We start from the raw sequence: 59247 nt of genomic DNA, 5'->3' as shown, positions 1-59247 counted from the left end.
CCTGCCTGGCTCAGTTGGTAGAGCATGTGATTCTTGATCTCAGGATTGTGAGTTCAAGCGCTGCATTGAGTGTGGAGCCTACTTAAAAAAAAAAAAAAAAAAAAAAAAAGACTTACTGCACAGGAAGAAAGATGACAGAGGCTGATGAAGAAGGATTTTCGTTCACAGGCTGGTTTCCAGGCCACCCCTGGGTTGCGTATGCACAAGTGCCGCTCTCAGAAACCGGAGGAAAAACATAAGTGAGAACTGGAGTCTGTAGGTCCGTGCTAAATGGATCGCAAATCAAATACGAACTGAGGGGATGCCAGCCAAGAATGTGGTTCCTTGGCTGCCCCCCGCCTTTTCTGGCAAAGATAAAGGCATCCGAGAAGCAGCTAGAGGCTCTTAAAGCTGTAGATTACAGCCTGTGGTTCAGTATGATACCATACCTTCTATCGCTATCCCTCTGAGCCAGCTGATTGACATGATAAAAGGGGAGACGGTATGATGTGAGGCATGATGTTACGCATCTCTGTTCAGCTCTCTTGAGTGGGGTTTAATGCTGGGGGAAAGGTAAGGATGATTCAGAAGAAAGATAACTATAAATAAAAGAGATGGGAGAAATCTCAGAATAAACCAGATAAAAATGTTCAGGTGGTTGATTAAAAGTGATGTTTTTAAACTTTTTTTTTTAAGATTTTATTTATTTATTTGACAGGGAAANAGAGAGAGAGGGAGAAGCAGGCTCCCTGCTGAGCAGAGAGCCCAATGTGGGTGTCCATCCCAGGACCCTGAGATCACGACCTGGGCCGAAGGCAGATGCTTAACCGACTGAGCCACCAAGGCACCCCAAAGAGTGACATCTTTAAAAAGGAGAAGGTAGATAGAATAGTTACTAAAATTTTGATGGATCACTAAGAAATTGGTAATCTGTTCAAAGAACTGGAACAAATTCAATTTATCTTAGTCACAATAAACTTCTAAAATATTAAGATTATAAAGAAGAGGCATAATCTCAGAACCTGTTCTTACTATAACCAGGCAGGGAAATGCAGAGGATTATGACTGAATGATGGGCAGGCCAGGGTCTCGTGACCTTCCAGCAGGGGCCCCAAGTCTACTTTCATTGGTATTGGTAACACGGCCTGAGGGCAGTAAAAAATACACAGTTGCTAGGCTTGATGATCTATGTGTTGTTATAACTTCCAATGAAAAGTGAGAGGGAACTATTACAGGACTGTGATGCTGTTGTAGAAGGCTTACAGGTGAAAGCATCGCCCACAAAGGAATTCTGGACAGAAACCATGTGTGGTTGTTGCCTCCCCCTGACCATAGTGCGTTACTGGAATGGATGTGATGTTATATAAATCTACTTAGTCCTTTTTTTTTTAAGTAAGCTCTACGTCCAACGTGGGACTTGAACTCAGGACCCCAAAGATCAAGAGTCACATTCTCTACTGACTGAGACAGCCAGGTGCCCCTAGTTAAGGATCTTCGATTTTTTTTTTAATTTAAAAAATATTCTAGGGGCGCCTGGGTAGCGCAGTCGTTAAAGCGTCTGCCTTCGGCTCAGGGCGTGATCCCGGCGTTCCGGGATCGAGTCCCACATCGGGCTCCTCCGCTGGGAGCCTGCTTCTTCCTCTCCCACTCCCCCTGCTGTGTTCCCTCTCTCGCTGGCTGTCTCTCTGTCACATAAATAAATAAATAAAAATCTTTAAAAAAAAATATTCTAAAGCTTTTATTTATTTATTTATTTATTTATTTATTTATTTAAGTAATCTCTACACCCAACATGAGGGCTCAAACTCAGTACCCTGTCATCAAGAGTTGCATGCTCTTCCAACTGAGCCATCCAGGCACCCCGGGATCTTTTAGATGCAGCTGTGTTAGTGTTTACAAAATCCCAGTTAATGGTCTCATGGTATGTAAGAAAAGCTGATGGATCAGAGAGGTTAACTATAGATTTTGGAGGACTTGATAGTTTTAACCCCCACCCTGGACCCCAAATCATCAGCTGTATCTGATACGCTATCTGCAGTTGAAGTTATGCTACACGCTCAGAGATAGCAGTATTTTGTTCTGGATTTGACTAATGCCTTCTTTTCCAGTGGGAAGCCAAAGCATTCATTAGAGATAGACCCAGTATGCAGATACTGTGCCCTCACAAGAAGATTTCAATAATCTGGCTGACACTTGGCCCTTGATTTAAACTCATTCCATGGGGGCGCCTGGGTGGCACAGCGGTTAGGCGCCTGCCTTCGGCTCAGGGCGTGATCCCAGCGTTCTGGGATTGAGCCCCACATCAGGCTCCTCCGCTATGAGCCTGCTTCTTCCTCTCCCACTCCCCCTGCTTGTGTTCCCTCTCTCGCTGGCTGTCTCTATCTCTGTCAAATAAATAAATAAAATCTTTAAAAAAATAAAAAAATAAAAAAAATAAACTCATTCCATGATGGTGTCTACTGTATGGGCAAAGGCCCCTTTTGGAGGGGAAGGCCAAGAAAAGACTACTCTAAATCTGACTTATTTTGTAATGATCTTTGTCTAATTCATAATTTAATTGTTATTTGGTGTAATACTGGTATAACTGATAAGATTAATTTAATGGATTCTAACAAAATCTGTGGTAATATGGATAGAGATTATAAAGCATATTGGGAAACTGAATTAAAACCTCTATGGATGCTCTCTCAACAGAATATGTTTGGTCAAAAGGGGGACTAGAATTAGTTAAAAATAATATAATTTCAGGGGCGCCTGGGTGGCTCAGTCGTTAAGCGCCTGCCTTCGGCTCAGGGCGTGTTCCCAGCGTTCTGGGATCGAGTCCCACGTCAGGCTCCTCCGCTGGGAGCCTGCTTCTTCCTCTCCCACTCCCCCTGCTTGTGTCCCCTCTCTCGCTGGCTGTCTCTCTCTGTCAAATAAATAAATAAAATCTTTAAAAATATATATATATAATTTCAAATTTAATTAACCTGATACCTTTAATTAATTTATTACAATTTTTTAAAATTGAAATACAGTGTAATTAATGTACAGTATTTTATTAGTGTTAGGTGTACAGCATATTGAACGATTCTGTACATTACTCAGTGTTCATCATGATAAGTGTACTCTTAATCCCGTTCACCTTTTTCACCCACCCCCCCTCCTCCCCTCTGGTAACCATCAGTGTGTTGACTATATTATTGTTTTGTTTCTTAAATTCCACATATGAGTGAAATCAGATGGTATTTGTCTTTCTCTGACTTATTTCACTTAGCTTAACACCCTCTAGGTCCATCTGTGTTGTTGCAAATGGCAAGTTTTCATTCTTTTAATGGGTGAGTAATATTTCATTGTGTATATATACCACATCTTCTTTATCCATTCATCTATCAATGGACAGATGTTGCTTCCATAATTTGGCTATTGTAAATATGCTGCAATAAACATAGGGTGCATATATCTTTTGAATTAGGGTTTTCCTATTCTCTAGGTAAATACCCGGTGGTGGAATTAAACTGGATCATATGGTAATTCTGTTTTTATACTGATACCTTTCTTAAAGTTCAAATCTTGGTGATGGAGAGGTAAAATAGTTACCAATCTTGTACATGATTACAAATACCTTTGTTGCTGGGATATTTTGTTTTTGAAATTTTCTTTAAACCAATAGCCACACCTAGGGTGCCTGGTTGGCTCAGTTGGTTAAGCATCTGCCTTCAGCTCAGGTCACGATCCCAGGGTCCTGGAATCAAGCCCCGCGTTGGTCTCCCTGCTCAGTGGGGATTCTGTTTCTCCCTCTCCTCCCCTTTTGCTATCTCTGTCACTATCTCTGTCTCACTCTCTCTCAAGTAAATAAAATCTTAAAAAACCCAATAGCCACACCTCATATGATGCACACATACTTAATATTTTGGCAGCTGTCTTTTTGCAGTGATGTAGGCAAAGGACTAAGAATGTGTGATTTATAATTAAAAACACTTAACCAAGAGGGGATAACTATGGAGGATAGAGATCATTTTATTCTTATCTCTGCGGACATCTGCATATCTAGTTTGACTCTTCACCAAGATAAAGGCAGTGGGAATACAACGTGCTCCTTAACGTCTTAAATTCTCCCAAGGTTGGTTTCTTTCCTGATGGCTTTCACCTGGCTCATGTCATGGAACCAGGGGGCCTTAAAGTTCCTGCTGAGAACTTATGCTTCCAGCTCTCCTAAAGTCAAGCTGCATCATCACACAGTTCTAAGTGGTTCAATCCATACATGAGGCATGTCTGGTTGTGAATAAGGATCCTGAGGGTCTTCTGCCCAGATATGTCTTTAACCGTCAATGCTGGAATGCTCTTTATCCAACTGTATCCTATAGTCTGCATTTAAATAAAAGCCCCAAGGAGAGTGCTCTCAGAGCCTCACAATTCCAAAGATAGGTGTGATATCTCTATAGGTATGATCATAGTTAAAGAAATCAAAGTATATAGAAATTTATACGTGTGTACATCTCCTAGCCTCCCCCAACTCTGACAATCAATGACTTACCAGTAGTAGAGAACACAGCTGGTGCTCAATTGTTTATTTACAAATACCATTTTCTAATGAAAGGAACCAGAATCCTTGGAGAAGCTGATTCCAAGCTGGGACAGAAAAGGTGCAACATGTGCCTGAAAATATTCTTGCATTTGGAAACAAGGAAATTCTCAAAGAATAATTTTCACACACACACACACACACACACAGGCTGTAGCTCAGGTATTCCCATCACCCAAATCTGGGCCAAATTTAGCATCAAATTAAATATTGGTAGTAATTAAAAACCATTGACTCTATTAAGAATCAGAGTCCAATTTCTTTCTCAGGCAGTGATTAATAAAAGGTCCCGGTTTCCTTCCTGTACTCCAAAACTAGAAAATGAAGCAAAATATATGATTCAGTTCAAGATGTCTCCAAAACTCCCCTCAGGTTCAGTATTTCACTAGAAGAATGCACAGAACTCAGCAATGTTGTTATGTTCATGGTTACAGTGTATTACAGCAAAAGATTCAGATTAAAACCAGCAGTAGAAGAAGGCACATAGGGCAGGGTCTAGGAGAGACCAGGCACTGACCTTCTAGTTGTCCTGTCCAGTGGAGTCCTGTGGACGGCACTGATTTCCCTCAGCAACTACGTATGACAATACACATGGAGTGTTGCCTACCAGGGAAGCTCACGCAAACTTTGGTGTCCAGAATTTTCATCGAGGGTTGGTAATGCAGACAAGTCTGTCCTTGTTGCTGACCTTAGTCTCTAGCTCCTCTGGAGGTAGAGCTGATACCTGTGGACCAAGTTACCACCCATGTGGTCATGTGATCATAGGATCCAGGAGCTCCACATGTGTTTCCAAAATTGGCCCTAGGGGAAAAGAGGCTACCTGCTTGTGAATACAAAGAGTACCTCCTTGGATTCCCCCGGTAGCATATTCCGGCACAAATCATTTCCATGTTATTAGGGAACACGTGGCACTGCCTTCCTTATTAGAGTGTTTCTCTAACATCACCTGAATCATTATGGGTATTTCAGGTGTCAGATTACTTTATGTTTTTCAGTCTTATAAGCAGTTTCAAATCCCAATAGCCAGCTAGTAATTGTATCTTAAATGGAAATTTTCTGGTCCAACATCCTAGCAGTTCCCCCTGGGTAGCATTCGGAGGCTTTTGCCATAGGTAGGCCCCAGTCTGGATTCCACATAAGTCTATCATAGAAAGAATCATAGAGCTATTGTATGCTCTCAGCAGCGCTCCAGCTTCTTCCATGCCATTCAAGTGCTAATCTCTTTGTCCACCAGCTATTTATCTTAACAACCTGTATGGGCTCAGGTAATCTTACTGGTACTCATTTGGCATGTGCAGCCTATATTGTTTGAAGGGCAAATTTACATGCTTCCATTTTATAGTACCAAATAAGGGAAGGTAGGAGTCATTGTTCCCACATGGATATTTCATTGTCCCAGCACCAATTATTGAAAAAAAATTCTGTACCTACTGCACTTCAGTATAGTCCCTTTCACAAGCAAATGGCGGTATAGGGATATTATTTTATTCTATTTCTCTATTTGTCTATCTGTGCCACAAGCTGTCGCAATCTGTGTAGTCTTACAATGAAATGGTGCGATCTGGTTGGGTAAAGCCTACTAATTTTTTCTTCTTCCAAATTGTCTTGACAGTTTTTGGCCTTTTGATGTCCCTGTAATTTTAGAGTCAGTTTGTCAATTTTCTTCTCTATCTTCCTCACGCATGCACACAGACACACACACAGAGACACACAACTTGTTGGATTTTCCTTGGGATTGTGCTGAATTTATAAAGCAATTTGGAAAGTCCTTGAAACCACCATGAAACATGTATATTACATTTTGAAGTGTTTGTTCAGAGTGTATTCCTCCCACTCTGGTGGGTTGTGTCTTATTAAGTTGTATTCTAAAAATTCTAAATTTCCTTGTGAAATTTTTGAACAAATCTATAATGTACAAATTTTAGGTCCATATTCACTCTGACACACTTCTCACCTATTCACATCTACCTCCCCAACTGGAAAGAACAAAGCAACACTGCTGCCAATTCCTGAAGGAAAAAAAAAATCACTTTCCCGCAAGATGAGATCATTGGGTTCAGACAACCCTTTATTTCAGGGTTCAGATTCTCCCCTTGCATATTTGTTCCAGCTGAAAATGGCAATGTGTGTTTGGTACCAAAAATACTATCAGTTAAGTTGCACTATGTTTGGGATGATGTCAGACTCCTAAAAGGAATTAAGTACATCTGAGAATATGGAGTAAGAAATATATGGATAAAAGTGTTCCTCGATAGATGCAACACAATCACTATACAGGCAAGAGAAGTTTAGTGTGGAACCAGAGGCTGACCGCATCATAGAGCACTTCATTCGGGATGGCCTACCATCCCTTGTCCTTCTTCAATGTCATGGACCTGTACGGGGTGTGAAAGAGGAAACCACAGGCCCCAAATGGAGTAGCTTCTGCTCCATCATGTCACCAGACCAGGGCATAATACCTAAGCCCAGTGCACTTTCAACCTCCCCCAGAAATGTAGTTTCCGAGCTCAGTCAGGGATTTTCTGGTCAGCACCAAAAAGGGAATTTACCACATCGATAGGCCCTCTCCATCCTCCAAAGAAAGATAAGGGATTTTCCTAATAAGACTCTTTTGTCCCCACAATAAGTTGACCTCATCTGACGTAATCCTTTTTTCTGTTTATGATATTCTTGTCCTACCTCTAAAAACCTTTCCTTTTTTGTAGCGCTTTGGAGCTGCCCTCGAATTGCTAGAATCTAGGATGCTGCCCAATTCACAAGGCGATGGATAAAGCTATCAGATTTTTACAATGTACCTTTACAATATACTGTTGTTTAACAGGGACTTTTTTGTATTCTTCCTAACCAAGTCCAAAACTGACTCTAATGTTTCAGGGTGCAAATATTTGAGGAGCAACAATATCTTTCCACCTATGCACAGACCCATTTCTTTCTGAAGCGCTGTACGAAATGATATGTCATTTACCTTAGTAAAAGGATTTGAGAACATCTAAAATAATGGATTTCTTTGGAAGCTGACTGACCTTCATGGAATCTAAAAGTATGGCTCTTCTCCGCCTTTAACAAGGAGCTAAGCCGGTCCCTCTGGGTAGAAGCAGCACCTTCCAGCAGCCCTCAGGGTGCCACGTGACCAAAGCTCAGGCACTCGCAGGTGGCGGGGGTTAGAGGACCCGGTTTCTGAGACCAATAGAGCTCTGCGAGCCACACCCCCCGGAAGAGCCTCGGTACCAGGACGCAGCGCTGGGCCAATGAGGTAACAGGACACGGCCTTCCTAGGCGAGCGCATCCGCTGGGGGCGGGACTTCCGCCCTCATCACCCGCTGGCGGTCTTTAGCCTCAGGTTAGGTCTGTTTATCCTCTAAGGTTCCGTACCGCGGGTTTCGGACCGGGGTGACTGACGGTGAGGACGCGAGGGGAGGCGCTGTCCTCGCCGCACACCGTTGAGTACGGGTGTCCGTTCCCTTCCGGCCCCGCTGCCGGCCCACCGAATCCGATGGCGGCGGCCGCTCCCAGGGACCCGGCTCAGGTAAACACTCGTCCCCCGCCCTCCCCGCCGTCCCCCCACGCAGACCCGAAAGGCCCGAGGCGGGGCACCTGTTCGCGTCCCTGCGGCCCAGGCCCCGGTGTCCGGCACAGGGAGGCGCCGGAGGGCGGGGGCCCGTGTGTGAGCGCCGGCGTGCTGGCTGCGGGACGGGCTGCGGGCTGAGGGGCCGGCTGGGGCAGAGGCTGGAGGCGGTCTGCGCCCCCAGCGGGGAACAGCATGTCTCCCTGCCTTCTGTCAGGAGCAAGGTGCGGCGCGGCCAGCGAGGCCTGTCCCCTCGCTGCCTGAGCAGTCCGTGTGTCATGGCGGTAACGAGAGGTGGTCTAAGCCAGGTGTCAATAGGTTTTCCCCGGCCGCAGAGACGAGAACCCGCGGCGGGGGTGAGCGAGGAGGCAGGGAGCGCAGGAGGAGGGAGTTGCAGTGGTCGCTGGTATTGTCCACGGACTGCTGCCGTGTGCACCTTGGATGCTGGAGAACTGGTTGACTACTGGTCTGCTTTTTGAGAAGGTCTAAGGCAAATTGTAGGTGTTGCAGGTGGAAGGAGAATGGGGGGAGTGAGGGAAAACCCCAGGGCTGTTGGTCTGTGAACCTTAAAAATTGCTCTTTTACCCGCAGAAGTGGGTTTATATGGAAAGGAAAGTGAACTACAATTCGGAGCAAACAAGCTGAGCCAAAACAGTAGACCAATGTGGAGAACAAAAGAAAGGTTGTCTTTTTAAAGGGGAAAGGGGTGAAGTTGGGAAGGCTGTTGTTATAAACTACAAGTCCACTGGAGTAAGGTGGGAGTTGTGGCTTCTCATTGGCTGAGCTGTTGCGTGGGGTGATAGGAAAGACTGGCTTTTTGGGTTTGGGGTAGTGAAGTAGTATCCCATATAAGGTCAAGTCTGTTTCTCCTCTTTGGTCTGCAGTTATATGTGGTAGTGTTTCAGAGCTCCTCCCAAGCCTGCAACCTCCACATACCATTTTAATGAGATTTACCATTTTAGTGAGATTTACCATTGTTAATTTCACAGGTCCTAGCAGCCAAAGAGATGGAAGCTCCCATCATCCGGATGGAAGTTACCAGTAGATTGATTGTCCTTTGGGATACCTAAGTTGTTTTTTTTTTTTTTTTTTTTTTTTTAAAGATTTTATTTATTTATGTGACAGAGAGACAGCCAGCGAGAGAGGGGACACAGCAGGGGGAGTGGGAGAGGAAGAAGCAGGCTCCCAGCGGAGGAGCCTGATGTGGGACTCGATCCCAGAACGTTGGGATCACGCCCTGAGCCGAAGGCAGACGCTTAACCGCTGTGCCACCCAGGCGCCCCCCTAAGTTGTTTTGACATTGCTTGCAATGTCTGATGTCTCAGAGAAGTGTGATTGATGGCATCAAGTGGGCAGCTGGACGGGAAATGTTGGGAAACTGGGGGAAAGATTCATGATGGAGAATTTGAAAAGTGATGGCTATTGTGTGGACCAGGGTGGAGATTTGGATCACATTTAGGTTGGGAATGTAGTGTATCCTGGCAATGCTACCAGTAGGTGAGAGGCTCCTAGTAAAGTGTGCTGAAGAGTGGTTTTCTTGCATAGCACATGGTTGGGGTTGCTGGACATTTCCAACACAGGTGAAATAGAATCATCTGGCAGATACATGGATAAGCATTCCATGGGATGGTGGGACAAGAGATAGCTAGGACACCTAGGAGTAATTTTGCCATGATAACTGAAGTTGGGGCTGCTCTTTATTCAGTGGTGTACAGCTTTCCAGAATTTTGTGGTGAGTTTTTACCGTGCGTGGGGTGTTTCAAAGTCTTGTTGGTAATTAAGGTCTGGACAAATGCGGTCATTTGTGGTTCACTGTGCCTGGCAGGGAGACCTTTAGTGCTGGGGTTCTCACAAAGGTTCGGTGGAGAGTGGTGGGTTCTGATTGTTGAGGGACAGTATGGATGGCACAGAAGTAGAAGAGGGTCTGTGAGTATCCTAAGTTGACATGTGGTTTGGAGTATCTGTTAACGAAGCGAGGATTAGAGGCAGGTGAAGAAGGCTTCTCAGCAGCGTTTGAGGGTTTCCCTCAGTTGGGATTCGTGAGAGTACTGGGGTGGTAGTGGAACCTGTTTGAGTTTGTCAAACATCCTTTGGATGTCATGTGACAAGAATGTGAGTCAAGGGAGAATCCTTTGGTGTGGGGCAGGAAAGTGTGGGAGTTCATCTGTGGGGTCTGAAGACATGAGAGAGGTACAGTCTACAGAATCCCGTACACATGGAGAGGAAGTGGGAGCTAAGGGCCGCAGGGCTCTGGTATTGAAGACTTCCTGGTAAAGCAGGGCCTACAGTTGTCTGTTTTGAGGGCACAATCTGGGAGACTCCCCGGGAATATCGTGTCAGAGAGATGGGACCTTGCAGCCCAGACCCGGAGCTTAGATTGCATCTGTGTGTCCCCCTGCTTGTTACTGCTGAGGACTGAACACGGATTGATGGGAAGGTGAGAGGAGCATGGTGTTAGTGGCACCAGGACCTGGTATTTATTCTGAGGTGGGGAGCTGGGGTGGCAGGGGAGACTGGGGTGGTTGTGTTGGGGTTGGATTGTGGGTTATCATAGAATGTTCATGGTTCCAACTTTTCCTTTCATGGTAGTGTGGTGTGACCTTTGAGGACGTTGCCGTGTACTTCTCCTGGAAGGAATGGAGGCTTCTTGATGAGGCTCAGAGACGGCTGTACCACCGTGTGATGCTGGAGAACTTTACACTTATATCCTCACTGGGTAAGGGCCTCAGCCTCCCCTTGACCTAAAACAGACTCTGTATTCTGTGTCCCCCTTTTATTTTCCACAGTATGTTTGTCCTTCTGTCATGTGTTCTGTGGGCACTACTTGCTTCCCCAGCTCTGGGTAGTTGCTCTTGCTTATGTTGCCGCCTCTGAGTTGTTGGCGTGTCATTTTCTCAGCCCTAGAGCCCCAGCACCCTCTGTGCGGAACCCTGACACGTTAAGATGGGAGGTCAGTAGTCATGCAGTGAGGCTGATGGATTGCACCATGCTTGCCCTCTACCTGGATTGGGTCTGTGTGTCCAGACCATGCCTTTTCGATGGTCCAGGATGTGATCCCTTCCTTCAGCTGGCATTTCCTTGTGCCTGCCTGTGCCTCAATTTGCAGGCGTTGGCATGGCCACTATGTAGATATATCATGGGCTACTTCTCAAGACCTTCCTGTATGGTTCTTTTAGTAGTATTTTACATCTCTTCTTCCACCTTGCCCCCTTCCTTCTGCTTTGTTGAGGTATGATTGACAAATGAAATTATATTATTGAAAGTATATTACATGATGACTTGATATACAGTATGAAATTATTACGTAAATGAAAGTAATCAACACACCTATCAGTTGATATAATTACCTTTTTCTTGGTGGTGAGAAAGCTTAATATCCACTCTCTTACCAAATTTCAAGTATACAATACAGTATTAACAACTACTCAACATGCTGTACATTAGATCCTCAGAATTTACTCATCTTGTAAGTGAAAGTGTGTACCCCTGACCATCTTTCCATTTCCCCCAGTCCTGAGCTTCTGGTATTCTACTTTCTGTTTCTGATGTTTTTGTTTGTTTGTTTTCAAGAATATCCATAGATGTGATACCATACACTGTTTGTCTTTTCTGTGTGGTTTGACTTAGCATAGTATTTTCCAGATTCATCTATGTCATTCATGCAAGGGGCGGTTTTGCTTTCTTTTTTATGGCTGAATATTCCTGCATGTGTGTGTGTGCTAAATGTTCTTTGTCACTGGAAACACTCAGGCACACTTACTGATGTTTCCATATATTTGCTATTGTGAATAATACCTCAGTGGATATGTGTGTGGAGATACTTTATGGAGATACTGATTTTGTGTCCTTGGGATACATACCTGGAAATGGCAATGGTGGGACCATATGGTAGCTTTTTTGTTTGTTTGTTTAATTTAAATTTTGTAGGTTAACATACAGTGCGGTAATGGTTTCTGGAGTAGAATTCCATGATTCATCACGTACATACAGCACCCAGTGCTCATCATAGCAAGTGCCCTCTTTAATACCCATCACCCATTTAGCCCATCGCCGACCTGTCTCCCTCCATCAACCCTCAGTTTGTTCTCTGTCGTTAAGAGGCACTTACGGTTTGTTTCCCTCTCTCCTTATTTCTGTTCCCCCCTCCCATATGTTCATCTCTTTTCTTTCCTAAATTCACATATGAGTGAGTGGGATCATATGGTATTTGTCTTTCTTTGATTGACTTATTGCATTTAGCGTAATATACTCTAGTTCCATCCACATAGTTGCAAATGGCAAGATTTCATTCTTTTTGAAGGCTGAATAATGTTCCTCTGTGTGTGTGTGTGTGTGTGTGTGTGTGTGTGTGTGTATACACATATACAAACCACATCTTCTTTATTCATTCATTGGGCTTCTTATTTGGTTATTGTTGATGCTGCTATAAACATTGGGGTGCATATATCCCTTCTTATCTGTTTTTTTGTATCTTTCGGGTAAATACCTAGTAGTGCAATTGCCGGATTGTAGGGTAGCTCTATTTTTAACTTTGTGAAGAGACTTCATAGTGTTCTCCAGAATGGCTGCACTATTTTGCATTTCTGCCAACAGTCCAGGAGTGTTCCCCGTTTTCCACATCCTCGCCAACACCTGTTGTTTCCTGTATTGTTTTTTTAAAACATTTTTTTTTAAGATTTTATTTATTTGTTTGAAGGAGAAACAGAGATAGCGAGAGAGCAGGACCAGGGAGGAGAGGGAGAAGCAGGCTCCCCGCTGAGCAGGGAGCCTGATCCGGGGCTAGATCCCAGGACCCTGAGATCATGATCTGAGCTGAAGGCAGAGGCTTAACCTACTGAGCCACCCAGGCGCCCCTCCTGTGTTGTTAATTTTAACCATTCTCTCAGGTGTGAGATGGTATCTCATCATGGTTTTGATTTGTATTTCCCTGATGTTGAGTGATATTAAGCATATTTTCATACATCTCTTAGCCATCTGGATGTCTTCTTTGGAAATATGTGTATTCATGTCTTCTGCCCGATTCTTAATTGGATTATTTGTTTTGGTGTGTTGAGTTTGGTCAGAGTTCTTTTGTAGGTTTTGGATACTAAGCCTTTATCAGATATGTTGTTTGCAAATATCTTTTTCCATTCTGTAGGCTGCCTTTTAGTTTTGTCAATTGTTTCCTTCGCTGCACAGAAGCTTTTTATCTTGGTGAAGTCCCAGTAGTTCATTTTTGCTTTTGTTTGCCTTGGGTCCGGCAACGTGTTTAATAAGTTGTTACAGCCAAGGTCTAAGAGATGTCTGCCTGTGTTCTCCTCTAGGATTTTGATGGTTTCCTATCTCACACTTAGGTCTTCACCCAACACCATTTGTTGAAGAGATTGTCTTTTTTCCATTGGATATTCTTTCCTTCTTTTGGGAGATTAGTTGACCATAGAGTTGTGGGTCCATTTCTGGGTTCTCTATTGATCTATGTGTCTGTTTTTGTGCCAGTACCATGCTGTCTCAATGACTACAGCTTTGTAATATAGCTTGAGATCTGGAATTGTGACGCCTCCAGTTTTGTATTTCTTTTCAGAATTGCTTTGGTTATTTAGGGAATTTTGTGGTTCCATCCAAATTTTAGGATTGTTTGTTCTAGTTTTGTGAAACGTGCTGGTGGTATTTTGATAGGTATTGCATTGAATTTGTAGATTGTTTTGAGTAGTAGAGACATTTTAACCATGTTTGTTCTTCCAGTCCATGAGCTTGGAATATTTTACATTGCTTTGTGTCCTCTTCAGTTTCTTTTCTTTTCTTTCTTTCTTTCTTTCTTTCTTTCTTTCTTTCAATCATTTCAACTAAAAAAATCAGTATTTGTAGGGTCCAAGGTCTCTTTTTTTTTTTTTAAGATTTTATTTATTTATTTAACAGAGAGAGAGACAGCCGGCAAGAGAGGGAACACAAGCAGGGGGAGTGGGAGAGGAAGAAGCAGGCTCCCAGCAGAGGAGCCTGATGTGGGGCTCGATCCCAGAAAGCCGGGATCACGCCCTGGACCGAAGGCACAGACGCTTAATGACTGAGCCACCCAGGCGCCCCTCCTTTTCAGTTTCTTTCATGAGTGTCCTGTAGTTGATAGTTTTCAGAGTAAGATCTTTTACCTCTTTGGTTAGGTTTATTCCTGGGTATCTTATGGTTTTTGGTGCAATTGCAAATAGGGTTAATTCCTTGATTTCTTTTTCTGTTGCTTCGTTACTGGTGTATAGAAGTGCAACAGATTTCTACACATCGCTTTTGTATCCTGCAACTTTGCTGAATTCATGTATTGGTTCTAGCAATTTTTTGGTGGAATCTTCCAGGTTTTCTACAGAATATCATGTCTGCAAATCGTGAGATTTTGACTTCTTCCTTGCCAGTTGGGATGCCTTTTATTTCTTTTTGTTTTCTGATTGCTAAGGCTAAGACTTCCAGTACTATGTTTGATGCTAGTGAGAGTAGACATCCCTGTCTTGTTCCTGACTATAGAAGAGCTCTCTGTTTTCCCCATTGAGGGTGATATTAGCTGTGGGTCTTTCATATATGGCCTTTTTGATGTTGATGTATGTTCCCTCCATCCCTACTTTGTTGAGGGTTTTTATCAAGAAAGGATGCTCTATTTTGTTAAATGCTTTTTCTGCATCTGTGGAGAGGACCATATAGTTCTTATCCTTTCTTTTACTCATGTGGTCTATCACGTTGATTTGAAGTTGTCAAACCACCCACGCAACCCAGGAAGAAATCCCACTTGATTTTGGTGAATAATTCTTTTAATGTACTGTTGGATTTGATTTGCTGGTGTTTTATTTTATTTTTTATTTATTTTTTAAAAGATATTTATTTATTTGAGAGAGAGAGAGAGCACACGCATGAGCAAGGGTAGGGACAGAGGCAGAGGGAGAAGCAGACTCTCCACCGAGCAGAGAGCCTGATGCAGGGCTCCATACCAGGATCCCCAGGATCACGACCTGAGCTGAAGGCAGACGTTTAACTGATGGAGCCATGCAGGCACCCCTGATTTGCTAGTATTTTATTCAGAATGTTTGCATTCCTGTTCATCATGATACTGGCCTGTAATTCTCCTTTTTAGTGGGGTCTTTGTCTAATGTTGGTATGAGAGTAATGCTGGCTTTGTAGCATGAGTTTGGAAATTTTCCTTCCATTTCTATTTTTTGGAAAAGTTTGAGAAGAATAGGTATTAACTCTTCTTAAAATGTCCGGTAGAATTCCCATGGGTATCCATCCAGCCCTAGACTTTTGTTTGTTGGGAGATTTTTGATTACTGAGTCAATTTCTTTGTTGGTTATGGGTCTGTTCATATTTGCCATTTATTCCTGTTTTTTAATTTGGATAGTTTGTAGGATTACAGGTATTTGTCCATTTCTTCCAGGTTTCCCAGTTTGTTGACATATAATTTTTCATAGTATTCTCTTATAATTGTTGTATTTCTTCGGTGTTGGTTGTGATCTCTCCTCTCTCATTCATGATTTTATCTATTTGGGTCCCTTCTGTTTTCTTTTTGATAAGTCTGGCTAGGGGTTTATCAATTTTATTAATTCTTTCAAAGACCCAGTTTTTAGTTTCATTAATCCATTCTTTTTTTTTTTTTTTAAGATTTTATTTATTTATTTGACAGAGATAGAGACAGGCAGCGAAAGAGGGAACACAAGCAGGGGGAGTGGGAGAGGAAGAAGCAGGCTCATAGCGGAGGAGCCTGATGTGGGGCTCGATCCCATAACGCCGGGATCACGCCCTGAGCTGAAGGCAGGACGCTTAACTGCTGTGCCACCCAGGCGCCCCCATTAATCCATTCTTTTAGGGAGTTTTAGTTTGTTTGTTTCCCCCATTGTTAATTTCTGCTCCAATCTTTATTATTTCCCTTCTTCTGCTGGCTTTAGGCTTTGTTTGCTGTTCCTTTGCTAGCACCTTTAGGTGAAAGGTTACTTTGTGTATTTGAGACTTTTCTTGCTTCTTGAGGAGGACCTGTATTTGCAATATACTTCCCTCTTAATGACTGCCTTTGCTGCATCCCAGAGGTTTTGGACTGTCATGTTTTCATTTTCACATGTTTCCATGTATTTTTTCAAAATTTCTTCTTTAATATCCTGGTTGTCCCATTCATTCTTTAGTAGGATGTTCTTTGACCTCCGTGTATTTTGGTCTTTCCAAATTTTTTCTTGTCGTTGACTTCAAGTTTCATAACATTGTGGTTTGAATATATGCATGGTATGATACCAGTTTTTCGTAGCAGTTGAGGCCTGATTCGTGACCCAGTATATGATCTCTTCTGGAGAATGTTCCATGTACACTCGAAAAGAATGTGTATTCTGCTGCTTTAGGAGGAAATGTGAATATATCTGTTAAGTCCATCTGGTCCAATGTGTCATTAAGAGCCATTGTTTCCTTTTATATTATCTTAGATGATCTGCCCATTGCTGTAAGTGGGGTGTTAAAGTCCCCTACCATTATTGTGTTATTATGAATGAGTTTCTTTATGTTTATTATTAATTGATTTATGTATTTGGGTGCTCCTAAGCTGGGGACATAAGTACTTTCAGTTGTTAGATCTTGACGGATAGACCCCTTAATTGTGATGTAATGCCTTTCTTCATCTTTTGTTACAGCGTTTGGTATAAAATCTACTTTTTCCAAGTGTGAGTCTAAGTATGGGTACTCCAGCTTGCTTTCTTTTCTTTTCTTTTCTTTTTTTTTTTTTTTGTTTGTTTGTTTTTAAGATTTTATTTATTCATTTGACAGAGAGGGAGAGAACATGAGCAGGGGGAGCAGCAGAGGGAGAGAGAGAAGCAGGCTCTCCACTGAGCAGGCGGCCTGATGTCGGGCTCAATTTTAGGACCCTGGCATCATGACCTGAGCCAAAGGCAGACAATCAACTGAGCCACCCAGGTGCCCTCCTCTGGCTTTGTTTTGACTTCCATTAGCATGATAGATGGTTCTCAATGCCTTTACTTTCAATCTGCAGGTGTCTTTAGGTCTAAAATGAGTCTCTTATAGGCAGGATATAGATGGATCTTGTTTTTTAAACCATACTGATACCTTACATCTTTTCATTGGAGCACTTAGTCCTTTTAAATTTAGAGTGATTATTGAATGATATGAATTTAGTGCCATGGTGTGATCTGTAGAGTTGGTGTTTCTGGTGATATTCTCTGGTCCTTTCTGGTCTTTGTTGCTTTTGGTCTTTTTTTCTTTTTTCCTCCACTCAAAGAATCCCCCTTAAAATTTCTTGTAGGGCTGGTTTAGTGGTTATGAACTCCTTTAGTTTTTGTTTGTCTGGGAAACTGTCTCTCCTTCTCTTCTAAATGAAAGCCTTGCTGGATAAAGAATTCTTGGCTGCATATTTTTCTCATTCAGCACATTGAATATTTCCTTCCGTGTCTTTCTGGCCTGCCAAATTTCAGTGGACAGATCTGCTGCAAACCTGATTTGTCTTCCCTTGTAGACTAAGGGCTTTTTTTTCCCTTTGCTGCATTCAGGATTCTTTCCTTGCCTGTGTATTTTGTGAATTTGACATATGATATGACTTGACGATGGTAGGCTTTTATTGAATTTATTTATTTTTTGTTTTATTTTTTATACAGATAGGTGGGCGGAGGGCAGAGGGAGAGAGAGAGAATCTTAAGCAGTCTCCATGCCCAACACAGAGCTCAGTGCAGGTCTAGATCTCACAACCCTGAGAGCATGACCTGAGCCTAAATCAAGAGTTGGATGCTTAGTCACCAAGGTGCCCTGGCTTTTAATTTAATGGGAGTTCTCTATGCTTGTTGGATTTTGATGTCTGTGTCCTTCCCCAGATTAGGGAAGTTTCCAGCTATAATTTGTTCGAATAACTTTTTCTTCAACTTCCGGGACTCCTATGATACAAGTGTAGTTGCTGATGAGTTCCCCAAGTCTAAGTTTGTGGTCCAATACCTTTCTTTCCCTCTTCTTTCCAGCCTCATTCTTTTCCATAATTTTATCTTCTGTATCACTGATTCATTCCTCTGATGTGTTCATCCTCATTTTAAGGCCTCCACTTGGGATTGCATCTTGGTTATAGCATTTTTCATTTTGGGCTGACTAGATTTTAGTTTTTTTATCTCTGCAGTAAGAATTTTCTAGTGTCTTCTATGCTTTTTTCAAGCCCAGCTGGTATCCTTATAATCGTTTTACGTTCTAGTTCAGACATCTTAGTTACATCTGTATTGATTAAATCACTGTCCATGAATACACTTCCATCTCTTGTTCTTTCTTTTGGGGTGAATTTCTCCATCTTGTCATTTTGTCCAGAAAAGAAAAGAAGAAAGAAAAAGGAAAAACAAAACAATAACAACAAAAAACTAGATTCTCTGGGGCGCCTGGGTGGCACAGCGGTTAAGCTTCTGCCTTCGGCTCAGGGCGTGATCCCGGCGTGATGGGATCGAGCCCCACATCAGGCTCCTCCACTATGAGCCTGCTTCTTCCTCTCCCACTCCCCCTGCTTGTGTTCCCTCTCTCGCTGGCTGTCTCTATCTCTGTCAAATAAATAAATAAATTCTTTAAAAAAAAAAAACTAGATTCTGGGTGTGTTTTGATCTGCTTGTTAAAAGAATATAGATTCCAAATAAGAAAGAAAAAAGACTACAATGAGAGTAAAAAAATAAATAAAAAATGTATAAAGTAAATGTATAAAAATAGAAACGCAAAAAAATTAATAAAAAGAATTGAAAAAGACGAAAGTAAAGGAAAAAATAATAAAAAAATAAAGAATAAAAGTACAAAGGAGGCTAGATGCTATTTTCCCCTAGAGCTAAAGTTTTGCAGCCCTCTATGATCTCAGCCCTCTGCTACTATCAGCCTTAAATTGTTCTTTTGTCTTGTTCTTTGAGATGTAAATTTGCTTATCTGAGACATTTTTCTTAATATAGGCCTTTATTGCTCTAAATTTCCCTATTAGAACTGTTTTTGCTATATTCTATAAGCTTTGGTATTTTGTATTTGTTTTCTTTGTTTCAAGATAATATTTTTTTAATTGGGCCCATTGGGTTTTCATGATTGTGTTCTTTAATATCCACATATTTTTGAATTTTTGAGCTTTCCTCCTATTATTATTATTATTATTATTTAAAGATTTTATTTATTTATTTGACAGAGAGAGAGGCAGCGAGAGAGGGAACACAAGCAGTGGGAGTGGGAGAGGGAGAAGCAGACTCCCCACTGATCAGGGAGACCAGTGCAGTCTCGATCCCAGGACCCTGGGATCATGCCCTGAGCCGAAGGCAGATACTTAAAAGCTGAGCCACCCAGGCACCCCTCCTCCTATTATTTATTCCTGGTTTTATACTACTGTGGTCAGTAAACATAACTGATATTATTCCTCTTAAATTTGTTATGACTGGTTTTATGATTTACAAAATACAAATTTTCCTAAGGAATGTTCTGTATTCCCTTGAGCAGAGTTTGTATTCTACTGCAGTTGAATTGAATATTCTCTGTATATCTACTAGTCCATTTGATCTAAAGTACAGTTGAAATACAAAGTTTCTTTTCTGTCTGGATCATCTACCCATTGTTGATAGGGGAATATTAAAGTCCCCTCTTATTACAGTGTTGCTGTCTATCTGCCTTCGGATCGAATATCATAATATTTGCTTCCTGTATTTAGGTGCTCCGAAGTTTGGTCTTTGGTGCATTATACAGTTGCAATTGTTACATCCTCTCAATAAGTTAGCTCCTTTATTGTTATGTTATGATTTTGTCTCTAAGTCTATTTTGTCTGATAAAAGTATTGCTACTTCTGCTTGCTTTTTGTTTTGTTTTTGTTTATTTTTTTTTAAGATTTTATTTTATTTGACAGAGAGAGAGAAGGGAGAGCCTAAGCAGGGGAAGCACCAGTGGAAGAGGGAGAAGCAGGCTCCCCACGAAGCAGGGAGCCTGACACGGGGCTGTATTCCAGGACCCTGGGATCATAACCTGAGCCGAAGGCAGACGCATAACTGACTGAGTGACCCAGGCACCCCTCTGCTTGCTTTTTGTATTCCATTTGCAAGAAGTATCTTTTTTGCTCCCTTCACTTTCAGCCTATGTGTGTCCTTAATGCTGAAGTGAGTCTAATATCCACAGCATATAGTTGGGTCTTGTTTTTAGTTGTTGTCATTGTTTTGTTTTGTTTTGTTTTGTTTTGTTTTGTTTTTAAATCCATTCTGCCACTCTGTCTCTGAATTGGAGACTTTTATGAGGACTTACTCTTGCTATCTTATTGTTTTTTGGATTTTTAGTAGTTCCTTCGTTCTTTCCTTTCTTGCTGTCTTCCTTTGTGATTTGATGATTATCTATAGTGGTATACTCTGGTTCTTTGCTCTTCTGTTCACATTAGGTTTTTGCTTTGTGGTTACCTTGAGGCTTACAGGAAACATCTTACATTTATTTATAACATTCTATCTTAAGCTGATAACTTCATTTCAGCGGTATACAAAATTCTACCCCAACCCCCATTTTATGTTTTTGATATCCCTATTTACATCTTTTTATATTGTGTAATCATTAATAAATTATTGCAACTGATTATTTTTATTGCTTATGGTTTTTAACCTTTATATTAGAGTTAAGTGATTTAAATACTATCATATTACAGTATTAGCATCCTCTGGATTTTACTATGTACTTATTTTAGCAGTATGCTTTGTATTTTGATATGTTTTCATGTTACTACTTAGGTTCTTTGATTTCAGCTTGAAGAACTGTCTTTAGTCTTTCTCGTAAATAAGGTCTGAAGGTGCTGAACTACCTAATTATTTGTCTTTATCTCTTTATTGTTTCTGAAGGACAGCTTTGTTAAGTACAATATGTTTCCTTGGCTTCCCTCTCTGCCCCCACCCCAATTTTTTTAATCTAACTTTCCACTCTTTTCTGGCTCATAATGTTTCTTCTGAGAAATTTGCATATATCCTTGTGGGTGTTCCACTTTATAACATGAATTTCTTTTTCCCAGCTGCTTTTGAATTTTTCTCTTCATAATTGTTCCTTGACAGTTTTATTATGTGTTTCAGTGACATCATATTTGTGTAACTTGTATGGGGACAGTGAGCATCATGTACCTGGATGTCTCTGCTTCTCTCCCTAGATTTGGGAAGTTTTCAGCCATGATTTCCTTAGTTTTTGCTCTTGTCTTTCTCTCTCTTATTCTTCATGGACTTATTCCATGAATGTTGCTTCAAGTTCCATAATCCGTGTAGGCTTTCTTTATTTTTTCTTTTTTACTCCTCTGACTGGATAATGTAAAGACCTACCTTCAAATTCACAGATTCTGTTTCGCTTGACGAAGTTGGCTGTTGATGCTCTCTGTTGCATTTTTCATTTCATTGATTTTATTCAGCATTAGAGCTCCTGTTAGGTTCTCCCCTCCACCTTTTTGCATTTACTTATTTTTTAAATTTAAATTCAATTAATTAACATAGTGTATTACTAGTTTCAGAGGTAGAGTTCAGTGATTCAGTTCTACATGATACCTAGTGCTCATTACATCATGTGCCCTCCTTAAGGTCCATCACCCAATTGCCCCATCCCCCACCCCTCCCCCTCCAGTAACCCTCAGTTTGTTCCTGTGATTAAGAGTCTCTAATGGTTTGTCTCCCTCTCTGATTTCATCTTGTTTTATTGTTCCTTCCCTCCCCTATGATCCTGTTTTGTTTCTTAAATTACACACATCAGTGAGATCATATGATAATTGTCATTCTCTGATTTACTTATTTTGCTTATCGTAATACCCTCTAGCTCCATCCACGTCATTGCAAATGGCAAGATTTCTTTTTCTTTTTTTTGATGGCTGAGTAGTATTCGATTTTGTATGTGTGTGTATATATATATCACATCTTCTGTATCCATTCGTCTGTCGATGGTCACCTGGGATCTTTCCATAGTGTGGCTATTGTGGACATTGCTGCTGTAAACATTGGGGTGCGGGTGCCCCTTCAGTTCACTACATTTGTATTTTTAGACTAAATGCCTAGTAGTGCAATTGCTGGGTCATAGGGTAGCCCTGTTTTCAACTTTTGAGGAACCTCCATACTGTTTCCCAGAGCGGCTGCACCAGCTTGCATTCCCACCAGCAGTGTAAGAGGGTTCCCCTTTCTCTGCATCCTCGCCAACATCTGTTGTTTCCTTACTTGTTAATTTGAGCCATTCTGACTGTTGTGAGGTGGTATCTCATTGTGGTTTTGATTTGTATTTCCCTGATGCTGAGTAAGGTTGAGTATTTTTTCATGTGTCTGTTGGCCATTTCGATGTCTTCTTTGGAGAAATGTCTGTTCCCGTCTTCTGCCCATTTCTTGATTGGATCATTTATTCCTTGGGTGTTGAGTTTGATAAGTTCTTTATAGATCTTGGATACCAGCCCTTTATCTGATATGTCATTTGCAAATATCTTCTCCCATTCTGTCAGGTGTCTTTTGGTTTTGTCAACTGTTTCCTTTACTGTGCAAAAGCTTTTTATCTTGATGAAGTCCCAGTAGCTCATTTTTGCCTGTTTCCCTTGCCTTTAGAGATGTGTCTAGCAGGAAGTTGCTGCGGCTGAGGTCACAGAGGTTGCATTGCTGTCTGTGTTCTCTAAGATTTTGATGGATTCCTGTCTCACATTGAGGTCTTTCATCCATTTTGAGTCTATTGTATATGGTGTAAGGAAATGGTCTGGTTTCATTCTTCTGCATGTGGCTGTCCAATTTTCCAACACGATTTGTTGAAGAGACTGTCTTTGTTCCATCGGATATTCTTTCCTGCTTTGTCAAAGATTAGTTGACCATATAGTTGAGGTCCATTTCTGGGTTATCCTGTTCACTGATCTGTGTGTCTTGTTTTTGTGCCAGTATCATACTGTCTTGATGATGACAGCTTTGTAATAGAGCTTGAAGTCAGGCATTGTGATGGCCCCAGCTTTGGTTTTCTTTTTCAACATTCCCTTGGCTATTCGGGGTCTCTGCTGGGTTCATACAAATTTTAGGATTATTTGCTCTAGCTCTGTGAAAAAAGTTGATGGTATTTTGATAGGGATTGCATTGAATATATAGATTGCTCTAGGTAGCATAGACATTTTAACAATATTTGTTCTTCCAATCCATGAGCACGGAATGTTTTCCCATCGCTTTGTGTCTTCCTCCGTTTCTTTCATGAGTATTCTATAGTTTTCTGAGTACAGATCCTTTGCCTCTTTGGTTAGGTTTATTCCTAGGTATCCCCTTATGGTTTTGGGTGCAATTGTAAATGGGATCGACTCTCTTTCTCTTTCTTCTGACTCATTGTGATTTCTGTCCATTGATTGTATGTCCTGCCACTTTACTGAATTCCTGTATGAGTTCTAGCAATTTTGGGGAGTCTTTTGGGTTTTCCACATAGAGTATCATGTCATCTGCAAAGAGTGAGAGTTTGACTTTTTCTTTGCTGATTCGGATGCCTTTTATTTCTTTTTGTTGTCTGATTGCTGAGGCTAGGACTTCTAGTACTATGTTGAACAGTGGTGAGTGGGGACATCCCTGCCGTGTTCCTGACCTTAGGGGAAAAGCTCTCAGTTTTTCCCCATTAAGAATGATATTTGCTGAGGTCTTTTCATATATGGGTTTTATGATATCTAGGTGTGTTCCCTCTATCCCTACACTGTGAAGAGTTTTAATCAAGAAAGGATGCTTGCTGTACTTTGTCACATGCTTTTTCTGCGTCTGTTGAGAGGATCATATGGTTTTCGTCCTTGCTTTTATTAGTGTAATGTATCACATTGATTGATTTGAGGATGTTGAACCACCTTTGCAGTCCAGAATGAATCTCACTTGGTCATGATGAATAATCCTTTTAATGTACTCTTGGATCCTATTGGCTAGTATCTTGGTGAGAATTTTTGCATCCATGTTCATCAGGGATATTGATGTCTGTAATTCTCCTTTTTGGTAGTGTCTTTATCTGGTTTGCGGATCAAGGTAATGCTGGCCTCATGCAGAGTCTGGAAGTTTTCCTTCCATTTCTGTTTTTTGAAACAGCTTCAGAAGAATAGGTATGTTAAATCTTCTTGAAATGTTTGGTGGAATTCCCCTGGGAAGTCATCCAGCCCTGGACTTTTGTTTGTTAGGAGATTTTTGATTCCTGCTTCAATTTCCTTGCTGGTTATGGGTCTGTTCAAGTTTTCTATTTCTTCCCATTTCAGTTTTGGTAGTTTATACATCTCTAGGAATGCATCCATTTCTTTGAGATTGCCTAATATCTTGGCATATAGTTGCTCATAGTATGTTTTTATAATTATTTATATTTTGTCGGTATTGGTTGTGATCTCTCCTCTTTCATTCAAGATTTTATTTATTTGGGTCGTTTCTCTTTTCTTTTTGATAAGTCTGGCCAGGGTTTATCAATCTTACTAATTTGTTTAAGGAACCATCTCCTAGTTTTGTGGATTTGTTCTATTCTTTCCATTTCTATTTCATTGATTTCTGCTCTGACCTTTATTAATTCTCTTCTCTTGCTGGGTTTAGGCTTTATTTGCTGTTCTTTCTCCAGGTCCTTTAGGTGTAAGGTTAGGTTGTGTATTTGAGACCTTTCTTGTTTCTTGAGAAACGCTTGTATTGCTATATACGTCCCTCTTAGGACTGCCTTTGCTACATTCCAAAGGTTTTGAATGGTTGTGTTTTCATTTCAATTTATTTCCATGAATTTTTTTTTTAAAGATTTTATTTATTTATGTGACAGAGAGACAGCCAGTGAGAGAGGGAACACAGCAGGGGAGTGGGAGAGGAAGAAGCAGGCTCCCAGCAGAGGAGCCTGATGTGGGACTCGATCCCGAAACGCCGGGATCCCTCCCTGAGCTGAAGGCAGCCACCTAACGACTGCGCTACCCAGGCGCCCCTCCATGAATTTTTTAAATTATTTTTTAATTTCCTGGTTGACTCATTCATTCTTTAGTAGGATGCTCTTTAGCCTCCATGTGTTTGAGTTCTTTCCAACTTTTCTCTTGTGATTGAGTTCAAATTTCAAAGCATTGTAGTCTGAAAATATGCAGGGAATGATTCCATCTTTTGGTACCAGTTGAGACATGATTTGTGACCCAGTATGTGATCGGTTCTGGAGAATGTTCCATGTGCACTCGAGAAGAATGTGTATTCTGTTGCTTTAGGGTGGAATGCTGAATATGTCTTTGAAGCCCATCTGGTCCAGTGTGTCATTCAAAGTCATTGTTTCCTTTTTGATCTTCTGCTTAGATAATCTGTCCATTGCAGTGAGTGGGGTGTTAAAGTCCCGTACTATTATTATATTATTATTAATGTGTTTCTTTAATTTTGTTATTAATTGGTTTGTATAATTGTCTGCTCCTATCTTGGGGGCATAAAATTTAGAATTGTTAGATCTTCTTGTTGGATAGACCTCTTAATTATGGTATAGTGTCCTTCCTCATCTCTTATTACAGTCTTTGGTTTAAAATTTTATTTGTCTGATATAAGGATTGCTACTCCACCTTTCTTTTGATGTCCATTAGCATGATAAATGGTTTTCCACCCCCTCACTTTCAATCTAGAGGTGTCTTTGGGTCTAGAATGAGTCTTTTGCAGACAGCATTTCGATGGGTCTTGCTTTTTTTTTTTTTTTTTTTTAAGATTTTATTTATTTATTTGGCAGAGAGACAGTGAGAGAGAGAACACAAGCAGGGGAGTGAGAGTAAGAAGCAGGCTTCCGCTGAGCAGGAAGCCCAATGTGGGGCTCGATCCCAGGACCCTGGGATCATGACCTGAGCCGAGGGCATGCTTAACGACTGAGCCACCCAAGCACCCCTGGGTCTTCCTTTTTTATCCAATCTGATACCCTGTGTCTTTTGATTGGGTCTTTTAGACCATTTACATTCAGAATAACTTTTGAAAGATAAGAGGTTAGTGCCATTTTATTGCCTGAATAGTCACAGTTTCTTTATATTTTCTCTGTTCCTTTTTGGTCTGTGTTCCTTTTGGGCTCTCTCTTCACTTAGGGGATCCCCTTTGATATTTCTTGCAGGGCTGGTTTAGTGACCACAAATTCTTTTAGTTTCTCTTTGTCCTGGAATCTCTTTATCTCTCCTTTTATTCTGAATGACAGCCTCGCTGGATAAAGTATTCTTGGCTGCCTATTTTTCTCATTTAGCACCCTGAATATATCATGCCAGTCCTTTCTGGCCTGCCAGGTTTCTGTGGATAGGTCTGCTGCCCTTCTAATGTTTTTACCCTTGTATGTTATGGACCTCTTGTCCCAAGATGCTTGCAGGATTTTTTCTTTGTCTCTGAGGTTTCCAAGCTTCACTATCTATATGTTGAAGTGTTGACCTATTTTTAATGATTTTGAGGGGTATTCTCTCTGTTTCCTGGACTTTGATGCCTGTTTTCTTCTCCAGATTAGAGAAGATCTCTGTTATAATTTCCTTAATATACCTTCTGCTCCTCCCCTCTCTCTTTCCTCTTCTGGGATTCCAATTATTCTAATATTATTTCACTTTATAGTATTACTTATCTCTCGAATTCTCCCCTCATAATCCAATAGTTGTTTATCTCTCTTTTTCTCAGCTTCTTTATTCTCCATCACTTTGTTTTCTATACCATTAATTTTCTCTTCTGCCTCATTTATCCTAGAAGTTAGAGCCTCCGTTTTTTTTTTTTTAAGATTGTATTTATTTGACACAGAGAGAGCAAGCACAAGCAGAAGGAGTGGCAGGCAGAGGGAGAGGGGGAAGCAGGCTCCCCCTGAGCAAGGAGCCCAACGTGGGGCTCGATCCCAGGACCCTGGGATCATGACCTGAGCCAGAGTCAGACGCTTAACCAACTGAGCTACCTACACACCCCTAGAATCTCCATTTTTTATTGCATCTCATTGATAGCCTTTTTGATTTCCACTTGACTAGATTTTAGTTCTTTTATTTCTCCAGAATGAGATTCTCTAGTGTCTTCTATGCTTTTTTCAAGCCCCACTAGTATCTCTATAATCGTTATTCTGAACTCTAGTTCCGCATCTTACTTATATCCATACTGAATAGGTCCCTGGCAGTCAATACTGCCTCTCGTTCTCTTTTTTGAGGTGATTTTTTCCATCTTGTCATTCTGTCCAGAGATGAATAGATGAATGAGAGAACAAAACACTAAAATGGCAACAACAATCCCTTAGAAATATGCAGTAAACAAATCAGAAGAGACCTGAAACAAAAAAAAAAATTTTTTTTAAAGTGAGAGAGAATATAATCAGGTGAACAGAACAGAGCAGTACACTGGATCCCATGTGTATTTTGATCTGTTTGTTAGAAAAGTAGATACCAAAAGTGTAAGGAATGAAAAACATGTATGTACAAAAATAAAATTAAATACAGTGAAAGGACAGAATGTAACTTTAAAAATGAAAGTTAAAAGACAAAAAAAAGAAAAAAGGAAAGAATATAAGCAGACGGGTGAACATCTACTATATCCTGGGTTTATTTTGATCTGTTAGAAGAAACTACATCCCAAAATCGTGAGGAAAGAAAAAATTACATATACAAAAATAATATTAAATACATTGAAGGAATAGAATGTAACTGTAAAGATGAAAATTTAAAAAGACTTTTAAAAAAAGAAAGAATATAATCAGACAGGTGAAGAGAACAGAGCAATACATTAGATTCTGTGTGTATTTTGGTGTGTTTGTTAGAAGAAACTGCATCCCAGAATTGTAAAGGAAGAAAAAAATATATATACGAAAATAAATACAGTGAAAGGATAGAATGTAACTCTAAAAATGAAAATTAAAAAAGACTTTAAAAAAAAGAGTTGATAAAATAGGAAATTGGTTTAAAAGGAAAAAGAAAAAAAATTAAAATTGACAGGCTAAGGAATCGTGAGAAAAAAAACCATGAATTCTATGTACTGTTTTCCCCTAGCCCTGGAGTTTTGCAGTTCTGTGTGATCGGTAAACTTGGTCTTAGCGGGAGGTTCTTGCTGAACTTCTGGGGGAGGGGCCTGTTGCGCTGATTCTCAGGTGTCTTTGCCGTGGGAGGAATTGCACCCCTCTTGTCAGGAAGCCCGGCTAAGTAAGAGGCTCTGGATTGCTCTATGTGGCTTTTGTTCCCTGAAGGCTTTCCCTGCAGCTTTAGAGGATGACAATGAAAGTGGCGGCCTCCCAATCTCCAGGCCAAGAGCCAAAGCCTTGTGCCCCCCACTCCTCAGTGAACCCTCAGGGAAAAGCAGGCAATCACTCCTGGCTCCCTGGTCTGTGGCCGCACTCTGCTCACCCAGCCTGTGTTGTGACAAAGCATTTGTGGCCCTGCTTCAAGTCTCGAAACTTTGTAGACTCCTGCGGGGCACATGCGTGCCTCCCCAAGAGAGGAAGAGGGATCTTGCGGGGCTCTGCCGCTTGCTGGAGAGTGGTTGCTCCAAGCAGGAGAGTGGTTGCCCTACCGTGTCATGGTTCATGATTCACGGTTTATGGCAACACCGAGCTGAGACCCCACTTTCAGGCTCCCTGATTGTAGCCGGATTCCCCGCTCCAATGCCTGGGAACTCTTCCGCAGTCAGGCACCCCCATTCTTTCTGTGACCCTGGGTATCCTGAGACCACACTGTCCCACCTAGGACTCTACTGTGCTCGCCACCTGAGCTCCTTTCAGACAGGGATGTCCCTCGCTGGAATAGCCTTCTAAAAGTTCTGATTTTGCACTCTGTGGCTATATCACTTTCCAGTGGCTGGCTTCCAGAAGCTCCCTACCCCCATGGTTTATCTTCTGATATATCCCCTTGGATTCACTTCTCCACACCTCCTACCTTGCAGAAAGTGGTCGCTTTTCTATTTGTAGACATGCAGCAATCTTTTCTTAGATCTCCGGTTGAGTTCACAGGTATTCAGAATAATTTGATAGCTATCTAGCTGAATTCCTGGGACCAGACAAAACTAAGGTCTCCTACTCCTCTGCCATCTTGGACTTCCACTTTTCCCCCCATTTTTTTAATGGGACAGTGTCACCATCTTATTTTAATGTAAACATTTAATACCAGAGATTAAGTTAATTTTTACCAACTCAGAATTTTTGCAAATATATGAACTTTCCATTTTATCGTATAGTTTATATCACACTACTTCAAAGCATTTCTCTACATGTATTCTCTCTCTTTTTTAAATATTTTATTTATTTGAGAGAAAGCACAAGCAGAGGGAGAGGGAGAAGCAGACTCTCCGCTGAGCGCAGAGTCCGATGCGGAGCTTGATCCCAGGACCCCAGTATCAATAATCTGAGCCGAAGTCAGACACTTAACCCACTGAGCCACCCACGTGCCCCTGCATGTATTCTAAAACAGCTCCTCTGGAATGATTTCCATCACCAGTAACATAAATATACAAGGGACCTTGATTCTAAACAAACAACATCTCAAATGAGTAACTTAAATGAGTCATCAGATAATTGCAGTTGTTAATATCCAAAGGACACTTTGTTGAAATGTTTCTTCTGATCCAACAGTTACAAATTTGAATCTTCAGAAAACAAGGGTGGTACAAGAGTAAAATAAACTAAACTTCTGCAATTTAAGCCTCCCATAGCCCTAATCCTTTGACAGAAGCAAAGCAAAGCATCTTTGCTGCAAATTAAATGGGTCTCCAGTATTTCCATCTAGTTGATCTTTCAGAGCTAGACACCTATGACATAAAATAAATACCTATACCATCTTGGTTCTGGTTGGTTTAATTATGCCCGAAGAGTTTAATACCCACTCATCCAGGTCCAACAGTGGAAGGTCACATAAGTCGCTCTGGTAATTGGTGAGAAGAGACTGTAAAAGCACAGGTTGATTGTGCTGGTGCAGCCCTGTGGGAAGTTTTCTAACATAAAGAATGAGTAGAACAGTTCCGCTCTGAAGACCAGTTCATTAAGGGTAGTTTATATAGAAGGACAGAAACATTCTTCTCTCCCACACGTTATCTGCCATTCTACTTCTTAGAAGGTAGGTGGTACTAAGAGGATTTAGTGTTGTACAAGTATACATTATGATCTCGTACTGCTCCATTTCCTCATAGTTTGATGTCTTCCCAGCTGCCTGTGGTCTCATTGGGAGACTCGTCAGTGATTGGGTGGACTGTTACCAACTATTAATTGGTTCAGTTGTCATTGCTTATATCTGACCCTCCTTTTGGAGAGTGGGCACACCATGAACTCTCCTGTATTGCTAGTATGAAGTGTGGCGTGATTCTCCACCCTGTTGTTCCTCTCTGCCAATCTCTGTGAGCTCCGTGGAGGCCGGCACCTGTGGGCACCTGGATGAGGGTGTGCCTGGAACATACAACTGTCAGATGAGTCTGCTGTTCACTCCACTCAGACTCACCTGGCCACCAGTGACTACACCTCACTGCGTCCTTGGCCAGCCCATTTTGTTCCTTTTTATGATTTCTCTATCTTTGTTGAACAGCTCTTTTGTTTACTGTATCTTCTTTTGTTGAATCGTCTACCTGTAGCTCACTAAGCTTTGTTAAAACAATTATTTTGAATTTCGTCTGATAGATCACCTATCTCATTTCCATGGGTATGTTTTCTGATGAATTACTATATTCCTTTGATGGTGTTATGTTTCCTTGATTTTTTGTTTCTTACATCCTTGCATTGATGTTTGCATATTTGATGGTGTGGTCACTTCTTCCAGACTTTGTGGTACCTTTGGTTGAGAGAGTCCTTCACCTACAGGTGCGTGCAAAGGTGTCAGCTTCATGGGGTGTGGCTGTTCTGGATCTGGGGAAGGGCCAATGATAAACTCTCTGGGCAGCTCTGTCACCTGTCAGCATCAGCGAAGGCATCAGGCAGAGATGGCAGGATGGGCAAGGCTGCGGTATCCAAAGCAGTGGGGAAAACTGCTGAGGAACGCCTGATGGCTTTTTTCCATGGAGAGTATTGTGGCAGAGTTGAGGTCGGTGCTGAGTCCAACTCATGGGCACCCTGTGGGTGGTGGCAGCGGCACTGGGGTCTGGTGTGCAGGCACTTTCAGAGTGACAGCAGTTTTGGGCCCTGGGATACCGATTACACCTCAGTGGTGTTAGTTTGCTTTGTGAGTTGCAGCCACACCCTGAACAGCCATGAAGTTTGTGTCTGCGTGTGCATGGATACACAGTAGCTCTGAGGTCCTGGCATCTGACTAGCCTATCTGGAGGGTATTTCCATTCCCTTGAGGCATAGGTGGACTTGATGTAGCTGGGGGTCAGGGTCTGGAATGCAGGCACACATAGGCACAGATCTGGGGCCCAGGACATGCACAGGGCTGAGGGGCAGTTGCAGTCCTTGTCCTGGAGCTGCACAACAGCAGCTCCTGGGGGTGGGGTGCAGGACACAGTAGCTTTATATTCACTGGGTCCATGATAGTGATGCGTGTTGGTTAACTCGGTGGCAAAAGCTGCCAGTGTCCCCTGTGGAGCAGGCAGCTGGAGCGTGCTGAGCAGGGACTGCAGTAGTGACTAATGAGATAGGTCCAGCCCTTACTTCTGACCCATCCCCACATCTCTCCTAATAGTCTCCAGCTGTCCTTTCTGCGTGCTTGTGCTCTCCTTTATGCTCCACTGTGTAGTAATTGGTCTTAATTGGATTTTTGAGCCCTCTGAAGCTAATGTCATTCATGGACAGCTCTTGAAGTCATTTTTGTTGGGGTAAAGGATGGTATCCTCTGTTCTACCATCCTGCTGACATCAGTCACATAGGATGTTTGTCTGGGTCCTTTGTACCCTGAGTAACTCTGGGACAGTGCTGGCCATCCATTTGACCGGTTTTCCTCCAGTATTTCTTTCCTTTCCTTACTTTCCTTTTCCTTTCTCTTTCCCTTTCCTTGCCCTTTCCTTTCCTTTTCAAGGAGCCCAACACAGGGCTTGAACTCAGGACCCTGAGATCAAGACCTGAGCTGTGATAAAGGGTCGGATGCCCAACTGGTGGAGCCACTAGGGCGCCCTTTCCTTTAGTGTTTCTATCCTCCTGGTACTCTGTAGTTGCTCAGGAGGGCTTACAGAGAACAGTCCTTTGTGTATCATAGCATGGACATGCTCCAGAAGTGACCACGTGGGCTTACAGGGGCCCTGTTTCTTGTGCATGGCAGCTGGAAAGGTGTGATTCTCAGGACTGTGTTCAGATCATACTGGGCACCTTTGTTCAACCAGTTTGATGTGATTGCCGATGGCGACAATCCGACAATCCGTTTCTGTCTTTCCTCCTTCACTCTTGATAATTTGTGGACTTCTGGGTTCTACTCCTTTGTTAATTACGTGACTTGCAGTGTAGGGGTAATCGGTGCTTTTCAGGCCTCTACATCTCACCCATTTCTCTCACCGCTCTTTCTGTGTACTCTAGCATTCACACTTGCCCAGTTTGCCAGGAGATGTTGACATATACTTAAACTGACCTTGAACAGCAGCAAATTTCGTGTGATTGGATTTTCCCACAGCCTTCTACTCAGCCAAGAAACAGGCCAACACAAATTTGTGGGCAGAGAACAAGTTGTAGACCCTGGCTCTCTTCCTTGTGTCATACCATAGTGTTTTGTCCTTCTAGAGTGCTCTCCGTAATACTTTGACCAGTTGGGCCCAGTTACGCATAGCGGCCACTCCTTCAGTTGAATTCCATCTCCTTTGTGTGGAAAAGCATGTTGTACACTCCTGCCTAGATGAATCGGGTGCATGCGTGTGATGGGCTCAGCCCCTCGCGATAGTGAACACGAATTTCACCAGCGTTTCTTTGCCTTCAGGTTGCTGCTGTGGAGCAGAGGGTGAGGAGGCACCCTTTGCACAGAGCACTACTGTAGGCGCGTCACAGGCCGGGACGCCCGCGGCAGCTGTGTCTTCCCGGAAGACCCACCCCTGTGAGCTGTGTGGTCCAGTCTTGAGAGACATTTTCCACTTGGCTGAGCACCAGGGAAAAGGAAACAGCCAGAAACTGTTGAGGTGTGGGGCGTGTGGGAAACCATTTTATTGCAGTGCAAAGTCTCAGCAGCAGCAGGAGGAGCACACAGAAGAGAAACCATTTAGATGCAGTGTCAATAGGGCCTCTGTGGTGAAGAGCCGGGGATTCCATGATTCAGGAAAGCCCTTTACCCGTGGAGAGGTTCAGAAGGACCTCCAGCCTGGCTTGGGACATCTAGAGCAAGAGGCCACCTATACTGGGGAGAAGCTAAAGGAAATGACCCAGTTAGGGACAACTTTACAAAGCAGAAAAAGTCATGGTACTTGGGGAGAATGCAAGAATACCTTTGGTCCCAAACACATACATATTCGGGACCAGGGTGTCCACTTTGGAAGACAGTCCTTTGTGTGCAGTGAATGTGGGAAATCTTTTAGCACTCTTACTACTCTCCATTATCACCACAGAGTTCACACAGGAGAAAGGCCTTATGAGTGCAGTGAGTGTGGCAAATCCTTTACCCGAAGACATAGACTCAATATGCACCTAAAGGTACACTCAGGTGAAAGGCCTTATGAGTGTAATGAATGTGGGAAATCTTTTATTTGTAGGTATGAACTCCATTATCATCAGAGAAGTCACTCTGGAGAAAAACCTTTTGAGTGCAGTGAATGTGGGAAATCTTTTACTTCTAGCTCTGCACTCAGGTATCATCACAGAGGTCACACAGGAGAAAGGCCTTATGAGTGCAGTGAATGTGGGAAATCTTTTAGCACTCATAGTGCTCTTCAGTATCATCGCAGGGTTCACACAGGAGAAAGGCCTCATGAGTGTAGTGAATGTGGCAAATCCTTTACCCGAAGAAATAGCCTCAATATGCACCTAAAGGTTCATTCAAGTGAAAGGTTTTATGAGTGTAATGAATGTGGGAAGTCCTTTATTTGTAGGTATGAACTCCAGTATCATCAGAGAAGTCACTCTGGAGAAAAACCTTTTGAGTGCAGTGAATGTGGGAGATCTTTTACCTCTCGCTCTGCCCTCAGTTATCACCAGAGATCCCACAGAGGAGAAAGGCCTTATGAATGCAGTGAGTGTGGAAAGTCTTTTATAAGTAGTACTGCCCTCCATTATCATCACAGAGTTCACACTGGAGAAAGGCCTCATGAATGCAGTGAATGTGGGAAATCTTTTATCACTCGTACTGCTCTCTCTTATCATCACAGGGTTCACACTGGAGAACGACCTTATGAGTGCAGTAAATGTGGGAAGTCTTTTAGGGGAAAATCTAACCTCTCTCAGCATTGGAGAGTTCACACTAGAGAAAGGCATGGTTGTATAATGAATATGCAATTTCCTTATTCAGTGTAATGCCACTGGTGGAAACTCTTTGAGGAGCCATTTGTCTGATTTGAATCTTTTATAGTGGGGAGATTCCTTATAATTTATGTTGAAGTATGTGTGGCTATGTTGCATTTTCTAAATTGTCCAGAGATCTCTCTAGATTTTTGTAACTGACAGTTCTGTGACCCTTTCACCTCTGCTGACTGGTAGGTCCACACAGTGCGCATCAGTCTCCACCCCGGTGCACTCAGAGAACCTGACCCCTGTTCTCTTGAATTGGAGCAGATTAGCAGTAACCTGTGGTCTTAGGGGTCAGCTTCCCCTTCTCCTTGAATACCTTCAGGGCATGGACCTAAATCAGTGATGACCCAGAGAACATCATGAATTTGGCTGGCAGCTTACAGAGAATGACTACCTTTTTCAGGAACACGTTGGTCTCGTGTGATACTTGTGATGAGTTTTTCCAGCTTCCAAGTGACAAACTGGAGAACTGTCTGCTCCACATTGATTTGGCTAACATGATATTCAAGGCCTCTTTAAGTCCTCTTTAATCTTGAATGTTCTACTTACTGTGTGGGGTAGTTTATAAAAAGATTTGGGCTCACCAGGCATCAAAGGGTGAACTTTTTAAGAGTCTCAAATTATCTGTGCCTGAGGAGGGAGAGGATGATGGCAGGAAATAGCTTGCCAGTTTTATTTTGTTTTGTTTTTTAAGTAAACTCGATGTCCAGCTTGGGGCTCAAAGTCAAAACCCTGCCATCAAGAATCACAAGCTCTACTGATTGAGCCAGCCAGGTGTCCCAGTAGCCTCCCAGTTTGGACTAAATTTGCACTGCTGCCTCACAGCCTCCTAGGAAAAACTGTGGGGCTTTCTGGTTTTCACTTGAGGCCTGGATGACATGTGTTTTAGGGGCCTCAGTGATGACCCCCAGGAGGGGGCAGGTGTGGGACTCTTAGTGCTTGTGAAAGCAACATGAGTTTTTTCCCGTACTCAAAGGAGGTATCACAGGGATGTCAGCACTGTTGAGGGGATCTTTTCCCATGTTTACAAGTAGCCATGAGCTCTGATGTTCACAATTCACTGGGCGAGGATCACTGGTTGTAATACCGTAGGGGTTAAGGAAAAGCATAATTGGTACAGAAACGCTGGCTTAATAGAAAGGGGAGGAGACTGCAGCCAACTGGATGGAACGTGCCTCTTCTACAAATGCATCTGGACAAGTTTCTGTGACAGAGACTCCGCAGGATCAGTGTGTACACAAATCTCAGGAGGTCTAGGCATGTTTATCTAATGTAGCTGAAGTCATTGTCAAATAAAATAATTGAAAGATATTGGCGATTCCTTTAGCCCCTCAGTGTTTTCCACCTCAAGGCCATTACTGCACAGAGAGGAAAACAAAATATTAAAAGGGGCGGGGGGAATCTATAGTTTGTTGATGTGGCACTTAAGACCCAGGCGGTGTTCCAGTTAACTCCAGGGGAGATGTCCTTCATTGCTCCCTATATTTGCAGATGGAGGTAAGACTAACGCCCAGAGGACATGGGAACAGGTGGTACTGTCAATTTAGGGTTGCCAAACCTATTATTATTTTGAGCCAATTTTTAAAATTGTATAAAGGTTTAATTTACAGATGCTAATAAGCTGCATATAATTAAGAGTGTACAATTTGTAAGTTTTGACAAGGATATGAATCTCTGACCCCATCATAATCCTGATAATGACCAGATATGTCATGGTATATGTACCTCCTGCCCTTTTATAATCTCTCCCTACCCTACCCACCTCTCCAGGTAACCATCGCACTTTGTTTTACAATGGAAACCATCATTTTTATTTATATGTTTGGAATCAAACTGTTTACTCTTTTTTTCCCCCCGATTTCCTTTGTGTTTCATAATTACTTTGACTTTCATCAGTGACATTATACAAGTAGCTTACTTTTCTGTCTAGATAACACCCTTATGTTTGCATATACCGCTGTTACTTTATTCATCTTTTTTTGGGCTTTTAGGTTATTTCTAGATTTTTGCCTATTGAAAATAAAGCAGGGGTGCCTGGGTGGCACAGCGGTTAAGCAGCTGCCTTCGGCTCAGGGCGTGATCCCGGCGTTATGGGATCGAGCCCCACATCAGGCTCCTCCGCTATGAGCCTGCTTCTTCCTCTCCCACTCCCCCTGCTTGTGTTCCCTCTCTCGCTGGCTGTCTCTATCTCTGTTAAATAAATAAATAAAATCTTAAAAAAAAAAAAAAAAGGAAAGAAAAGAAAGCAGTCACAAACATTTGTTGTCAGTACTGTATGCTGTTTTTATTTTTGTCAGTAACTTAATGTTCAATACCTGAGTCACAAGGCAGATGAATATTAACTTTTGAAAAAACGGCTGTGCTGCGATCAAAATGACCGTCCGCGTTTGCATCAGCAATGGATGAAAGTCCACTTCTCCCACATCCCTGCCAGTACGTGACGTGGCCATTCTTTAATTTCAGCCCAGGTAGTAAGTGTGTAGGACAACCTCATGGTAGTTTTAATCGCATTTCCTGAAGGATTCATGATTTTGAGCATTTTTTATGTCTTATTTGCCAATTGCAAATCTTCTTTTGTATTTCTTTTCCATTAACATCATTTGCCTATTTTCTTGTGAGTTACAGTGATTTTCCTGTTCATTTACAAATAAGACACTAAAACAACAAAGACATGTCTAAAAGAAAACCACAGGCCCCAAATAGAGTCACTTTGCTACCACTACATCACCAAACCGGGGCTTATTAGCTAACCTGATTGTAGTTTCACTTTTCCTCAGCCTAAAGTTTCCTGGTTATGCTCGTGATGTCATCCATCTAATAAGTCCCCATTGTCCCCCAAAAGGAGGTGGCTTTGACCAAATAATCTTTTTATCTTTTTTTGTTTTCATGTCGTCCTTGTCCTGCCTTTAAAACCCTTCTGCCCCTTTGAGCCCCTTTCTATTTGTTAGATGGGGTGCTGTCCAATTCATAAATTGTTCAATAGAGATAATTTGATCTTTGAATTTACTCAGTTGAGTATTGTTTTTTATTTTATTAATTTAATGTAAATTCAATTAGACAACATAGAGTGCATCATTAGTTTTAGATGTAGTTGTTCAAGAGTATTGTTTTTCAGTAGACATATTGGAGTTGTCCTGGATTTTACATAGGTTGATCATTTTTCTATACGGAGTACTTGTTTCTAAATACTAGAAGGCTATTCATTATTTTTCCACAGATTTTGCACATGTCATGACCAAAAACACCATATGTGCTTAAGTTTAGGGTGCAAATCCAGCCCCACTTTAGTATTTGCCTATTTACAAACGGTAAATTCTCCCATTATGAGAGCGGGACATGCTCAGAGAAGGCGCTGAACAGCCATTTGGATGTTTGGTGGAAAACTAAACTTTGGCGTGTGCAGGAGATTTTACAAGGCCAGGCAGACAGCAGCTGTCGGGCCTGTGAGCTGCCTTGAGGTCTGCAGGAGCCTCCCAGGCAGGAGACCTTAATCCTGACAGGCCAGAGGGGAGGGACGTCCCTGAACACACTACTGGTGACTGAAAATCTGGCTGGTCTCACGTTAGAAGTGACAAAGGTTGTCAGGTACACCCACTCAGTTCAGAGTCACTTCCTCCTATCCCACCCAGTACATTGGAAGAAATTCTCACCGTGGAACGCCAGCCTCCAAGTGATTTAATTTCTTCTCTTTCTGTATCAGTTGACTGCTGGTCCCCAAAGTGTCGACATTCCATGCATCTCACCAGGGCTCTGGGATGTGTTTCCGGACAGCTGTCTCAGGAGAAGCCAGCTGGGCAGGGGAAGGGGGCGGGGGTGCGGCCTCCCCCCTGGTCAGGAAGGACGGACTGGGAGCCGGGTGGAGCGGGGCCTCTCCCGGGAAAGACAGGGATTTCCGCGCCCTGGGCGGGGCCTCACCCAGAACATCCGTGTCAGTGCTGGCCTCCCTCTCCACCCGAAGAGTGGGAGTGGAGGCCCTGTAGGACCTCTGCGAGAAGGAAGAGGTTCCCTAGGTCAGGCGTGTGGGAACCTGCGGAGGCCTTTCCCATCCCGGGGACACACACGGGATCATGGTCTCACCTCGGAGGATATGCTAGGAAGGGGTCTGCGGGGGGCCTGGTGCCGGGTGGGAGGGCAGGGGTCGTGCAGAGACAGAGGAAACACCTGGAAGTTCTTGAGGACCCGTACTTCGCTGGAAAGGAAGTTCCCACCATCAGTCCTTAAGCCAGTGCCCTGTCCAGAGCTCTGGCCATCCTTGCCCCTCAGAGACACAGCACAGTCCTCAGGTGAGTCCCCCCCATTCCTCCCTCATGCACCACTGTGACTGCTCCGGCACCTCCTGGCGGTGACGGGGTGTAGAAGTCTGGAATAAACCGCAGATTATGTTACGGGAGAAACCTCAGGCCCAAGTTGGTCAACAAATTATGACTTTGTTGTACTGTGCGGGCACAGGGGTGCGAGAGCACCTGCCCTGAGTGTCCCAAACGTACTAGGGGAGATCCCTCCCCAGTGACAAAATCCAGAGGTAGAAAAACAAGCGGGACAAAGAAAGGAATCTTAGCGAGGACAACGGAGGGAAGACAGTGGACTGACCTCTCAAAGACTGACTCCAAAGTGCTCAAAACACTTCAGGGTTTATAGAAGGAAAATGGGGGGCAAAGGGGGGGGTACATGCAGGTGGGCAGTGAAAGCCAAAATAGATCATTGTGCACTGGAAGCCACCTAGCCACCTGCTTCGTTTGCTCAGAACTGCAAATCAGGGGCACCTGGGTGGCTTAGTTGTTTAAGCGCCTGCCTTTGACTGGGGTCATGATCCCAGGATCCTGGGATGGAGCCCCTCAAATGAATAAATAAAATCTTAAAAAAAAAAACAAAACTGCAAATCAACAAAGAGGCCCGTAGATGCAGGTGGCTCCAATGTCCTACCACTGACGTAAGCAAACCGAAACCTAACCTGGAGCAAAATCTTCTAAATGCCCCAATGGTGAAAACTAAAAACACCCAATCACACAAAGCCGTCTACGTTGGTCTCTGTGCCCTACTTAAAACACACATATGCAAACACACACACAAAACAGTCAACTAGTTTTCCAAATAAGACAATTCCTTAACCAATAGCCAATCACATAACTTATTGCTTTGCTTCCCCTTTCGGTCTACAAAAGCCTTGACCTAATTTGGTTTGGTGCTATCTGAATGGATTTGGTGTTTGTTCAAATAAGCTCTTGGAAATTTACATGTAGTTTCACTTCATCTTTTAAGAGAGCTAATGAAAATAAAAACCCGAAGGACTCATCCTTGCTCAGTAGTGCTCTTGCTAACGAGGGCTTCCTTTCTGTCCAGTGGATTATTACACCTGGACCCCTCTTCTCACAAAATCATCTTTCCTTGTTTCCATTGTACCTACCTCATTCTAACACAGAGTATAATTTAGTAATTCTGTTTTCCTGTTTCCTGTGTTTTCCTTGAACATAATACAAAGCAATTGAAGGCAGGGCTGTTTGTCTTGTGCCTGAATTTCTCCCATGTATCTACCAAAGTTCCTGAGAAACCAGTATGTACTCAATGCACATTCGTTAGAACACTGAATAAACATGATATTTTTTTTTAAAGGTTTTATTTATTTGAGCAGTGGGGAGAGGGAAGAAGCAGACTCCCCACTGAGCAGGGAACCTGACACAGGGCTTGGTCCCAGACCCCAGGATAATGACCCGAGCCAAACGCAGACACTTAACTGACTGAGCCACCCAGGCACCCCTAAACACGACATATAAATTTCCCTATCACTTCAACCATTCTAGGTATTGTAAATTTCCTCAAGTCTCTCCAATGTGGTGTGAAAAGTAGTAAAGGAAACCACATTAAAATGGAGCTCTAATGGGGTGCCTGGGTGAGTCATTCCTTTAAGCATTTGACTCTTGGTTTTGGCTCAGGTCATGAACTCAGGGTCATGAGATCTAGCCCCACATTGGGCTCCATCCTCAGCAGGGAGTCCGCTTGAGAGTCTATCCCTTTGCCCCTCCTCCACTCCTCCTCTCTCTCATGCGCAAATAAATAAAATCTAAAAAAATAAAATGGGGCATTCACAAAGGGAGGAATGGATAATCAGCAAGAAAAAAGAATATTATTATTATTTTTTAAGATTTTTATTTACTTATTTGACGGAAAGAGACAGCCAGCGAGAGAGGGAACACAAGCAGGGGGAGTGGGAGAGGAAGAAGCAGGCCCCCAGATCCCAGAGCACCGGGACCACGCCCTGAGCCGAAGGCAGACGCTTAACGACTGCGCCACCCAGGCGCCCCAAAAGAATATTATTTTTTTCTTGACAAGGGAGGACGGTTTCTCAGTAGGAATTTAATCTCCTGCTTTTAACAAAAAGGATGATCTCTCCTTGCCCCAGCAACCACACACTAACCAGGGCCATGCAGCCAATGAAACACTGTCACAACTAGGAACTCTTCTTCTTCAATAAACTTAATATTGAGAGCAAACCTCCCACTCTCCTCTTAAACCCTAATAAAAGCTGACTTTCCTTCTATCTCTTCAGACTTGCTTGTGCTTTGCCATGGTGTGATTATCCCCAGTTGAAATTCCTCTGTGATTCCTGAATAAACTCAGTTTACTAGTAAAATAACTGGCTATTTACTTTTAAGGATGACAGTAGCATTCCTCAATGTTTTCAAGTATGAAAAAGTCACATTTTGGAGATAAAAGCCTCACAATGACCAACCATGTTGGTCTAGCACAGTCACAGGCTCTGTTTGATTCTATAGTTTCTGACTTAAGGCTTCTTCTAAAGTACTCTGAGATCATAATTGTTTCTTAGCTTTTACCAATGTGTAGGGAGATGGAATGTGGCTTTCCCGATAGCTTTTTCTGCCACTGTCTTTAAATAGCTCAAAAAACGTTATGAACTGCTTTCTGAAATGTGCATTTCATGACTATTTTTCTGAGCTAACTTCAATTCCTAAAGCAATACTACTGCCACTGCCTGAAGAAAGAAGAATGACTTCCCAGCAAGAACATGAGATCACTGGGTTCAGATAACCCTTTATTTCAGGGTTCAGAATCTCCCGTTGCACACTTGTTCCAAACGAAAATGGCAACGTGTTCGGTACCAAAAACAGAATCTGTTAAGTTGCACTATGTTTGGGATGATATCAGACTCCTAAAAGGAATTGAGTACATAGAAATACATGGATAGAAGTGTTCCTCGCTCAGTCTGTTAAGCATCTGCCTTCAGCTCAGGTCATGATCCCAGGACGGATGGTGATCCCACATCAGGCTCCTTGCTCAGCAAGGGCCTACTTCTCCCTCTGCCTGCCCCTCCCCCTACTTGTGCACACTCTCTCTGACAAACAAATAGAATCTTAAAAAAAAAAAAGTGTTCCTCAATAGATGGGACACAATCATTATACAGGCAAGAGAGGTTTAGTGTAGAACCAGAGGCTGACCTCGTCACTTACCACTTCATTCGGGGTGGCCTCCCATCCCTGTCCTTCAATGTCACAGACCTGTAAGGGGTGTGAAGGAGGAAAACACAAGCCCCAAATGGAGTCACTTCTGGGAGGCCATGTCACCAAACCAGGGCATAATAACTAAGATCAATGCACTTTCAACCTCCCCCCAGAAATTTAGTTTCCAAGCTTAGGGATTTCTGATCAGTACAAAAAAGGTAATTTGCCACATCGATGGGCCCTCTCCATCCCCCAAAGAAAAGATGAGGGATTCTCCTAATATGACTCTCGTCCCCACAAGAAGGTGACTTCGTCTGACATAATCCCTTTATCTGTTTATGACGTTCTTGTCTTACCTTTAAAAACTTTCTCTCTAGCACTTTGGAGCTGCCCTCTCCTTGCTATATGGGGTGCTGCCCAATCCAAAAATCAATGAACAAAGCCATCAGACCTTTACAATTGACTGGGCTAAATTTTTGTTGTTTAACAGGGACTTTCTTGTATTCTTCCTAACCAAGTCCAAAACGGACTCTAATGTTTCCGAGTGCAAGCATTTCATGAGCAACAACATCTTTCTAGCTATGCACAGGCCCATTTCTTTCTGAAGTGCTGTATAAAATATGTTATTTAACTCAGTAAAAGGATCTGGGAGCATTTAAAATAATACTTTTCTAGTTTGGAAACCAACCGTCACAGAGTCTGAAACTGCGGCTCTTCTCCGCCTTTAACAAGGAGCTAAGCCGGCCCCTCTGGGTAGGAGCAGCACCTTCCAGCAGCCCTCAAGGTGCCACGTACCAAAACTTAGGCGCTCCAGGGTGGAGGAGGTTGGAGGACCCCGTTTCTGAGACCAATAGAGCTCTGCGAGCCACACCCCCCGGAAGAGCCTCGGTACCAGGACGCAGCGCGGAGCCAATGAGGGAACAGGACACGGCATTGCTAAGCGAGCGCATCCCCCGGGGGCGGGACTTCCGGCTTGATTTCCCCCCTCCACACACCCCCAGATATATTTGCTTTTTCGGAGGGTCTGTTTACCTCCTAAGGTTCCGGATCGCGGTGACTGATGGTGAGGACGCGAGGGGAAGCGCTGTCCTCGCTACACACCGTTGAGTCCGGGTGTCCGTTCCCCTCTGGCCCCGCTGCCGGCCCACCGAGTCCGATGGCGGCGGCCGCGCCCAGGGACCCGGCTCAGGTAAACGCTCGTCCCCCGCCCTCCCCGCCGTCCCCCCACGCAGACCCGAAAGGCCCGAGGCGGGTCGCCTGCTCGCGTCCCTGCAGCCCAGGCCCTGTGTCCGGGACAGGGAGGCGCCGGAGGGCGGGGGCCCGTGTGTGAGCGCCGGCGTGCTGGCTGCGGGACGGGCTCCGGGCTGAGGGGCCGGCTGGGGCAGAGGCTGGAGGCGGTCTGCGCCCCCAGCGGGGAACAGCACGTCTCCCTGCCTTGTGTCAGGAGCAAGATGCGGCGCGGCCAGCGAGGCCTGTCCCCTCGCTACCTGAGCAGTCCGTGTCTCATGGCGGTAACGAGAGGTGGTCTAAGCCAGGTGTCAATAGGTTTTCCCTGGCCGCAGAGACGAGAACCCGCGGCGGGGGTGAGCGAGGAGGCAGGGAGCGCAGGAGGAGGGAGTTGCAGTGGTCGCTGGTATTGTCCACGGACTGCTGCCGTGTGCACCTTGGATGCTGGAGAACTGATTGATTACTGGTCTACTTTCTGAGAAGGTCTAAGGCAAATTGTAGGCGTTGCAGGTGGGAGGAGAATGGGGGGAGTGAGGGAAAACCCCAGGGCTTTTGGTCTGTGAACCTTAAAAATAAAAATCTGGCAGTAATTTTACGCGCACAAATGGATTTATATGGGAACGGAAGAGAAGTGCAATTTGGAATAAAGAAGCTGAGTCAAAGTAGTAGGCCAGTGTGGAGAACAAAAGAAAGGTAGTTTTTTTAAGGGAAAAGGGGAGAAGTTGCGAAGGCTGTTATAAACTCCCAAGTGCACTGGAGTAAGCTGGAAGTTCGAAGTATAGTGGCTTCTCATTGGCTGAGCTGTTGTGTGGGGTGATAGGAAAGACTGGCTTTTTGGGTTTGGGGTAGTGAAATAGTATCCCATATAAGTTCAAGTCCATTTTTCTGTTGGGTCTGCATTTGATCGCCGTGATAATGTCTGAGAGTTCCCCCCCAGTGCAACCTCCGACTCCAATTTAGTGAGGTTTCCCATCATAAATTTTCACAAGTTCTAGCAGCTGAAGAGTTGGAAACTCCCATCAACCTGGTGGAAGTTATCAGTAAGTTGCTTATCCTTGGTGTCCTAACTTGTTTTGACACTGTTACGCGACTTAAGATGTTTCAGAGAAGTGCGAGTGAAGGCGTCAAGTGGGCAGCTGGACAGGACGTTTTGGGAAACTGGGGGAAAGATTCATGATGGAGAGTTTGAAAAGTGATGGCTATTGTGTGGGCCAGGGTGGACATTTGGATCACGTTTATGAAGGGAATGCAGAGTTCAGTGGCAATGCTACTAGTAGGTCAGAGGATCCTAGAAAAACGTGAAGAGTGGTTCTCTTCCGTAGCACATGATTGAGGCTGCTGGGCATTGTGAACACAGGTGAAGGAGAGAGAATGATCTGGCAGATACATGTTCAGGGCTTCCATGGGTTGATGGAACAAGAGATAGCTGAGGACAACTAGGAGTTTTGTGGGGGTTTGTTTGTTTGTTTGTTTGTTTGTTTAAGTAGGCTTCATTCCCACTGTGGAGCCCAACACCAGTCTTGAACTCAAGACTCTGAGATCAAGAATCAGATGCTGAGCCCAGTGAGCCACCCAGGCAGCCTCTCCTATGAGCATTTGAGAGTTTGGGGCTGCTCTCTATTCAGTGTTACAGGGCTTCACCAGAATTTTGTGGTCAGTTTTTATGGTGTCTGGAGTGTTTCACAGGTTTCCTGCTGGGAAAGGTCTGGGGAAATACAGTCATTTCTGCTTACTGTGCCTGGCAGGGAGACCTTTAGGGCTGGGGTTTTCACAAAGGTTCAGTGGAGAGTGGTGGGTCCTGATTGTTGAGGGACAGTATGGGTGGCACAGAAGTAGAAGAGGGTCCATGAGTATCCTCAGTGGACATGTGGTTGGGAGTGTCTGTTATTGAAGGGAGGATTAGAGGCAGGTCAGGAGGACTTCTTAGAAGCATTTGAGGCTTTCCTTCAGTTGGAATCCATGAGAGTACTGGGGTGGTACTGGAACCTGTTTGAATTTTCAAACATCCTTTAGGTGTCATGTGATAAGTACAAGTGTGAGTCAAGGGAGAATCCTTTGGTGTGGGACAGGAAAGTGTGGGAGTTCATCTGTGGGGTCTGAACACATGAGAGAGGTACAGTCTACAGAATCCTGTACACATGGAGAGGGAGTGTGAGCTAAGGGCCTCAGGGCCCTGGTATTGAAGGCTTTCTGGCAGGGGCACCTGGGTGGCGCAGTCATTAAGCGTCTGCCTTAGGCTCAGGGCATGATCCCAGTGTTCAGGAATCAATCCCCACATCAGGCTTCTCTGCTAGGAGCCTGCTTCTTCCTTTCCCACTCCTCCTGCTTGTGTTCCTTCTCTTGCTGGCTGTCTCTCTCTGTCAAATAAACAAACAAAATCTTTTAAAAAATAAATAAATAAAGGCTTTCTGGCAGAGCAGGGCCTATAATTGGCTGTCTTGAGGGCACAGTCTGGGAGACTCCCTGGGAATATCATGGGGTAGGAATGGGACCTTGCAGGCCAAACCGAGAGCTTAGATTGCATCTGTGTGTCCCCCTGCCTGTTACTGCTGTGGACTGAACACAGTGATTGATGGGAAGGTGAGAGGAGAGCAGCATTAGAGGCACCGGGACCTGGTATTTATTCTGAGGTGGGGAGCTGGGGTGGCAGGGGAGACTGGGTGGATGTGTGGGGGTTGGATTGTGGGTTGTCAGAAATAATGCTCAGGCTGCCAACTTTTCCTTTCATGGTAGTGTGGTGTGACCTTTGAGGACGTTGCCGTGTACTTCTCCTGGAAGGAATGGAAGTTTCTTGATGAGGCTCAGAGACGGCTGTACCACCATGTGATGCTGGAGAACTTTACCCTTATATCCTCGCTGGGTAAGTCCCTCACTGTTCCCATTGACCTGGACTAGACTCTGTATTCCACGTCCCCCTTTCATTTTCCAGGGGATGGTTTATCCTTTTCTCGTATGGACTGTGGGCACTGCTTGCTTCCCCAGCTTTCTGGGGAGTTGCTTTTGTCGCTAGCCCTGAGTTGTAGGTGTGCCCTTTTCTTAGCCCTGCAGCCCCAGCACCCTCCATGTGGAACCCTGATAGGGTAAGATTGGAGGTCAATAGTCATGCAGTGAGGCCGATGGAATGCACTTTGCTTGCCCTCTTCCTGGCTGGGTCCGTGTGTTCAGATCCTTGCCATTTCTGTGGCCCGGGTTTTGAACCCTTTGTGTAGGTGACATTTCCTTGTGCCTTGCTGTGCCTGAAATTGCAGGCAGTGGCATGTTTACTACTTAAGTGGACCATGGATTACTTCTCAAGACTGTCCTGTATGGTTCTTTTAGTAGTGTTTACATCTCTTCTACCTGCCCCACCATGAGCTTTGTTGAGGTATGATTGACCCATAAAATTATATTATTGAAATTATATTACATGATAATTTGATATACATTATGAGATTAGTATAATTTCTTCTTAGATTTATTTATTTGGGAGAGAGTTAGAGCGAGAGAGTTTGTGTGCACGTGCCCACGAGCGGAGAAGAGGGGAAAGCAAGAGAGAAACCCAAGCTGACTCTGTGCTGAGAGTGGAGCCTGAGGCGGGGCCTCAGTATCACAGCCTGAGCCGAAACCAAGAGTTGGATGCTGAAACCACTATGCCACCCAGGCACCCCTACTTTATAAAATTATTGACAAAATGAAATTACAACACACTATCACTTGACATATTTACCTGTTTTGTTGGTGGTGGTTCAAAGACATAATATCTACCCTGTTAGCAAATTTCCAGTGTAGAATACAATATTAACAACTCTGATCAACCTGCTATACATTAGATTGTCAAAACTTACTCCTCTTATAAATGTTAGTGTGTACCCCTCCGACATCTCCCCAGTTCCTTCAGGCCTTAGCTTCTGGCTTTCTACTTTCTGTATCTATGACTTTGATTTATTTCTTTTTTAAGGAATACTCGTGTAGGGGCGCCTGGGTGGCACAGCGGTTGAGCGTCTGCCTTCAGCTCAGGGCGTGATCCCGGCGTTACGGGATCGAGCCCCACATCAGGCTCCTCCGCTATGAGCCTGCTTCTTCCTCTCCCACTCCCCCTGCTTGTGTTCCCTCTCTCGCTGGCTGTCTCTATCTCTGTCGAATAAATAAATAAAAATCTTTAAAAAAAAAAAAAAAAAAAGGAATACTCGTGTAAGTGATACCATACAAGGTTCGTATTGTGCTGTGTGGCTGATTTGACTCTGCATAATGTTTTCCAGGTTCGTCTGTGGGAAGTGGCAGTGTTGCCTTCTTTTTTATGGCTGAATATTCCTGCACATGTACATGTGTGTACTAATTGTTCTTTGTCTCTTTATTTATTCATTTAAATACAATTTATTTTTTTATTTTGTTTTTTTACATAGACTCCATAGCCAGTGTGAGGCTTGAACTCACCACCCTGAGATCAGGCGTTGGCTGCTCTACCAACTTAGCCAGTCAGGCGTCCCTGCTTTGTCACTTGAAACGCTCATACGCATTAGTGATGTTTCTATATATTTGCTGTGTGAATAATACTGCACTGGATGTTCATGTTTAGATACTTTGTGGAGATACTGATTTTGTTTCCTTGGGATGCATCCCTAGAAATGGCAGTGGTGGACTATATGGTAGTTGTATTTTCAATTTTTGGTAGGTTTCATTAATATTTTCCATACTGAATCCCCTACTTATATTCCCAGCAGCAGTATTCAAATATTATTTTTTTCTGCACATCCTGACCAACGTGTTACCTCTTGTCTTTTTGGTAAGAACCATTTTAATAGGTACAAGGTGATATCTTGTGGTTTTGGATTATTTGTTTTGTTTTATTTTTAAGATTTTTAAAAATTTATTTGAGAAAGAGAAACCATGAAGGGGAGGGAGAGGGAGAAGCAGAGTCCCAGCTGAGCAGGGAGCCTGACATGGGACTCGATCCCAGGACCCTGAGATCATGACCTGAGCCGAACACAGTTGCTTAACCGACTGAGCCATCCCTGTGGTTTTGGTTTTCATCTCCCGGAGGATTCGTGATTGTGAGCACGTGTTAGTCACTTGTACATCCTTTTCACTGTCTTGCGTGTTTTGTTGGCTCTTGCTACTTTTCAGTTTCGTATGGTGGTACTTGTTAGTTTTTGCTTTTGTTGTATACGCTTTAGATGTCCTATTCAAAAACTCATTGGCAGGAATAAGATTAAGGAGTCTTTTCCCTGTGTTTTTTCTAGGAGTTTTAGGGTTAAAGGTCATATGTTTAAGTATTTACTCAATTTCAACTTCATTTCCATGTGTACTATAGGATGGAGATCAAGTTTCATTGTTTTTTTCATTTGGACATTTAGATTTCACAGCAGTATTTTATTATTAATTATTTTTTAAAGATTTATTTATTTATTTTAGAGCAAGCGGGCAGGGCTGAGGGAGAGGGAGAATGAATCCAAAGCAGACGCCACACTGAGCGTGGAGTCCAGTGCCAGATCCATCTCAAAACTGTTAGTTCATGGCCTGAGCTGAAACCAAGAGTCAGGCACTCAACAGTCTGAGCCACCCTGGTGCCCTTCACAACAGTATTTAAACATTTATTTATATATTTTAGGAGAGACAGAGACAGTGGCGGAGAGGGGCAAAGGGAGAGGGAGATAGACAGTCCCAAGCAGGCTCTAAGCTGAAAGATGTGGGGATTTCTCTCATGACCCTGAGATCATGACCTTAGCTGAAACCAGGAGTCGAAGCTTAACCAAATATGACCCTTGGGCTCCCCTAGATTTCACAACATTATTAAAGAGATTATTCTTCCCAGGTATAGATTTTTGGCATAATTGTCAAAGATCAGTTGACTATATATATGTACGTTTACTTCTGGAATTTTTATCCTGTTCCCTTGGACTGTTTTTAAGCCAGTGCCCTTTTATTTTGAATACTATAGCTTTGTAACCTAGTTTGAAACCAGAAATATGCTGCCTTCAGCTTTGACCTTCTTTCTGAAGATGGCTTACGCTTTACGCTTTGGTTGACTTGGTGGCAGTGGTGCCAGTGTCCCCTGTGAAGCGAGCAGCTGGAGTCCCTGCCGAGCATGGACTGCAGTAGCACATGCCCTGTGGCTGATATATTCTCAGCCATTACTTCTTACCCGCCCCACATGTCTCTGCTAACAGTCTGCAGCCGTCTTTTCTCTGTGCTTGTGCCCTATTTAGGCTCCACTGTGTCCTGCTCAGTCTTAATGGCACTGTTGAGCTCTCTGAGGTAATGCTCTTCATAGACAGCAGTTAAATTGAGTTTTTGGGGGGGGAAGGATGGTATCTCCTCTTCTACCATCCTGCTGACAGCAGTTACATACCATGTTTTTCTGTGTCTCAAGTGTCCTGATAGCTCTGGGACAGTTTGTTTTTCCTTCAGTATTTCTGTCCTCCTGGTATCTTGTAGTTGCTCAGGAAGGCTTACAATGAGGGGTCCTTTGTGTATCATGGCATGGACATGCTCCAGGTGTGCTCACATGGGCCCTGTTTCTGGCGAATAAAAGCTGGGGAAGGTGTGATATCAGACCTATGTTGAGGTCATACCAGGTACCTTTTGTTTGTTCTCCTGGAGCTTGGTGTGATTGCTGATGGCCACACCACATCTCTGTCTTTCCTTCTTCACTGTTGACAATTTGTGGATTCTGGTTTCTACTCCATTGGTAATTCCGTGACCTTGAATATAGACGTAATCACTGCTTCTCGGGCCTCCGTATCTCATCTCTTACTCTCACTGCTCTTTCTGTGTACTCCAGCATTCACCCCCAAACGTTTTACCATGAGATATTCACATGTTCGTTCGTTCTTTCTTTCTCTTTCTTTTCTTTCTTTTTTTTCTTTTCTTTCTTTCCTAAAAGATTTTATGTATTTATTTAAGAGAGAGGGAACGAGCAAGGGAATTGGCAGGGAGAGATTAGGAGAACCAGGCTCCCCTCTGAACAGGGACCCTGATGGGAGGCATGATCCCAGGACCTCAGGATCATACCTGAGCTGAAGGCAGATGCTTAAACGACTGACCCACCCATGTGCGCCATTCACATGTCCTTAAGCTTGACATTGAACAGCAACAAATTTATTGTGATTGCATTTTCCTGCAGCCTTTTACTTAGGCAAATATCACCAGCAGAACTGGTCCTACACTAACTTGTGAGAAGAGAAGTAAGGTTTAGACCCTGGCTCTCTTCCTTGTGTCATACCCTAGGTTTTTGTCCTTATAGTGTGCTCAAAACCATACCTTGACTTTTGGGGCCCAGTTACGCACAGCAGCCACTCCTTCAGTTGAATTCCATCTCCTTTGTGTGGAAAAGCACGCCGTACACTCCTGCCTAGATGAATCGGGTGCATGCGTGTGATGGGCTCAGCCCCTTGCGATAGTCAACACGAATTTCACCAGCGTTTCTTTGCCTTCAGGTTGCTGCTGTGGAGCAGAGGGTGAGGAGGCACCGTTTGCACAGAGCACTTCTGTAGGCGCGTCACAGGCCGGGACGCCCACGGCACCTGTGTCTTCCCGGAAGACCCACCCCTGTGAGCTGTGTGGTCCAGTCTTGAGAGACATTTTCCACTTGGCTGAGCACCGGGGAAAAGGAAACAGCCAGAAACTGTTGAGGTGTGGGGCATGTGGGAAACGATTTTATTGCAGTGCAAAGTCTCAGCCGCAGCAGGAACAGCACCTGGGAGCAAAACCCTGCAGAAGCTGTGTGGACGGGGCCTCTGTGGTGAAGAGCTGGGGATTCCATGGTTCAGGAAATCCCTTTAACTGTGGAGAAGTTCAGAAGGACTTCCTCTCTGGCTCGAGGCATCTGCACCAAGAGGCCACTCACCCTAGGGAGAAGACAGACACGATCACCCAGTGCAGGACAACTTTACAAAGCAGGAAAAGTCATCATCCTTGGGGAGAACGTAAGAAAGCCTTTGGTCCCAAACACACAGATACTCAGGACCAGGGTGTCCACTTTGGAAGACAGTCCTTTGTGTGCAGTGAATGTGGGAAAACATTCAGGTACAAATCCTTATTTGCTGTACACCAGAGATACCATACTGGAGAAAGACATTATGAGTTTGGCAAATACAGAAAAGCACTTTGGCAAAGGTCAGCCCGCAGTCAACATGCAAGGGCTCAGAGTGGATCCAGGCAGTACAAGTGCAGCAAATGTGGGAAATCCCTAGGCCACAAATCTGTCCTCATTCACCCCCAGAGATGGCACAATGGACTTAAGAGTTATGTTTGCAGTGGATGTGCAAAATCTGTTAGCTGTAGCTCAGTGTTGATTACCCATCGGGTTCAACCTGGGGAAAGGTTTTATAAGTGTCGTGGCTGTGCAAAATCTTTTCCCTCTATGTCTGCCCTCTGTTATCATCAGAGATCTCACACATTCTTAAGACCATATGAGTGCAGTGATTGCGGGAAATCTTTTACCACTAGTTCTGTCCTCCATACTCACCAGAGAGTTCACACTGCAGAAAGGCCTTATGAGTGCAGTGAATGTGGCAAGTCCTTTGTCCGAAGGTATAGCCTCAAAGTACACATAAAGGTTCACTCAGGTGAAAGGCCTTATAAGTGTAATGAATGTGAGAAATCTTTTAAGTGGAAGTCAACATTGATTAAACACCAGAAAATTCATACAGGAGAAAGGCCTTATGAGTGCGGTGAATGTGGGAAAACTTTTATCTATAGGACTCACCTCCGTTATCATCACAGAATTCACAGTGGAGAAAGGCCTTACGAATGCAGTGAATGTGGCAAGTCCTTTGTCCGAAGAAACATCCTCAAAGTACACATAAAGGTTCACTCAGGTGAAAAGCCTTATAAGTGTAATGTATGTGGGAAATCTTTGAAGTGTAAGTCAACATTGATTAAACACCAGAGAATTCACACAGGAGAAAGGCCTTATGAGTGCAGTGAATGTGGGAAAACATTTGCCACTAGTTCTGTCCTTCATTCTCACCAGAGAGTTCACACTGGAGAAAGGCCTTATGAGTGCAGTGAATGTGGGAAATCTTTTACCACTAGGTCTGTCCTCCGTGATCATCAGAGAGTTCACACAGGAGAAAGGCCTTACGAGTGCAGTGAATGTGGGAAATCTTTTACCGCTAATTCGGCCCTCCATTATCACCAGAGAGTTCACACTGGAGAGAGACCTTATGAATGCAGTGAATGTGGCAAGTCCTTTGTCCGAAGAAATAGCCTGAGTGTGCACCTGAAGGTTCACTCAGGTGAAAAGCCTTATAAGTGTAACGAATGTGGGAAATCTTTGAAGTGTAAGTCAACATTCGTTGAACACCAGAGAATTCACACAGGAGACCGGCCTCATGAGTGCCGTGATTGTGGGAAATCTTTTACTTCTAGATCTGCCCTCCGTTCTCACCAGAGAGTTCACACTGGAGAACGGCCTTATGAGTGCAGTGACTGTGGGAAATCTTTTACCACTACTTCTCACCTTCGTTCTCACAAAAGGGTTCACAATACTGAAAGGCCCTATGAATGCAGTGAATGTGGCAAGTCCTTTTCCCGAAGAAATAGTCTCAATGTACACATCAAGGTTCACTCAGGTGAAAGGCCTTACAAATGTAATGTATGTGGGAAATCTTTGAATTATAAGTCGACGTTCATTCAACATCAGAGAATTCACACAGGAGAAAAGCCTTATCTGTGCAGCGAATGTGGGAAATCTTTTAGTTATAGCCGCGCCCTCCGGTATCATCGTCAGAGTCACCTTGCAGTAAGTCCTTATGACTGTAGTGATTGTGGGAAATCTTTTACTTGTAGTTCTTATCTCCGTGATCACCAGAGAGTTCACACTGGAGAACGGCCCTATAAGTGCAGTGAATGTGGGAAGTCTTTCACTTCTCGTTCCCTCCTCCGTTCTCATCAGAGAGTTCACACTGGAAAAAGGCCTTATGAGTGCAGTGAATGTGGCAAGTCCTTCTTCCAAAGAAATACCCTGAATGTACACATAAAGGTTCACTCAGGTGAAAAGCCTTATAAATGTAATGAATGTGGGAAATTGTTGAAGTACAAATCGACATTCGTTCAACACCAGAGAATTCACACAGGAGAAAGGCCTTATGCTTGCAGTGAATGTGGGAAGTCTTTTTTCAGTTACGGTGCTCTCAGTTATCATCACAGAGTTCACATTGGGGAAAAACCTTAGGAGTACTGGAGATGTCGAAAATCTTTCAGCTAAATTTCTAATCTCATTCAGCGTTAGAAAGTACACAGTATATAAAGTCTTCATGGGTGATAACATGAACTAAATGGTTCTGTTCACTAATGTTGATAGGTTGATTCCCTGTCCTCTAACGCAATAGGAGTAGCAGGTGGTGTCTCTGGGAGGTAACTGATATTAGAATGGGTCGTGTGTGTGGATTCCTAATGACTGGTTTCAAAGTCTTAGAAGTATTCTGAGACAGCTTGCTTCCCCTATCAATCATGTGAGGACCCTTTGAGAAGATCTATAAATCAGGAAGCTGGTCATCACCAGACACAAAACCAGAGCATATGGGGAATCTTGAGGGAGATATCCTGCCTCCAGAAGTGAGAAATTTCTGTTGCTTACAAGCCACCCAGTTTATTATATTTTGTTAGAGCAGCCTGAGCTAAGACACGTGAAGAATGTGGGTAATGTTTTGGGCAAAGATACCGTTTCATAAAAATCAGAATTCACCTTGGACCATGACCGCATTGAGGGAGGTGAGGGACACCTTTAGCCAGACATCTGTCTTCATTCCACACTTAAGAGTTCACACTGCAGGGGGCGCCTGGGTGGCACAGTGGTTAAGCGTCTGCCTTCGGCTCAGGGCGTGATCCCAGCGTGCTGGGATCGACTCCCACATCAGGCTTCTCCGCTAGGAGCCTGCTTCTCCCTCTCCCACTCCCCCTGCTTGTGTTCCCTCTCTCGCTGGCTGTCTCTGTCAAATAAATAAAATCTTTAAAAAAAAAAAAAAGTTCACACTGCAGAACGACTTTAAATGGCAGAGAAGATGATCCATCCTTCCTTAGTGTAATTATGCTGAGAAGAACCTTCTGAGGCAGCCACCTTCCTGAATTGAGCTTTGTTCACCTTCATGTCCACAGTGGAGTGACTTGTCATAAGTTCCAGCTATTTGGGGAAAGTTCAGAAGTTGTATTGTGTGTTCTGATGTGTCAAAGTAATTGCTGGAAGTCACTGCCAGATTCTGTGACAGAAGTCATTTCACCTCTGGCACCTGGATGGTCCCAATAATGAATATCTGTCACACCCAGCTTAATGATGCTGACCACTTTGCTTTGTCCTTTGCTGGTGGAAATTATGGGTACTGCTCATATCTCATTGCCTTCTCAGTTAGTACATGGATGTGACCCCGTATTGACCCTTGTACCTCTTGATGGTGTTTTGCAGAGAATGACTAAATCTTTTGGGGACATTGTTGGTCTCTTGTGGATTGTGATAAATCTTTGCAGCTTGTGAGTCAGCAACACAGGAATTGGGTGCTATGTGTTGGCTCTGGTTTATGCATTGCTAAATGCCTTTTTTGTTCAATTACCATTAGTCTTAGGTGTTAAATTCACTCTAAGGAGTTGCTTGAAATTAGAATTGGGCTCAGCCAGACTTAGGAGTGAACAGATCTCATTGCAATCCAAACTTACTGTGTTTTGGAGAGGATAATTGCAAATAAATAATACATAGGTCAGTTCTAGTCTCCAGCTTGGGCCTTAATTTGTATTAAAACTCAAGACCTTTCTTATGGGCTGAACTCTGTGCCCAACATTCGTATGTTAAAGTTGTAACCGCCGGTACCTCACAGTGTGACTGTAGTTAGACATAGCATCCTTAAAGAGATCATGAAGGTGAAGTGGGTTATTAGGATGGGCTGTTATGCAGTATGGCTGGCTTCGTGATAAGAAGAGAGGAAGATACCGGCACACACAGATGACCATGTGAAGACAGGGAATCCCCATCTCTAAGCCAAGGAGAGAGGTCTGAGAAGAAACTAACCCTGCTGACACGTTATGTCCAATTTCTAGAGTCCAGATTTGTGGGAAAATAAATACCTCTTGTCTGATCATCCAATGTGTACTTATATCAGTTCTAACTAATTCAGCTTCCTACGATCCATATCTGGCTTTTGTGGTCTGGATGCCAACAAGTTTTGTGTGCTGAGAGGTCACCCTGAAGAGGGAGCAGTTGAGACCATCTCCAGTGCTTGTGGAAACAACAACAATATTTTGCTTGTCCACAGCTGATAGCACAGGATGCCAGGCACTGTTAGTGGAATCTCTACCTCAGGTCCTTCAAAGGAGCCATGTGACCTGATGTGCAGTATTCACTTGTAACACCACAGGGGCGGGGAACTGTAATTGGTAATCTAGGAGATTGGGTAATTAGGGAGTAGAGGAGACATCGGCCACCTATGTGGTGTGTATCCACAGATGTTGTAGTGACTGGGAAGTATCAATGTGCACAGAAATTCTGCACTTTTAGACACACATTGTTAAAATAATCCAAAAGTCACTAATTCTTCTATCCTCTGTGGTGCTTACATGTCAAGGCCACTGTGGTAAAGGCAGGAAAAAGATAAAGACAAGGGAGAATTGATCGTCCAGGGATGTAGCTTTAGTGACCCCGCCCGGCCAGCATTCTTGTTGGTGTCCTAAAGGACTATGGCAGACGCCTGTTCTGAAAAACCATCCGCCCAGGTTGTCTCCCAGGTACTGCCCAGGTCTAGGGCGAAAAATGCAGATCTTTCTGGAGGTGGTGGTGCAGAGTCCTACTCCTATTCACGGTTGCTCAAGATCTGTCCCAAAGTCCTTGAAAAAACCATTTCTCCTCAAGGTGGACTTCTCAGCCTTTTTCTTCGGTCTGAAGTCTTGGAGTTTGTGCATGTATGTCCCTTTCATTCAGTGGTACTGTTTCCTTCTCTGGATGTATACCAATCTCTTCATCTGTTTGGAGCACGTGATTATTTCCTGTGTTTCCTTTTCACAAACGATTCCCTCTATATATTTTCATTGTAATTCCTTATGAGGATAGAGGTTTCATTTCTCTTCTGCTAAAAATCAAAGCACCATGGTAGGCGCAGGTAGGTGAGTGTTAACACTTTCATGAATCAAGGGCCAAAATGGGGTCTGAAGTGTTCACTACTGCATTCCCTCCGGTTACGTATGAGTTCCAGTATTTTCATCCCTTCTAGTACTTGAGAGGATCAGTGTTCCATGTCAGCCCTTTTAGTACATGTGTAGTGCTATGTCGTAATCGCATTTCCTACGGCTTTCTGCCTTCCAGCATTGTTTAATGTGTTATCTTTATCACCTGTATGTCTTCTTTGGTACAATTTCTGTTTACATCATTTGCTTATATTCTTTCATATGAGTTATGACTACTTCCCTTTTTAGTTAAAAATAAGCCATGTACACAACAAGATAAATGTTTGAATTTTTCTCTGTGGTGTCATGGTAGTACTGAAAGCCTGCTTCTTCATTAAGTACCTCAGATTTTTGTCGCTTACCCACTGTCATGGAGCAAAACACCCTACATGTTTAAGTCTAGGGTACATTCATTCCACTGTCATAATTTTCTTAATTTCAGGCCTTCAGAAAAACAAAAGTCCATCCCCACTTTGTAGAGTTTGCCAATTTCCAGGGTGTAAATTCTCCCATTGTGAGAGCAGGTTATTTTCAGAAAAGGTTCTGACTAATTGTATTGGGTGTTTGGTGGAAAACCACTCACTGTGGGGGCTGTGTGCTGGCTGGAGTTCTTCAGGAGCCTCATAGGCAAGAGACCTTAATCCTGACAGGCCAGAGGGGAGGGACCTCCCTGAACATCCTGACTGGTGACTGAAAATCTGGCTGGTCTCACGTTAGAAGTGACAAAGGTTGTCAGGTACACCCACTCAGCTCAGAGTCGCTTCCTCCTATCCCACCCAGTACATTGGAAGAAATTCTCACTGTGGAACGCCAGCCTCCGAAGTGATTTAATTTCTTCTCTTTCTGTAAATTGACTGCTAGTCCCCAAAAGGTTGACACTCCCTACATCTCACCACTGCTCTGGGATGTGTTTCCAGACAGCTGTCTCAGGTAAGTCTGCTGTGCCCAGGGAGGGGGTGGGGGTGCTGGGCCACTTCCGGCCTCCTGCTGGCAGGGAAGGACTGGGAGCCAGGTGGGGCGGGGCCTCCCCCAGAAAAGAAGGGGATTCACTCCTGGGTGGGGCCTCACCCAGAAGATCAAGGGTCAATCCAGGCCTCCCTCTCTACCCGAAGAAGGGCCTCTACTAGAAGGAAGAGGGTCCCTAGGTCAGGTGTGTGGCAACCTGTGCAGGCCTCACACACACACACACACACACACACACACACACACACACACATGGCGGGATCATGGTCTCATCTACAAGGACATGTCAGGAAGGGGCCTGCAAGGGGGGCTGGTGCAGGGTGGTAGGTTAGGGTCAGAGACAGAGGAGACACCTGGAAGTTGCTGGAAGGACCCTCTGGGTTGAGTACCTGTACTTCACTGGAGATGAAGTTCCCACCATCAGTCCTGAAGGCAGTTCCATGCCCAGAACTCTGACCATTATTTCCCCTCAGGGACACAGCACAGTCCAGAGGTGAGTCCTCCATTCCTCCCACCAGCACCATCTTTACCGCTCTGGCGCAGATGGGTGTAAAAGTCTGGACTAAACTCAGCGGATCAGGTTGTCCACAGTTACCGTGGGGGGGGGAGACCTCAGTTTCAGGTTTTTCAACAAATTATGGCTTTGGGGCATCTGGGTGGCTCTCACCCCTTAGGCTCTGGTCTCAATCTTGGTGTCCTGGAATCGAGCTCCGCTTTGGGCTCCCTGCTCTTTGGAAGTCGTCTTCTCCCTCTCCCGCTGGCCCTCCCCCCACTTGTGCTCGCTCTCTCTCTCAAATAAATAAATAAAATATTTTTTAAAACACCCAAATAACAAATTATGACTTTGTTGTATTGTTGGAACACAGGGGTGCAAGAGCACCTTGCCTGGGGGTTCCAAACAGACTTGGTTTGGCCACTCCCCGGTGACAAAATCCGAAGACAGAGAAAAGAGTGGTGGTAACAAGACAGGAATCTCAGGGAGCCCAACACAGAGAAGACAGTGGCCTAAGCTCCCAAAGATTGTCTCCAAGGTGCTGAGAACACTTCCGGGTTTATAGAAGGAAAACCTGGGGCCAAGGTAGGCGGCTACATGCAAATAGGCAGTGAAAGTGAAACAGATCATTGTCCAGGAGTCAATCATGGTTGGGGACTTGCTGGCTCAGGGCAATTCTTAGTGCTTGAGGGGGTAGTTTTTGGTTCCCATCAGGGGATGCCTTGCCAGCAGGGTCTTCCATTTGAGTCAAGAGACAAGCTGGAAAGAAGGAGCCACCTGGAAAGTTTGAGCTCAAAATGGGACAGCTGAGGTCCTTCAGTACTAAGAAAAGTAGTAGGTATGGGTGAAGCCAAGTCAGGCCCTTGGGTGACCTAGTAATGTTAAATAAGCACCCTCAGCATGATTGATTAACTTTTCTGTTTATAGACCATGCATTCTCTCCTAGAAAGAGCTGAGGACTTCTGAATCCCACAAACCAAAACAGACCCTCTTGTACAACCCCCAGGTTCTAAGGAACCAGAACCCCTTGCACAACCTCCCAACACCGTGAATACATCTATAGCTAGCACCATTGAGTCTGCGTGTAGTCAAGAAGTGTTAAGGACTGCTATTATCTCTTTACTGGTTAGCTGCCCTAAACTCTTTTAAAAACCGCTGGGTGAGGGGCGCCTGGGTAGCTCAGTCGGTTAAGCTTCTGCCTTTGGCTCAGGTCATGATCCCAGCATCCTGGAATAGAGCCCCATATCGGGCTCCCTGCTCAGTGGAGATCCTGCTGCTCGCTCTCCCTCTGCTATCTCTGCTTGTGCTCACTTGCACTCTCTCTGCTAAATAAATAAATAAATAAATAACCTAAAAAAAAAAAAAAAGCCTTGGGTGAGGCAGAAACCTTGGAGTTGGCCTTTGTGTGAGAGTCCACCTTCTTCCCAGGTGGCCAGCCTTCCAAATAAAGCTCATTTTCCTTTCCAATCAATGCTTCTCTGTTGAGTACTGACTTTTGGAGTGCTGGGCAGCCGAAATTGGGATTTCGTAACATAGGAACATATTTGAACACAGGCACAGACACAGAGCAAACCATCCATATGCCAAAGGATTTCTAAAAGGATATGGGGCATCCAAGTCGTTCTGTTGGTTAAGTGTGTGCTTTTGGCTCAGGTCATGATCTCAGGGT

At 43.7% G+C, this 59247-nt stretch overlaps 3 protein-coding genes across 3 annotated transcripts; 2 read left to right on the top strand and 1 right to left on the bottom strand.

Moving 5' to 3' along the window:
* Positions 1-7788: 7788 nt before the first annotated feature.
* Positions 7789-35624, top strand: LOC103677249 (zinc finger protein 211-like). The gene is made up of 3 exons (XM_008706511.2): positions 7789-8069; positions 10698-10824; positions 32800-35624. The coding sequence occupies exons 1-3, from the start codon at positions 8037-8039 to the stop codon at positions 34317-34319; spliced, it is 1680 nt and encodes a 559-aa protein (XP_008704733.2). The 5' UTR covers positions 7789-8036; the 3' UTR covers positions 34320-35624.
* Positions 35625-36550: 926 nt separating this feature from the next.
* Positions 36551-42950, bottom strand: LOC103677248 (actin cytoskeleton-regulatory complex protein pan1-like). The gene is made up of 4 exons (XM_040633793.1): positions 42800-42950; positions 41777-41824; positions 38391-38502; positions 36551-38298 (listed from the first exon to the last, which is right to left on the bottom strand). The coding sequence occupies exons 2-4, from the start codon at positions 41782-41784 to the stop codon at positions 38053-38055; spliced, it is 366 nt and encodes a 121-aa protein (XP_040489727.1). The 5' UTR covers positions 41785-41824; positions 42800-42950; the 3' UTR covers positions 36551-38052.
* Positions 42473-53821, top strand: LOC121099762 (zinc finger protein 418-like). Its single transcript, XM_040633791.1, has 3 exons — positions 42473-42956; positions 45728-45854; positions 50410-53821. Exons 1-3 carry the CDS (start codon positions 42828-42830, stop codon positions 53148-53150), a joined length of 2997 nt encoding a protein of 998 aa, XP_040489725.1. The 5' UTR covers positions 42473-42827; the 3' UTR covers positions 53151-53821.
* Positions 53822-59247: the final 5426 nt, after the last annotated feature.

This window comes from Ursus maritimus, unplaced genomic scaffold (assembly GCF_017311325.1).
Source record: "Ursus maritimus isolate PB19 unplaced genomic scaffold, ASM1731132v1 scaffold_19, whole genome shotgun sequence".
In the NCBI taxonomy this organism is placed as follows: Eukaryota; Metazoa; Chordata; class Mammalia; order Carnivora; family Ursidae; genus Ursus; species Ursus maritimus.
This window is presented reverse-complemented; position numbering and strand designations above follow the sequence as displayed.

What these genes read in the sequence shown, in the direction of transcription:
- LOC103677249 (XM_008706511.2), top strand. Translation starts at nt 8,037, where the DNA reads ATGGCGGCGGCCGCTCCCAGGGACCCGGCTCAG. An exon ending in CTCCCAGGGACCCGGCTCAG is followed by an intron (nt 8,070 to 10,697) that starts GTAAACACTCGT and finishes CTTTCATGGTAG; the next exon opens with TGTGGTGTGACCTTTGAGGA. An exon ending in TACACTTATATCCTCACTGG is followed by an intron (nt 10,825 to 32,799) that starts GTAAGGGCCTCA and finishes CTTTGCCTTCAG; the next exon opens with GTTGCTGCTGTGGAGCAGAG.
- LOC103677248 (XM_040633793.1), bottom strand. An exon ending in TTCCTAGCATATCCTCCGAG is followed by an intron (nt 38,299 to 38,390) that starts GTGAGACCATGA and finishes TCCTTCTCGCAG; the next exon opens with AGGTCCTACAGGGCCTCCAC.
- LOC121099762 (XM_040633791.1), top strand. Translation starts at nt 42,828, where the DNA reads ATGGTGAGGACGCGAGGGGAAGCGCTGTCCTCGCTACACACCGTTGAG. An exon ending in CGCCCAGGGACCCGGCTCAG is followed by an intron (nt 42,957 to 45,727) that starts GTAAACGCTCGT and finishes CTTTCATGGTAG; the next exon opens with TGTGGTGTGACCTTTGAGGA. An exon ending in TACCCTTATATCCTCGCTGG is followed by an intron (nt 45,855 to 50,409) that starts GTAAGTCCCTCA and finishes CTTTGCCTTCAG; the next exon opens with GTTGCTGCTGTGGAGCAGAG.